At 44.8% G+C, this 70118-nt stretch overlaps 5 protein-coding genes across 6 annotated transcripts in view; 2 read left to right on the forward strand and 3 right to left on the reverse strand.

Annotated features, from left to right (window-relative positions):
- LOC308404763 (ras-related protein Rab-14-like) overlaps positions 1-1624 on the forward strand; it is a 4945-nt gene extending 3321 nt beyond the window's left edge. Inside the window, exons 5-8 of the mRNA XM_080894964.1 lie at positions 580-646; positions 942-1029; positions 1114-1144; positions 1316-1624. Of these exons, the coding sequence (XP_080751090.1) occupies positions 580-646; positions 942-1029; positions 1114-1144; positions 1316-1493 (364 nt within the window). The 3' untranslated portion in view covers positions 1494-1624. The remainder of the gene's footprint in view (positions 1-579; positions 647-941; positions 1030-1113; positions 1145-1315) is intronic.
- Positions 1625-3978: 2354 nt separating this feature from the next.
- On the reverse strand, positions 3979-8364 carry mak16 (MAK16 homolog). Its single transcript, XM_080894963.1, has 10 exons — positions 8180-8364; positions 7574-7623; positions 7382-7491; positions 7229-7293; positions 6871-7022; positions 6710-6764; positions 6205-6279; positions 6017-6127; positions 5840-5905; positions 3979-5614 (listed from the first exon to the last, which is right to left on the reverse strand). The coding sequence occupies exons 1-10, from the start codon at positions 8192-8194 to the stop codon at positions 5402-5404; spliced, it is 912 nt and encodes a 303-aa protein (XP_080751089.1). The 5' UTR covers positions 8195-8364; the 3' UTR covers positions 3979-5401.
- Positions 8365-14481: 6117 nt separating this feature from the next.
- On the reverse strand, positions 14482-23380 carry spinb (spindlin b). Of its 2 annotated transcripts, none has more exons than XM_080893863.1 (7): positions 23248-23380; positions 18581-18916; positions 18448-18496; positions 18204-18298; positions 17858-18013; positions 17316-17549; positions 14482-16850 (listed from the first exon to the last, which is right to left on the reverse strand). In XM_080893863.1, the coding sequence occupies exons 2-7, from the start codon at positions 18630-18632 to the stop codon at positions 16651-16653; spliced, it is 786 nt and encodes a 261-aa protein (XP_080749989.1). In that variant the 5' UTR covers positions 18633-18916; positions 23248-23380; the 3' UTR covers positions 14482-16650. The 2 variants fall into 2 exon arrangements, with proteins under 2 accessions (XP_080749989.1, XP_080749990.1); XM_080893864.1 differs by lacking the exon at positions 23248-23380 and adding an exon at positions 19845-23220.
- Positions 23381-25453: 2073 nt separating this feature from the next.
- mfsd14bb (major facilitator superfamily domain containing 14Bb) lies at positions 25454-38974 on the forward strand. Its single transcript, XM_080893353.1, has 12 exons — positions 25454-25886; positions 28237-28329; positions 28561-28623; positions 28742-28869; positions 30375-30489; positions 32218-32436; positions 32527-32640; positions 33060-33131; positions 33939-34051; positions 34136-34233; positions 35602-35744; positions 35824-38974. Exons 1-12 carry the CDS (start codon positions 25830-25832, stop codon positions 36052-36054), a joined length of 1446 nt encoding a protein of 481 aa, XP_080749479.1. The 5' UTR covers positions 25454-25829; the 3' UTR covers positions 36055-38974.
- A 135-nt stretch (positions 38975-39109) lies between these two features.
- On the reverse strand, positions 39110-50547 carry lrrc2 (leucine rich repeat containing 2). Its single transcript, XM_080893354.1, has 10 exons — positions 50521-50547; positions 49605-49749; positions 44441-44556; positions 43876-43961; positions 43632-43788; positions 43413-43549; positions 42534-42679; positions 42239-42391; positions 40548-40717; positions 39110-40127 (listed from the first exon to the last, which is right to left on the reverse strand). Exons 2-10 carry the CDS (start codon positions 49739-49741, stop codon positions 40078-40080), a joined length of 1152 nt encoding a protein of 383 aa, XP_080749480.1. The 5' UTR covers positions 49742-49749; positions 50521-50547; the 3' UTR covers positions 39110-40077.
- Between the last annotated feature and the right edge of the window lie 19571 nt (positions 50548-70118).

Here is a 70118-nt window from a genome sequence, read left to right on the forward strand (position 1 = left end):
TCCTGTCTTCCTTCTCTCACCCCAACCAATCACAGCAGATGGCCCCGCCCCTCCCTGAGCCTGGTTCTGCTGGAGGTTTCTTCCTGTTAAAAGGGAGTTTTTCCTTCCCACTGTCGCCAAAGTGCTGCTCATAGGGGGCCATATGATTGTTGGGTTTTTCTCTGTGTGTATTATCGTAGGATCGACCTTAAAACATTAATCGCCCTGAAGCCACTTTTGAATGTAGACGTGAGAAAGGAAAAAGTTCCTGCATGAGTGAATTTTCTGTGGATCACACTCATGTGTGATGCAGGGTGTAGACTGTCCCTTTAAAAGTAGTGTTATGTTTCATGTGATGAGGTTGTTGATGGAGGCCTCCACCTGCTCTTGGCTGATGGTGGGCGGTAATGTTTAAATCTTAGAGAGTGACTTGAAAGCAGCAGGTCGACCAAGAACCGGTTCCTTTGTAGGATTCTCATCCAGACTAAATATTTGCCAGGCGGTGACTCTGATGGCGCCCTGACAGTCGATGCTGCTGTGGACTAAATGTCAGACAAACGTTCAGAGAGTGTATTGACTTTGTTATTTTTGTGTGTTCAGGAGAAGTACCTACAATCACCTGAGCAGCTGGCTGACGGACGCCAGGAACCTGACCAACCCAAACACGGTGAGTGCGCCCACGCAGACTTCTGTGGCGACTCTTTTAAATCTTCTTTTCAGGCAGGAGAGAGAGAATGATTTCAAAATGGAGTCTGAAGGTGAAAGTGACCCAGAGCTGCGGTGCGTAAACAGACTTGGCTGGACCGCAGCTACAAGTAAACAGTTATTACATCCCTGCTCACGTTTATGGCAGTAACCCCGTGCAGCTAACAAACACCTGTTAAGCTGCTGTGCACGAAACATCCTTTAACCTGTGACGCGCTGAAGAGTCGCTGCTCAGTCTGCGTGTCTCCGTGTCGTAGGTGATCATTCTGATCGGCAACAAGGCCGACCTGGAGGCTCAGAGAGACGTGACGTACGAGGAGGCCAAACAGTTTGCCGAGGAGAACGGTGAGACGCTCGCACGATCAGATAAACGCTCAGCAGCAGACGGAGACTCGCTGATTCCTCTGATTTCTGCTTCCTGTTTCTCAGGTTTGCTGTTTCTGGAGGCCAGTGCCAAGACGTAAGTACGGCGTGTTAGAGAGGAAGCTCATAGTGGCTCGATGGTTACGATTCATTCAGAAACCCGTTCACACCACAGAACGGTTAAGTGCATGAACACGTGTTTCTGGGTCTTTGTGATGACTGATGTTTTAATAAGTCCTGACGAGTTTGGCCTCTGCTTCTTCTGCAGAGGCGAGAACGTGGAGGAGGCCTTCCTGGAGGCAGCGAAGAGGATCTACCAGAACATTCAAGATGGCAGCCTGGACCTGAACGCCGCCGAGTCGGGAGTCCAGCACAAACCTTCGACACTGCAGGGGGGGCGCCCCAACCCCGACAACCAGCCAGCAAAGGAAGGCTGCAGCTGTTAACCTTGAACAGAAAGTACGAACGCATCGAACAGACCGACACACGGACTCCGCCGGGCACTAACACTCACACCCAGAACCAGTCCACACTCATCATCGGCGCTGTCCACCCGCCGTTTTCTAATCCAAAGCAAGATTCAACAATCCTCCATCCGTTCGAGACTTTACCAACTCTGACCCGATCCTGAAAACCAAATCTAGAAGCACATCTCTGCAGCGTGAACTGGCTCAGAAAGGCTCCCAGATCAGGACCAACCGAGGCGGCGACCTCATCCAAAACCAGTCTGAGCACAGACCTGTGTCAATCTGGCCTTTGTAAACCACAACGCTTTAATCTCAAAACCAGAGAACTCCTCCAAACTGGGCCGCTCTCCCCACCGCGTCTCCATCGAGGATGCTTCAGCTCACACGCATTAAAAACCTCCTGCAGACTCGATCAGGATCATCGTGAGTACGCCACATTTGGTTTTCCATAAAATTCGGGCTTCCTTATCAACAAACCAATCAGCGCCATTGATCAGACCGACCCAGACAAACCGCCGCAGCAGGACGTGACGGTGAACGCTGGCGATCACGGAGGACTCCTGTCAGTCAGCTACGGCGGGCCGGCGTGCGGCCTGGACTGTGCAGAGTCCAGAGTAGGGTCGACTGAATCCGGACTAAAGTGAAGGTTTCACAGATTTAGCATCTTTCGTTTTTTCTCACATAAGTAAAATGTTTAAATTCAGACAAACAAAACCAAATTGGGACAAAATGAAATTCAAAATAAGCAGACTCGCTGCTCTCAGTCCGAGTCCAGGTTCCCAATTCTGATTTACGTTCAAACTCCATCCCTCGGTTGGCTCTGCCTGGATGTCTCGGCTCACCCGGGATGTTCAGCTCTCTGCAGGGAAATGTTGTGAGCTTGTAGACTGAACCGGAGCGCAGGCCAGCGGACGTCTGTCACCTTCAGAACCAAAGAGGACACCTGAGCGCTGTGAAGCTGGAAGCTGACTGAAGGAGCCTCTGAGCTCCTGCAGAAATCCACCTCTGTTATTTTAGGAAGCAGAAGCTGAGAGAGCAACGAGAAAGGAGCACCCCAACCATCGAGTCGTGACGGCGTTTTAGCTTTTATTGCCTCTTTCTGTCTGCACGAAGCCAGTACAGCTGCCAGGTTTTGTTTTTTCACCACTGCTGTGTAGTATGAAAGTCATTTGAATGCATCGTCTGAATGCATGAAAATTACTGCAAGTTCCCATCTCCCAGCTCCAAGGGAGGAAAATAGTGACAGGAAAGAGGTCGGAAGGTCGGTTAGGAACCATCGGATGAGACAGTCTGCGCCTGCAGCTCCACCCACACAGCCACCCTTTCAATTTATGAAGCCTGTGAACTGATGTGAGTCTCGGTCGCTCTGTGAGGGATGAAGAACCCGAACGTCTCTCCGGCCCCTCACTGGATCAGTTCAGGATGGATTTTTATTAAATGCCTTCATTATTTTCTTGTTTCTGTTTTTGGTTTTAACCAAATAAATACAGGATGTTCCCACAGCTCCCCCTTGTGGCCATTGTGTTTGCGTTGTTGAGCCAGGATTGCACTTTATCACTGTGCTTTCTCTGGTTTCCGCCGCGCTGTTGTGGAGACGTCACTGCTTCAAACGTCACGTAGACACCAGCGAGCGTATCTGAGGGAGAATGTGCTTTGTGGAGAAAATGATGCCTTCATGGTTTCTGGATCTACTGTTTTCCTCTTTGAAAAATCATTCCTGCACTAAAAGCTTCCCAAAGCTCCGAGTGATGCTCTGCCAGATTTCATTTCACACTTTTAAACCACCAAAGTCTGTGAGCACTAATGGGAGGGAGCAGCTTTTGCATTTAGAGTTTGGATCAGTTAACCTGGAATTAGTCTACCTGTATTTCTGCTTATTTACACTAAAATTAACAAAATACCCGAGAAATGTTTCCTTTGAGTCCCAGAAGTGACAAAACCCGGAGAGATGGAGTTGAAGGTCCATAAGCCATTAAAAGTTTCACCACCAGCAGGTGTGCTGCCGTTTAACCTTAAACCAGGCGTGGACGACGGCTCCATCCTGTGGTAGAGAGTGGTATTACACACAGTACGGCTGGCTGAGCTGGAGTCTCTTCAACATGAAGGTTATTGCACATTTTATTAAAATTTAAAGTTTTGGAACTTTTTGACAGAAATTAACAAAAAGGATCTTTGATCGTTACTGAAATGATTACACTAATGTTTTTAATTACCTTTAATGCATGTAAATCACCTGTTGTGTATTTCTACATTCCTACAGTTTTGTTGCACTTTATTTTTGGGGGAAATTGGAAAATATGACGTAAATTTTAAAACATTCTGAAAATTTTTGTCTGTAGTATTAAAGTGAATGATGACCCAGAAAAAGTTGACTGGTTAAACCCAGGAAAACAAAAGAAATGATAAATTATCCCGTTTGTGTAGATTTAACATGGCGTCACTCAGCAGATCTCTTAATTGGGGAATTTTGTCGCCTCCGGGGTGCCGTATGGTCATCATGTCACTGCTCGCGCCGAGGTCACGTTATATGAAGTAAAAACGTCACCTCAGCATCTGGTTGTGACGCGTCCACATCTGTCTGAACAGGGCACAATCATGTGACTTTACCCTCTGCTGTCGTCTGATTGGTGGACAGCAGCGCGCTCCAACTATGATGAGTGATTTAACAATAAAACCTTTATGCGGTGAAAACAAACACGAAGCGTTTCAGGCGTCCTGTCTTTGTTTTTTCCTGATCGACCCCAAAATAAAAAAAACCCTGAAGTTTGTTTTTACTCTGCAGTGACCAAAAAGTCTGTGAGGCGTCACCGGGATCGGCGCCTTCAGCTTCCCTCGCCAAAGCGCTCAGCATCCAAAACTATTACACAAGACTTCTTATGCAAAATGGGAAAAACTTTATGGGATGGCCTCGGTCGTTACGCTGTTCAGAGTCTTAATTTCTATATATTAATGAGAAGACGATGCAGCGAAATCAGGTTAAACTACAGCTGACGTCCTTTTTATTTTTCCGTGTGCTCGTAGCAAAATCGTCTGATCAGCCTGAGGGAGGCGCTGCTGTTTGGCTGAAGCATGTGCAACTATAACAGTGAGGTGGAGATCAGGTGATGGAGTCGCTGTTTTTCTGTCTGTTCATTTTTCAGAAATCTGCTAAAATTAAAAAAGCTTATTCTGATTGTTTGATTGTTTGCAATGATTCTCTGCAGCTGAAGCTGTCATTGTCCAACGGTGGAGACTCAGTTCTTTGTAAATAAACTATATATATGCTGTATATACGCCGATGACTCACTGCTCTTGTGTTCAACTGTAATTCTTCTGTCTGCCTGCAGAGGGCAGTGCGTCGGACTTTTCTCAGTTAACATTAAATTCACTTATAACTAAAATTCACTGCATTCAAAGTTCACATTTTTTCCAAGTTTATTTTTATTTCAAACATAAAAATGTTTACAGGGTTTAGAAAAACATTCACGTCCGTCTTCTCTCCGTTAGCGCGGCGAACAGAAAAGTCGTCGTTCGCGTCACTGGGCGCTTCCTCACGTAATGTTCTGTTTTTGGCTCCACTTCCTGCTCATGTTTAAAGTGAAAGCAGCAGTCATGTGATCACATGCAGCGAGTCATGGATTCGTCTTTAAAGTGCGAAACGGGAAAACTCATTCTGATCAGGCTGTTTGATTATCAAAGGCCAATTAATCAATATTGTGATCAGCTGCGGACCTATCAGTGTCTTTCTGTGCTGGTCACATGACTTCCAGCCGAGCGAGACTTTAAACATGAACAGAAGAGCTGGTCGGACAATCCCCTCAGCTATGTAATGTTGCTGTGGTAACACAAGGTGAGGGAGCGAGGGGGCGTGTCCTCGGCAGTCAGTTTGCTTCGAGGGCACAGCGTCACTACGTGGCTCTGCTCTTGGAGGCGGGCTCTGTCTCCTGCTCGTACTCGATCTCCACGTACGCTCGCTTCTTCCTCGCTGCCGAGCCGTTCGCCGGAGATTTGCCTTTAGACCACGAAGCCTTCGTCTGCACCTCCATCTCCTCTTCAACCTCCTCCTCGCTGGACTCGTCCTGCTCCTCCTCATCACTGCTCGTCTTCAGCTTGTTCATGTCCTGCAAGGAGGAAGTCCAGTTAATGTAACAGTCAAACAATCGCATTTAAAGATCACGCCAGCAGAGCGGCGACCGACGTCTGAAAGGACAAAACTGCGTCAACGCGTCTCTGGATTCTGACTTCCTGCTCCTCTCTGACTCAACTTCCTGTCTTATTCAGTCCGACCTGAAAGCAGTTCATCAGACTTCAGTCGCCCCCTGCTGGTCATTAGAGAGAAGAGTTACCTCAAAGTCGCTCAGGTCGCTCTCCTCCACTTCTTCTTCTGCTACGAACTCTCTCTGCCCAACGTCCTGCACGCGCACACACACACGCACACACACACACACACACAGGACATCCTTTCAGAATAAAGTTTTACAAACATATTCAGCAGCTGGTGTAGTAACAGCTGCCTCAATCACCTCGTCCTCCTCCTCTTCTTCTTCTTCCTCCTCCTCTGACTCGCTCTCCTGGTCCTGCTGCTCCAGCGCTCGGTCGAAGGCGTGCACGGGGAAGTTGTAGATGTCTCCGTACTGAAACAAACATAGACCGTGAGTTAAACCGCACGATCGTTCTTGGCGTGCGAGCAGCGGTCGCGTTGGCGTCGTACCGTTCCCTGTTTAAGTCGCTCCAGCAGCTCCTTCTCGATGGCGTTATCCAGCTGAGCAGCAATCAGAGCCTTCTCCTAAAAGAAAACACCAACAAAGAAGATACGGCCGTCAGAGCTCCTGTTCCAGGTCAAAGGTCACGATGAGATGAACTACAGAGGAATGAGCAGTGCTTCTGCTTTTGGTAACTTTTAGCAAATTTTTGCATCATTTGCAGGAAAAAATCCTGAATCCTCTAAACAGGAGCTGCCAGCAGCTTTTAAGGTGGACCGTTCAGATGCTGCGAATCAGTCATTCCGCCTTAAATATCAGTTCGACGCCTGTTCCTCTTCAAAGCGAGGAAAGAATTCCACCCGGACTTTATTCAACATGAACGTTCCCTCTCTGTGGAAAACCGAAACTCGGCTCCTAATTTGTAAGGAAAATGTGACCTACGACCTCTCGTAGTCTGATTGCAGCTCTGTTAGGTGGTCAAGCGCCACCTTTGGGTGTGGTTAAAAGTCTCACCTCCTTCCTCCTCTCTCTGGTCTCCACCTTCCTGCTGAGAGGAACCAGCTTCCTCCTGAAACACACAGACAAGCAGGATGAACGCGGCGGGACGACACACCAGCTTCCTACTCGCAGTACTCGCTGTACTTTGTGTACTGCAGTACGGTCTGAGTACTCACTGCCTTTTGAGGACCAGTTTGCGCATGCGGATCAGGTACTGGGTGATTTTAGTGAACCTCTGTTTGCATTTGTGTCGGATGAATCGAGGCCAGTAGATCAAGTTCTCATCTATCTGTTCCAGAGCCTTCTCATAGTTCTTACTGAGCTTCACCTGCGCGCGCGCGCACACACACACACACACACACACACACACACAGTTTGAGGCGTGAGTTAAAATCTTGTAAACTGAAGTTAGCTTCTTTTACACCAGATTCTTTAAACCGTGTCGAGGACGTCGGGCCATCGTCAGGAGACGTGACGTCTCCGTGTCTGGTGATCCACCACGACGAGTGACATAATCCCACTTTAGCCGCTCACCTTCTCCCACATCCTGGCAGGAAAAGCCGCCCTCTCGATGACCTTCATGTAGAGGAAGCACTGACCTGAAACACAAACGTTCCTCGCGTTACTCCCAAGACCTGCTGACCTGAGATCTGCCGGTAAAGCTGATGAGAGAGAGCGAGGACTCACCTTTCTCCTCCCTGATGGTGGCGTACTGGCTGTTGGCGAGCGGGCAGGACGCGCGGTTACACAGGCCCGTGATGTTGTACTCATTCCGGCAGAAGTTCTGACTCTTGGTCCTGGACAGAGAAACAAAGACGTGACACGGCTCAGAGCTCGTCAATGACACGAGTCGATAAATCCAAGCCGAGCGTGACTTACTTCACTTTGAAGGAGCAGAACTGCGTGTTTCCAATGATGTCCCAGATCACCTGCAGGGGGCGGATCACACACTGATGCACATTACTGCTGCCTCAGTTTCTTTTTATGATTTTATTTAATTATTCGTCACAACTTTGAGAGACTTCACCATTAGACTTACTATCGTGTGAATTTATTTTAGCACTTTTCTGCTTACGTGAATCTATTTAAGGATGTGTTGCGTGCTGAGCTTTTGTTAAGTCTGACTACAGTTCGTCTTTTTCCTTCATGTGGAGCCTGATGATCTTTACGACACACGGAGAAAAGAATGATGGGTAACTGTGGCCGAAGTGAGGTCCACGCAGGTCTGTGACTGACTCCGCTTCATGATGTATTGATCGGAGTGTTTGCTGGAAAACTAAAAAACGTTAAAACTGATTTTATTTAATGGAATTTGGCGTGACCGGAAGAGCCGGCTAGCATTTAGCCTGGTGATGTGTTGAAACGCGTATTTTATCTCCGGATAAATGAGTACGGTTCAGCTCATGGCTCTCACCGGCCAGTTAGCGTTAGCACGCAGAGCTAACAGCGCTTCTCGGCGGCTGTAAAAGAGCTTGTGACACTTACGTCGTCGTGCTGCATTTCCGGGTCCTCTCAGAGCGGGTCGGCTCGTCGGATATAATAAAATTAAATAAGTTCCGATCACGGCGTGAGGCTTTTTCGGCAGACCTGGAACCACATGGACGATCAGGGCGACACCATCTGTGTTTGGACAGAAATCTCATCCGGAGTGACGTCACCCGGAAGAAACATCGCGAGACTTCGAGATGTAACGTGTGTTGTAGATGTTATTATTACTTAGCGCATGCATTCGTGTAAAACGGCGTGATTGGGCTGCTGCTGAATAAAGATGATTGAATAGAGATTAAAAGCGAAAAGCACTGGAAACAGAGAAGCCTCCATCAGCATGCACCCGGCCAGGTGGAGAACTTCATCTACACCTCCCATCTCCCGTACAACCACAACTAGAAGTTCCACTCATGACAGGAAACACTTAAACACATCACCGAGACGTTACTGGCGGAGCTCAGCTTGACTTCAACATTTAGGTGGAGGTCGCTGGGTTGATGGGTCAGTGCAGTCAGACTCTGGGGAGTCAGCTGGCCTGCTGTGTGCTGAGTTCACTGACCCACTTCTGCACTCAAACAAAATGACTCCCGTTTCTCTGTGAACCCTAAAGCAGATGTTTTTGCTCTGTGGTGCATTCAGGTTCACATGATTGTGGTTTAAAGAGTTGTTGTGTAGCCTGTACAGGTGTTTGTAAGTAAAGACCACCAGACTGGGACGTGACACCTAACCCACCACCCACTCCGAGTCTGTGGCATCCCTGTCATTCAAAAACATTGACTGGGATTCTGTTTATGTGTATTTATCATTAAATAACTGAGACAAAACAAAACGACAGCACCGACAGTAAAAAGCATGTTTACAACTAAAGAAAGTGTCACCACTAAAAAACTACACTATTACTACAAACATGTACAAGTACAGAATCTGAGATAGAACTGTGTAGAGTAGAACATCACTGCAGGAACATCCTGATCAGCGATAATATGAAACATTGACTAATGATCCGTATCTTATAAATGCTTCTTGTCAAGGTCAGACGGGCTGAGGCGCATGCGTAACAAGAAGGCTGCACCTTACACGGATGGTCCGTGAACGCACCAATCATCATACTTCTTGAACAAGAAGGATCATAATACAGCGCACGCGCTCTGAGGCTTTACGGAGCGGCTCCAGCGCTCTGAGTGACGGTGCTCTACTTCACGTGAGCGTTTCTCTTGACTTCATCAGCTCACTGCGCAAACTCCGACAGCGCGGCATGCAAAAGGTTTTAATGTTTCTGAGCGGGGAAACGTGAGAGCAGCACGGGTTTCTGGTCTGACGGGAGCGATGCATTCTGGGAAAGACCGCGGTTCAAATCAGCTCTGCAGCGACCCCAGCGCTCTGGAGGGGAGCTGCAACATAAAAACACAAGACTGAAGAAGTTTAATGTCATATACACACTGCAAAACACAAATGGTTACGCTGAGCAATCAAATTGTTACTTTGCGAGTTCCCTTCAAACAACTAAATAAACAAGTAACTAATATAAAGAATAAATGTAGTACTTATGTGTTTATGTACACAAAGGTAGGGTGTAGTTAAAATTTGAAAGTGCAAGTAGTTATGCAACACAGTGTTAAGATATTCAGAATGTGCAAATTTTAAAATTGTTTATGTTGTATGAAGTTGTGTTATATTGTATATAAAAGTTCACAGTTGCAAATTTACAGGTCAGGTTATTGATAGACAATCACAGTTCGACAGTTAGTCAGGGATTCAGTAGCCTGATGGCCTGTGGGTTGTCCTTACTTTCACACTCCTGTAGCGTCTGCCAGATGGCAGGAGTGTGAACAGTGTGTGCTGTGGGTGGGTGCGTCCCTATCCTGAGTGGTGCTGTTCTTGTACCACACTGATGGAGTTTGTCAGGATACTCTCAACTGTTCATCTGTAAACATTGCTGAGATGTTTGGAGGTTAATCCTAATTTTCTCAGCTTCCTCAGGAAGAAGAGTCGTTGTTGAGCCTTCTTGATGATCTGCCGTGGTTATGGGTCCAGGTGAGATCCTCATTGATGTGGGTGCAGAGGAATTTGAAGGTCTTCACCCTCTGCACAGGAAGTTTTAGTGCACAGGCATATTAATAAATCAGACACAGAAAATAAGAACTGAGTAGAAGGAGTTTGTTTGTAATGAAACTGTGTGTGATGTCTGAAGTACAGAAATAACACCATATAAGACACATGTTGAGCGTCAAATGTTAGAGATCCTGCAACTGGCGTTTTGGACTGTGCAGGGGTCTCTCTCTTCCAGAAGATGATTGAATAAAAGAAATATAAATGTTTTAACACACTATGAGTCGGTTTTCTCTGTTCTATCATGGGGACAAAAGAATCGGGGTTAATAATACATAGTGGGGCGTGCTGGTCTCTCCTCATCCTCGGGTCAACAATCACCTCCTTAGTCTTCTCAACATTTAAGGACAGATTTTCCAGGCACCAGGTCACCAGCTGAGCCACCTCTTCACTGCAGGCCGTCTCCTCTCCAACAGCTATCAGCCTAACAATGGTTGTGTTGTCAGCAAACTTAATGATGGAGGTGTTGCTCTGGGAGGGGATGCAGTCATAGGTGAAGAGGGTGTACAGGGGTGGACTGAGCACACAGCAGAGGTGTGGACTCGAGTCACATGACTTGGACTCGAGTCAGACTCGAGTCATTAATTTTATGACTTTAGACTTGACTTGAAAAAATGTTGTAAGACTTGTGACTTGACTTGGACTTGAACCGGTTTACTTGAAAAGACTTGATATTTTACCCCAAATATAAAATTTAACATGCATATTATATAGAGATTGAAAATGTGACGTCATTCACGGGTAGAACCGCAAAGGATTCTGGGAACTCGTGGCAAGCGGTACTAGCGCACGCAGGCTTTCAATTAAAATCAGTTATACAGCGATAAAAAGAAACACAAAAATGTCAAGAAGCTGTTGTATTATTAACTGCAATAGCCGGTCGCATGACAGCCACGGGAAGCCGACGGGTAAAGAGATCGGTTGTTATCGGATTACGTCGTTGAAGAGAAATTGTTCAAACCATGTTTCCAAAGTAACAAAGACGCGACTGGATTGCAGCCATTCAAAGACCAAATATAACGTCCCAGAACACTCCAGCTCACAGGTTAGTCTGCTCCAAGCATTTACACGAAGGTCAGTGTTTTTTAGTACTTAATACGTCATTTTCATAACATAATTAGTGATATAGGTTACAAGCAAGTCTGGCGCTGAACAGAAATTGTCAAAGGTCCTATTAATAAACGGTTAACGAATGTGTATTTATGAGGACGATTTGTGAGACTGGTAAACTTATGATACGTACGATGGTCTTTCGTTCTACACGGTGCATTTCAAGGTCCTGCACCCATCCGTCGGTAAACTGTACCTGGGCTTGTTGCAGTGACCGGAAGTTACTAAACTTCATGAGTGTATGCACTCACTCCAAGAACCGTATGATTATAAATATGCATATAAATATGCTACGATGAGATAGCTGACTTCATCTAACTAGCAAATGTTGTCCAGGCTACGTTGGTGATACAGTTTTTTTTAATGTGTATGATATTTTTGTCATGCGATTTTAAAGCCGGTCCTACAACCGCATCCAAGAATAACATGCAGCTTATCTCAGAACTGTCGGTGAAAATTATTCTTGGAGCTAGGTTTAATTGAGCTGCATTTTAAAGAGGTGCAATTTCACAATTTGTGTATATTTTCTAAGTTCACTATTTTGTATGTGTTGAGAAAAACACAGATTAAAAAATTACATGGTCTAATATTTACATTTAGCATAACTGCAACATTATTTTTTCATTTTTTTTTTTTAAAGACTCGAAAGGACTTGAAATTCAAAGTTTCAGACTTGTGACTTGACTCGGACTTTTACACCAGTGACTTGAGACTCGACTCGGACTTGCCTGACATTACTTGAGACTTGACTTGAGACTTGAGGATAAAGACTTGAGACTTACTTGAGACTTGCAAAACAATGACTTGGTCCCACCTCTGGCACACAGCCTTGGGGGGTCCCTGGGCTCACTATCTTTGTACGTGAGATACCAACTCTGACTGCCTGAAGCCTGCCTGTGAGGTGCTTTTCCACCAGTCTGTTTGGGCTGACGGTGTTGAATGCTGAGCTGTAGTCTATAAACAGCATTCGAACATAGGTGTCCTTATATTCGAGGCGTGAGAGGGCTGTGTGGAACGCTGCATTAACGGCGTCCTCGGTAGAACGATTCTTCCGATATGCAAACCTGCAGAGTCGAATGTGTCCGGGATGGATTCTTTGATATGGGACACGACTATCCTCTCAAAACACTTCGTTACAATTAAAGTGAGAGCAATGTTCAAACGACTCTAAATATTTAATACTTAATAAACCTCATAAACAGACTCCGACTACAAAAACTTTGTGTTTTCTGAGCCAATCACAGGTGGACTTGTGTTTTGGAACATTATCGCTTTAAGACAATGATCCACTTCTACTTTGGTAACTACACAAGTTCAGCAAAGATCCACTGTCTGTGTTAAAAAGTGAACCCAAATCCATTTTACACCCAGTCCCAGTCTAAAGCCAAAATCTGGTTTCTGCTCTCTCTGAGGATCAGTGTGTCACAGTTTGTACAGAACGAAGTGTCGGAGGCAGAAAGAACGAGCGAGTCCGAGTGCAAAAACAGAGAAACAGTTTATTTTAGTAAATAGTGAGCTTTTCACTGCTGTACAACACTGGCATCTGTAGGTTGGCACACTTTAAAGGGACGATCCACCCAAAAACTGAACAAAACCAAAACAGAGTTCACACACATTACCGCCGCTGCGACGTCTGTACAAGCTCTGCTGCTGGACTCGTAACGGCTGCGTGCCCTGCTGGTCCAGGATCCCGTTTAATGCTTTTCCCCTTTCTTTTTTTGGACCATTAACCCGACAACAAATGTCATCAGGGACACGGGGGACAAGTAAAAGAAGAAGAAACAAAAAGGCACCGAAAGCCACAACAGACAGCCGGACAACTGAAAACTACACGGACATGCAACTCACATCGATTTACACAGAGCTAATATATGCATGCAAAAACAACACTGCTCTGAACACACACACACACACACACACACACACACACACACACACACACACACACACACACACACACACACACACACACACCCCTGAACGCACCACTCCACATCAGGGAGGCTCGGCATTCACATCACCCCCCAAGCCCGACCCCCACCCCGGAGTCTCTCAGCACATCCTGTGATTCGTAACTGTAGTAAACTGTAGTGAAGCCAAGTAACACGCCTAACAACGTCACGGTGACTCTAGAACAGCCGTGGATGGGATGAACAGATTCTGGAATTAAGCCTGTGTGAAATGTGCCGGAGCTCACGCCACAGTGAGCAGACATACGTGCACGTGTATGAATCCACCATCCAGAACGTGTTCAGGTTCCTGCGTCCTCCAGCCGATAAAATAAAAATACAAAATAATCTAATCAAATCTGAAGAGTTTAGAAAAACAACAGATGATTTCAATCTGAGACAAACCGACAAAGAGCTCTAGACTCTGACATTAGTGACAGGATGAGGACACGGCTTCTAGAGCCTAAGAAAAAACAACATAAGGTGGGAATCCTTCAATGGCATTTTCATCATGTGCATTCTGACGGGATATTAAAGTACAGATTCTAGAATCGTGTGGGATCAGATTCTGAAAACAGAACCTCAACAAGCCTTCAATCAGAACTCACACGTAAACCAGAACAGCTCTAGAGAGAAGTGACTCCAATCAGAGACAAATGTTTTCTAGAATCTGAAAACAAAAAGACCAAAAACAGCTTCAACGTTTTCCTCGCATCGCACAGAATCAAACCGCAGCTCTCAAAGAGCTTCAAATGTGCAGGCTCCATTTTCTGCACGTACGCTCTCGAATTAGTAAGGAAACTGTCGACACGCCTCCATGTGGCTTCTACTGATTCTACAGCAGCCTGGGCCTGATGTTGTAGAAGGTTCCAGAGTCTCAAGTAAAGAAGGATTCAACACAATTTCAACCAAAGACTCTACAAGCATTTTTCTTTGAATGAAAATACACATAAAATCTATTTTAGTGCAATTCTGGAAACAGATTCTAGAATAAACTGTAAAAAGGATTTAAGATTTGTTCTAGACTCCGTAAAATATTCCAGCGCTGTTTGAGATCAAACCTGAAAAAGGTTCCACAGTTAAACGATTCTAGAATCTGACCGTCCAGAACCAACACAGACAGGATGAAGAGTGTGTGTGTGTGTGTGTGTGTGTGGGGGGGGGGGGACAGAGGAACAAATGAAATACTGAAGAAATAAATGTTCCATCATATGATGTCTAGGAAAAAAACTGACTTTTTCCAACACTTGAAAAAACGTTTTTGTTCAATCAATCAAATATCCTCCAGAACCAGAGTCATCCAGAGCAGCACATAGTTTGATGTAAAACCACAGAGCCCCGAACATTAGCTGAACTGCTGAAAGATATTTTGTCAACTCTGGAAGTCATAATCATCTTTCCAAACCAGATACATTCTTGAATCGGAGACTTTCATGGGAAACAATACTGAAAAACAGACTCTAGAACAAAACAAAAGTCTAGAATATAAAAAACAATTATCCCACAAAAACCTCAGAAGCTGAACATGTTTGATTTTCTAGAATATTTCGACCTTCATGTTCTAGGATGTATAGCTGGGCAGTTTAGGACAGTTGGTTCTGCGACCAAGAGGACAGACGTTGGGACAACATAAAACAGATTCTTGAATAATTAAAAAAAAAACCAAAAACAATAAAATAATAATGACAATAAAAATGTCTGTTATACATGTTGACGGAAACAGACAAACAGGGTCCAGAAGAGCAGGTTAAGGTCCAAATCTGAGAGGATGTTAAGATTTCTAATCCAGATTTGGCCCAGAATCAGGGAAGCTGGGGTTCTCAAGACTGTCTACAATGTTTGCCTCAGTGTTGTAGAACTTGTGGGAAATCTAACAGAAAACCTTGAACCTAAACGGCAAACGAACGCGGTGAGATGTTAAACTTGGGTATTTTAGTTCTAGAGGACGAAGACTTGTTCTAGAGCTTGGGAATGCAGAGTCCAGGATGAGAACTTTAAACCGTTTCCTCGCGCTGGAAAAAGGGGGAAAAAACCGCGCTGATGAGACTCCGCTGTAAACCAAAACGTATTTCACCTGGGACGTGTCGTCTAACAGGAATGTTCTGGACTGAAATCCGTTTGGATCCAGAACCAGAATGAACTGTTTGGCAACTACAAAGGAAATTATGTTGGATTTTTAAACATATAGTTTGAGATCTTTTAATCAGGCACACGAGATGTGGTTCAGGCAACATGGCTGTTTATGCGTCAGCTGTTTGGTGCAAGAAAAAAAAAAAAAAAGACCACCTACTGTGATGGGCGGAGCTACATCAGCTAAGAGTTTATGCTGTTTTACAGCGAGCCGTGAACCCGGGGACGAGCGCCCAAATCCAGAGTCAGTGAGCAAAGTGAAATCCGTCAGTTATAGAAACATTACTGTACACACCTGCAACAGCCGCAAGCGTCCTACAAGCTAAGTGGGTAATAAAAAGTATACACAACAGATAAAAACATAAAGGTGTCAATACAGAGAAAAGGTATGACACAAACCATGTAAACTCTACAGCAGCAGCAGGAGGAAGGGGAGCACACCTTTATAAAAAAACTATTTTGTGTTTAAGATCCGACGTCAGCTTTGGAGCCAACCAGGACAGCTGTTTTTATGACGGAGACGACAGATGTGAACCCAAATAACAGCTGCAATGATGGAAAACATGCTCAGAAAACAACAGTATGGTGTCTTCATTCACACTTTGCTGTTTCCTGGATGCTGAATTTGGGAAAACAAACACTGAAGATGTTTGATGTGAAACATAAAATGATTGTGGGACACAAACAGCAACAAGAAAGAGACAAGTGATGAACCCAAAGTCTGTTTCCCCGCTGCATCTCTCAGTGTTGGTTTGCAGATAGACGTCGTCGAGAATGCGGCTCCTGAAGTCCCGTCCCTTCATCGACCCCCGCAGAGCTGCTCGCCCCCCTCTTCGTCAGATAACGGAGGTCGCAGAGGGTCCGACGGGGTTCAGGGAAGGGAGTACTTATTCAGAAAACCTTGTGTTCTCTCTGTGGGGGTCTCAGGATCGAGTCCTCTCTACACCTCTGGGTGAAGCAGATTTTATTTATTCAAAAACCGATTTTGTGAAAGTGGAACGATGAGCGATGGACGACTGGAGCTGGTCTGAAGGGCGCTGTCTGGATTTTTGTCCTGTTTTAAGGCATTTCACCAAAGAGAGTACAGAGCTGACTGGTCTGCACTGGGCAGAGGGTTTCTGGGGGGGTTGGTGGTTCTCAGCAAGTCTTTTTTAAACAGGGTTTCTGGTCTTAGGAGGTCTTGACCAGGTCGTAGACGTAGATGTGGAAGTCGTCGTCGAATTTGATGAAGTAGACGGAGGGTTTGGCCTCCACCTGGTGGATCACCATTCCCGACCTCTTCCCGCCGTCCTCTTTGGCATACTCGACCTGTTTGCCCACCAGACTGTCGACCACCTCGCCGGGCTCTCGCTCCGCCGTCACGCTGTCGTCTGCAGACACGAACACAGAGAAAAGGTCAACTTTATTTATCGTCTTTGCAGAATTTGATCACGAGGCGATTGATAGAGTATTAAACACACCAAAGCAGCAGGTGTTTGATAATCAGGAAGTACCAGCAGTAATATTTAATCGAGTACTCTGCCTCATGAAACAGAAAACCAAAGCAGCGCTGAGCTTGTTTGAGTGAAACCTTGAAAGGAACCCACATCAGCCAGCGTGGAAGCAGCAAGCGTCTGGATGGCACAGAAGCCGATAAAGGCCCACATGTGGATTACTCTCACACACACAGGAAGGAAGCTGAGCCTGCGAGCACTGGCAGCGCTCCCACTCATGAACACGTTGGTTCTTTGATGCCAACAACTTGCTGCTTCAGCGCTCAGTTTCCTGCTTCACTTTTTACTGAAACAGAGAAAAACGTGGCGAGCTGTGACGCCGCCCAGTGCGCTCACACTCACTGGAGTCGGGCATGATGCGCAGGTCGCCCTCCTTGTAGTCGTCCAGCAGCTGGTACATGTAGAGCACCGGGTCCTTCTCGTAGGTGATGTAGAACCAGGAGGTCATGATGGGAGCGCGGGCCAGCACCATCCCCCTCCACTCCTCCTTCGGCCCGTCCTCCGTCTCGAACATGTGCTCCACCGCCTTACCGATCATCGTGTCTGCCAGCAGTGAGTCGGTCACACGGGCCGGAGCTGGACCAATCGCGGGACAGAGAGACACACGGAGAGGTGCGGTTACATCATTGGGACGCCGGGCAGGATGTTAAATAAAGTAACAGCAGTAACTACGTGCATTTACTCGAGTATTTGGCTTAATCTGCAGCAATACAACAGAAAACGTCTGACACAATGAGCCAATCAGCAGCCGCTGCTGCGGACCTCAATGTCCATAAAGTTTGTGACAGTCACACGTTAAAACTCGTCTGGCCGTGTGTCGCTGCGGCTGACAGCTTATTTCCGCCACGAGCCAAACGCGGCGGCCATGACGGGTGGCTCCTCACCCACTCTGTCGGGCAGAACCTCCAGCCCCACCACCCGCTCGTCGGTGTACAGCTCCAGGCCGTAGATGCAGTCGAAGCCGTCGTATTTGATCAGGTAGAGGGAGGGGTTAACGGGCACCTGGTCCAGGACCGTCCCCTTCCACTGCGACGACTTACCTGAGAGGAAGCAGACACGTAAATACCAGCACAGGTGACTCGTTCTCACACGATGCTTAACTTTCTGCGTTTCTATAAACCATCATTTGATCCACTGAGGGACATGTTAATGTTTAACTCGCCAAACTAATCAAATATGAAGCATCAAAAGGAAAATGAAACAGAGGAGAATCACATGGAGCCGACTTACTGCCCTCCTTCCAGATGTGCTGGATCCTGCAGCCCACGATGTTCCTTCTGGGCTGAGTCAGGGTCTTGCTGGGACCCACGCTGGTCCTCTGCTTCCTGCAGGGAGGAGGTTCAGACACGATGAAGGGTGAGGAGGAGAAGATGGTGTGACACCGGTGCGAGCTGGTGACTTTTCATTCATTTGTTGTGTCTTTTAATTAAAAACTTTATTGTAGAAATGAAAAAAAAAAAACTGTTTTACTTACTTGTGCGGATTCTTTTTCTTCATCATGTTTGCAGAGACGCCCGAATGTCCTGAAACACACAAACACATCAGTCTGATGACCAGTCGGCAGCGTGTCACGGACATGGGTGGAGCGCCTCGCTCATGTAACTCACCTCCGTCCGCTCGGGGCCGCGGCGCCGTTGGGCTCTTGAAGGGGGTCTTCATTCATCCACCTGTAGAGGAGCAGCCAACCACACCAGCAGTCCAGGCTAAATGCTGGGAGTTTGTGTTAAGACGAGGCTGATGTGGAGGGTGGAGGATGAGGATGGAGGAAAGGAGGGGTGGGGCAGGAAGGGGGAAAGGGTGGGGAGAGGAGGGAGGAGGTGGGAGTGAAGGAGCACCAGGAATTAGGCTGGACCCTGGAGAGGCTGCATTCAGGCTGGGTACAGACTAACGCCTGGAAGTGACGTCACAGCTGCCAGAACCTATACGGGAACGATGCGTTCAATCTGAGGAGGAAAAGACGGAGACACGGACACGTAAACGCCAACGTTTTACATCAGAGTGATGAATTTAATATAGACGTTTTAATACAACCACTACGTAAAGTTTAAAAAGCTTGTTTTGTTAAAGAAAAGCCAAATAAAAATGTGTAAGTTTTAAAAGAGAAAACAAACAAACAAACAAACAAACATGGCACACGAGGCTGAAACAGGAAGTCTAAACGATGCATCCTGACAGTTAAACAACAAAAAATCCAAACAGGAAACTCAGTTTATCAGTCACGAGTTTAACAACGTTTGATTGGATGAGAGCAGTTGTTAGACTGGAGGTCAAAAGGTCAGCAGAGCGACTCGTGGTGAACAGCAAGGACTGATTAGCCTGATGAATCTCGCAGGTCGGACTGAATGCAGCGACGTTAATGTTTTATGGATCCTGACCAATCACAGCAGCTGAAGGCGTCTCCTTTTAAATCGCTGCTGAAGGTAAAACGTCCAGCGTTGGATACATTTAAAGCAGAGTTTGTGACTAATCTGATTACTGGTTGGCAGTCAAAGGCTCTAAAGGTCAGAGGTCAAAGGTCAGGAATGCTGCAACCCGCTGTTTGTTACTCAGTGAGTCAGTCCCATAGACTCACACGTTAAAACAAAAGAAACAAACATGTTTACAGCCTGATCCGCTCTTTAAGTGATGATGTATGAATTTTGCTTCTGGGCCCAAACTGCTCTGTGTTTATTAAAGCTGTTGTGTTTTTAACACGTTTTAATGTTTTGTATCTCGTTCTATTTGATGTCAACAATCCCCGAAAAACAGTCAGTGATCCCTGTCGGCCTCTCTTGGTTTTAATTATCATCCCTATTCATTTTAAAACGCAATTTTTAAGCCCTTCTGATGTAGCTACAGCCCAGCCCATGCAGCAGTATATTAATCACTAACCTCGTATTGTGGATGGATTGTCTCAGTTGTTCTCCTGACTGAAGTTTGGTCCATTTACAGCATCCTGCCATGCGACTGTATTTGTCTCTAACCATCAGGAACCTTCACGTTAACTTTTATCGAGTGGAAAAGTGTTAGTGTTCGTCCTCCAGCTTCACTGTGTTTATGCTAACATAGCGATCACGTAGCACATCATTATATAGCAGCTAGCCCAACTTCAGTAACCCTGCAAACGTCACTGCTGTTTAGTTTCCTGTCTTCATTTATATTGGGAGTGACAGCAGAGCTGTAGATGGATTATTTTCTCCTCCAGCTGTACGGGACCAGGATGGTTCTATAACTCTGGATCACAGCTGTATCTGTCAGCTTTAGGCCAGAAATACAGCACTGAACTGAAGCTAACACACGTTTATTCGACTCCTGCAAATCTGCAGGAATTGAGGAAATTCAGGTTGTGGTTAAGAGCTGAAACAACAAAGACAGCGCCAGTGCAAGTATATGGACCTCACCATCTTTTAATGACACACAGATTATTAATTTAATAGATGTTTGATCATTATCTTGTAGTTTTTAATGAAAGTGCCACGTTTTTGCTCTTGGACTCTACTACAGCAGTTTTGCATGATCCAAAGTTCAAAATAATCCTTCTTTGTTGGGCATCGATGCAGTGAGATGGTAGATATTATTCACATTAAAAAATTAAAAACATAACACCTGTGCATGAAAAACAAATCCAAGCAGACGAATATCCACACAGTCTTTTAATACATATTATTATATATAATAATATAGTTCCTGCCAAATAAGAAAGCGAAGCGTTAACCAGCCCTCCTACCATCTGATAAATCAGCTCAAGGACCACGAGAAGTCAGTCACCCTCGTCACTTCCTCTCTAGAAAGATCAGATCTACGTAAAAACAGAACTGCAGCAGGTAGAACAGTTGGTGTGAACGAAGATGCCTTCCTCTGGTAACCAAACAGAAAACAGGACTGAGCCTGAAAATCCCCTCCACGCTTTAACCAGGTCACAAACGGCGGCGGGAGGATTCGCACCGAGCTGCTCCTGATGTTTGCAGCTGTCACCGCACCTGCAGCAGAAACCACAGACCTGCTGCTGCGACACCAACCGCCAGGTCACAGTGACATCACCGCGTAACGGCAGACTCGCAGCAGAAGAGCAGGATAGAGGGTCACTCTGAGAAGCAGCCTTTAAACTCCGGACAGGTGAATGAGCATCTGCAGGGAAACCTTCTCACACTGAATCCAAACAGGGACCCAAACAAACCCGTCTGTAAGCGCTACACTGACAAAACCTGATACTTTATTCAAGAATATCATCATCTGATCAACAAACTCTGGACTCAATATGAATTTGTAATGAAATATTTCTACAATCTTGAACTGAATCCACGTATGTGCGCTTCAAACCCAAGTATCTGCTTTGTAAACATCTGAAATGACACCAAAGCTGCTCACCTACATACTTTAATGGCACACCGCGCTCAAAGACACGCGCACGTCAGGAAGAAATAAGACACTTACTTATTAAATCTGATTTCCAGACAATATTCTGAATAGATCTGGTAACATTAAGAGTTCGTTAGTAAAGGTGACTTATTCTGCTCTCTCACAGTAGCTCTGCGTGATTTACAGCTCAAAATAAGCCTTTGTTTCCTCACACTGCAGCCTTTCCTCCTCAGGCTTCTATTTTCAGCGACCTGTTAAAATCCACCAGTGACCCGTTTAAACTTAGCTTGAATCCAGTTTGAGTTTTGTATGAAAATATAACGGCTAAAACTTTTCCCTATAATTTAACCATTGAGTTACTTTTGCAGAAATCATTAAGACCAAAGTGTGTCCTTCAGATTTACTAGAATGGTGAGCAACATACATGGAGAACCGCGGCGACCCGTTCAAAGGTCATGAAGTCTGACCCTGTGTCCTCGGTGCATCTGGAACGATCCGCAGGTTAAAAGGAAAAAAAGAGGTTTTGCTTTAAAATACTGACTTTGTTTTTAAATCTAAGAGTTTTTCACAGCGTTGTGGATCCACTGTGTTGTTTGTTACAAGTGTTTCCAGCTCATGTCGTTTAAGTCGTGGCTTTTGTTCCGTGATGGTTGATCACTGCTCATTTGCCCCTTCAAAGCAGGAAACTTCTCAGTTTTGTCCGCCCCGTGGAGTGTGGCATCCCCCAAGGCTCCATGCTGGGACCACTCCTACTTTCATTAAATGTGCTGCCTTCTTGACTTTTATCTAACGTTTATACATTTTTCCATCTCCACTGTCATCACGCTCACATTCCAGTCCAGAATGAAACATCATGGGACGTAACGCACTTTGGCTCTGCTCCTATTGTGACAGTGAGTGTGGGGAACTTGTCTGGATTTAACCTGACAAACAGCAGTCCATATCTGAGGGAATTCCTGCTCTACAGATGCCTGTAAGACGATCAGCATCAAGTAAACTCCGTTTGAAACGATTATTGGAAGGTTTTCTAATCGTGGTTCAGATTTGTCACAGAGAAACAACAACAAGTCTGACAACTACAGAAGTTCAGGGACACTAGAAACTAAAAAGAGGCAATTGGACTTAAATTTAGTGCGAGAGGGCCGACATCTCCCAATTTTGGAGCACAAACTTACGAAAAATTAATTTGATTGTTTTAAAAAACCAAGCAAACAGAAGGTGTGCAGATGAGAGAAAATAAAGTAAACAACAGCAAAACACCTACGTGTGAAGTGTCACTAAGCTCGCGAGTAGTATCCTCCCCACAGTGGATAACCTCCGCCCTCCGGCCACTTGGAAACACCTAAAACTTTAGTTTGCTGACATTTTTTTTTTTTTTTTTAGCTCTGCCATAAAAAATACTTTGGTTATTATGATTACACCTTTACTCCACGGGGAGAGGGGGGTTGACCGGGGGACCGACCTCAGGTGTTTGCCTCCGGACTGTGTGGCAGGTGAGGACGGCCTGCTGACACCGGACCGACTCACTGTTGTGGCTTCAAACCCACACACAGCGGTTCTTAGAGCTGCTCCCTCCGCACCTGAAGGCTGGAGGAGCTAGTCCTGCTGCTGCTGATGATGATGGTGGTGGTGATGAAGATGACCACGCAGAGGTCACACTTTTACCCGCCCCCCTCCTCCTCCTCATCGAGCTGCATCCTCACGCTAAATATCAAAATATGCGCGCAGCTAATTGGCTCGTTCTCCCGCACGCGCGGCGGCCATGTTGCGCCAGTACCGAGAAAACCCGCAGCGGTGCGAGAGCAGGCGCAGGCGAACAAAGGAGAAGGGAGGTCTGCTGCGGAGAAAACGGCCGCTGAGCGCGCGGCTCTGCACACAAACAGCGGCGCACGCACGGCTCGGTCACCGGTGGCGCGTGAGGGTCGCACGTTCTTACCGACACAGAGATCAGAAGCGCCGCATAATCCCGATCAGCCGCCGAGGCTCCAAATTGATCCGCTCAGCCTCCCTTTGGCGCTCCGCTGCGTCAAGCTAGCTGCGCCAAGATGGAGGGAGGGCGGGAAAGAGGCGGCGCGCCCCTTCAAAATAAGAGCGCCGGCTCTACATATTGCCACCAAAGTAAAAGATGAAATGAAGGAAATGCTTTCCTTCAAGTGTTATGTGGACTTTTTTTTTTTTTTATCTCCCAGTCACCACTAAAGTGCAAAAGTATTTCAGATTAAAAGCAGGTGACCTGATTGGCTGTTTTCAGTGCTGAAGAGCTTACTCTCCCATCACTTACCCTGGGTCGCCCCCTCAAGGCTACTGTTGTTGTGATTTGGCACTATATAAATAAAATGGAATTGAACTTTCAAACTTCCACAAGGGGGCGACCCGTGGCAAGTGATTCTACAGAAGCCTGTGGGAGAGTAAGCTCTTCAGCACTGAAAACAGGCAATCGGGTCTCCTGCTTTTAATCTGAAACACTTTTTAACTTCAGTGGTGACTGGGAGATAAAAAAGTCCACATAAAACTTTAAGGCTCGTGTAGCAACAGAAATGCCAAACTCAAAGATATTATAATAAACACACAGGTCAGAATATGACATGTTAAAATACTGGACTATCAACATTTTAATATGACAAATAATGACACAGTACAAGATCATCAGCGGAAAGCAGAAAGTGGAAAACCCTGGCCTATAGGCTTATTGAAATTGCACATTGAAAGTGTGTATCACTAATTGTCAGACTGGGTTTAATAACTCTTATCTTTTCTATTATTCTTCTTATGAAATGAAATCCTTTACGTAAACAGGCAATCTCATTGATATTAAGTTCTCTTTTTCAGGAGAGTATGAAGAGAGACAGCTGCACTGTAAAACGACATGATCGTGTTTTGGAGCTTTTTTTGCCTGAAGCCTGATAAATTCATAATGTCATTTATAGGTTTATCAGTACTCAGTCAAAGAAGGACCCAGTCTAAACTGTCGTCACTGTTTGACTCTTTTGGCTTTAAGCATTCAGTTTCCTACAGACCTCGCTGCAGCTCATTGTGGTAAAAGAGAATATGTTTTCACAGTTTTGAATATTGAGCACAGAGCAAAAATAATTATAGATCATATTTCTGTTAAACAAGGAATGATTAAAATGATTTACGGTAATGAATAATTTAATGGTTTTTGATTTGTAGATTTTTGAGGGAAATGAGTAAGTTATCTTTAAAAGTCTCTACAGGACAGCGGTGCTTTCTTACAGATGTTACGGTCAGTCCAGTGAAAGACTGCTAAAAAAAATACAGTAAATTCTCAGTAGAAGGATTGCCAGCAAGTTACTTATAATTCCTAATGACCTGACTGTGATTACAGGATACTTATGTGTTTTTATAGGTTAATGAAACAATTAAAACAAGCAAAGGAAACACACACACAAAGAGTGGCGACTTTCAACCCGCAAAGATTATCGATGTAGCTAATGAGAATCACAGACACATGATGAAAGAGGTTCACATTCCTCTCTATCTGCCTATGTATTGGTTGAATTGACTGATATTGTTATTGTAGACACAACAATACTTATTTTATGTTGAAGAAGCTATGATTTAAAAAAACAAACATTAACAAAACGAAAACATAGATAGCGCTGTTATTTTAACTAACAGTTTTGTTTAAAAAATTTTAAATAACTGTGTACCATAAATTTACAGTCACAGCCAGTCAGGCCTTTATTTTGAAAAACCATCACCAGAAGTGCAGTTGGTCACGCGGGCTGCCTTGACGTTTGTGCCCGTGCGTGTTCGCGCTGACGCCAAAAAAGAAAATCTTCCACAGCTGAGTCCCGCCTTTCCCCCGCTTGCTAAAAAGTGATCCATTGTATTGTTCGCATCCCCGTTCGCTTCCTGCCAAATACTGAGCCTCTGCGCTGACCAGTTTCCTCACAGACAACAAAAGCGCTTAACTAAGAAGTTTTTAGTCTGCCATGTTTTATAAATGAGGATTTTCGCTGAAAAAACGACGCCATCACTCTTAATAAGTATTAACAAAACTGCACTGTGCGGTAATATCGGGTCCGGCAGGGGGCGCGCTTTTTAAGCGTAAGTCTCACTGATCCAGAGTCCGATGTTTCAGCTTTTGCATATGTAACAGACGCCCTGAGCAGGAGGAAATCTGATCTGGAAACAGATTCTTTTGGCAGATGGATGTGCGTTTTGTTTTGAATAACCTACACCGCCGCGGGGCGGTGCTTGTCCCACTTGTTAATAGAGAATTCGGCGGTGCGCACGCGGTGTATTCCGGTGATAAAATAGAGCCACAAGCAGCCAGCGAGCAGGTCAGAGCGGAGGAATTCGGCGAAAACGAAAGCCGAGTCTCCTGCTCACAGTTACCGCTACCACGAAGAGCTCCGGGGTCGGGTCCATGATAGCTCAGCAGGGACACATCTTAATCTCACGCGGCGGGGCATTCTGGAAGAGACGGAGACACCTCGGGAGGATGTCCCACAGCGCGAACCGGGAGTGAAAATCTTCTCAGCAAGATGTGAGATGATGCGGGAGAAAACTGCGACGGAGGCCAGCGACATGGTGTTGGTCCGGAGCTCGGTAAGTGCTGTGGGTTGACGTCGCCGGCCAACGTCGGTGTGAGCGGGCGATAAAAGAGGCTAACGACTGCTTTAATAAGCGGATTAAACGGCTTTGATGTCCCGCTGACAGCCATGTTTGACTCACCGACAGAAGCTAATTCAGTTAGCCTGACAGGGAGCGGTAAAACAGGAAGCTAATTAGCTGTTAGCAAACTTCGGGCGATAATTAAAGCTTAAAACATCCAAACAGTAAACTGTCGCCCGTCTGGTTCGGAGGTGTGAATGTTCAGAGGTTTTAATTCAGGAGAAACACCGTAAAGAGCCTCGGTAACAAGTAAAAGTCCTGGAAACAGAGTATTGCTGCAGTGAAAGTCCGGAACTAAACCGAAGTACTGCACTCAAATTACATTATAACACTATTACAGTAGTATTACTCCGGCATTAATACAAAGTACATGAAAAAGTCACGATGGGTGTTACGTTCGTTTCTTTATTATCTTTAATATTTTTTGAATAAAGTTTTAAGTTTGTTATTTGAATGATCCTAGGATAGATATCATTGTTTAAAATTCTTTTAAATGTATGTTAACTATTGAATCATTTTCAATTAGTTAATTTGTTTTTGATTATTTATTTTTCTTTTCTTGTTTTAAATGTATTCCTGTATTTGATTGGTAATGGAGTAGACTGTATGTAAACTGCCATACATGATGTTTGAGTGCACACACTAAGCTCCTTCTAAACTGTATTCAGAGGTAGTTTGTAACCAGAGCCAGAAAATTCAAAGTGGGATTAAAGTGTAGGTTTAAAAAAATGAAATATTAAAATCAGATGTCAAAGCAGTTAAGCTCATGTAGCTGTCTGTATTTTTAAAACAAATGCGTTTATAAGGAGAGAAACAAAGCTGGGGTGTGGTTATCATTGTCCATCATTATCACTGCATTTCATCCATTGTTGTTTTTTTTAAAAGGGTGTAAACACAAATGATAGTTGGATGGATGCGACGGGGACGCACTGATTGTAAAACTCCAACCCTCCTGCCTACACCCAGGGTTTGGTTTGTTGTGGTTGCATGCACCAGGTATTCACACTGTTGAAATGTCAAATTCATTTGGAGAGCTACTGACGTCCCGTCAGCCTGCAGCGAGCGTCTGTGCTCGATGGAGGCAGCGTCCAAACTATGTGGTGCGACTGGTCTGTGGGCCACTCGTCAGCCGGCTGTGCAGAACAATAAAGTTCTAACAAACAAACAGCTGAAGTGAAATGGTGTTAAAGACAAAGTGTCCGCTGCAGCCGCTGTCTGGACACTTCGAGTGTGTGTTTTCTTTCGTGCGTCTTCTGTTCCCTGTGACCTCTGCTGTCACTCTTCTCTGTATCGGTGAGGTTATAAACCAATCAGCATTTGACCTACGCACAGCTGAGCTGCTGGGTGTTTGGAGGACAGTGCAGGAGAACGTTTGCATAGGTGGAAAATCTCGTTGTACGCAAATGGAGAGCATCTCTGCTAAGCCGACAGTGCTGTCTCCACATTTACAGTTTCCACTTGTCTTTGGGGTTCAGACTGTTTGAAGACACCCAAAGTGACGTGAAGCTACATCAAACAGTGTGGTGGGAAGCCTTTTTGCAGATTTTCTTTGCAGTTGTGGTTACTACTGTTTGCACGATGCCAGCAGCTCTGCAGATTTTGCCACATTAAAGTTTCCATAAACGCAGGCGACACTCTTCAGTCGACTGAACCTGGAGGCTGAGCCCATGGCGGCATTTACTCCCCACAGAGCCTCAGACTCAGAAAACTGCAGTTCCTCCAATGTCCAGCAGAGGCTCCAGCAGTGAGTCAGTCCCCACAGACGCACCTGTTTAAATCCAGCTTACTGTTACAGAGATTTATAAAACCACTTACCTGAACGCACCTTCCCTGTCTCAGCCCCGGTAGTTACAGCCGCGCTCCTCCAAACAGTTTCTTTTTCACAAGTTTTAACAGATCTGTGAAAACAGCCTTTTCTTACTCTGCACTGTGCTGCGAGCTTCAGCTGGAGGACAGATTATGTGGGTTAAGTTCCAGCTGATGAGGAATCACTGGAGTCGGTACCTCCTCCTTCCTCTGCTCCTCTTTAAGACGTTCTCGGTGTCTCGCATACAGCACAGTCTTATTAGCCCATAACGACGCTGAGTTTATCAAAAATGAAGAAGCGATGCAGCTGAATGCTGGAGGACAAACGTGTCTGTGGGTGATGCTTCCACTGGCTTTTAAAGCACTTTTCTGAACTCTGATGGGTCTTAAAGTGAAAGCAGCTGCTCTAATGTCATCATGTTAACGGGACGCATCACAGGAAGTGAGGTTAATGCGTCTGCCTCTCTGCTCGCCACAGCACGGCCGAAGCCGAGCCAGAGTGATTCACGCCGTGGTGGTGATCTTCTTGGAGTTCTTTGCGTGGGGCCTGCTCACCACGCCCATGCTGACCGTAAGTACATGCACACCTTTTGCTAAAATGTGTAAAGTGTTAAAGTTTTCATGAAGTTTTCAACCTTTTCCTGCAACTATAAACCCCAAAGTGGGATTATTAAAACCTTGAATGTGTCCTCGCTGAAAGCATCACATGACCAAAAATGATCTACAGGCTGATGTAATAAAGGGCGAACCATCATGGCGTCTACGTGCTGAGGAAGTGAAAGTAGTGTGTTTGTGGTTTCAGGTCCTGCGCGATGTGTTTCCTCAGCACACCTTCCTGATGAACGGCCTGGTGCAGGGGGTCAAGGTAAACCGCTCGGCTGTTTACTGTCAGCGCAGCTTTCAGCAACTTCTCCTCAACTTAACGCTTGTTGAATATTACGATATCATGGCGTCTCTGAGTTTGTATTTCTCTGTCCGTTTAGGGTTTCCTGTCATTTCTGTCGGCTCCTCTGATTGGTGCTCTGTCAGACATCTGGGGCAGGAAGTCCTTCCTCCTCATGACAGTGTTCTTTACCTGCGCCCCCATCCCCTTCATGAAGATCAGCCCCTGGTGAGACTAACCCTCTTTCTCAGTAATCTTCCTCTCGGAGATAAAAACATGAGTGAAGAAGTAAAGAATTACGAGCATTTAAAATTTTGGTTACAGCTTCAAACACGAGCACAACACAGAAAATGGCACATAGCACATACGACACTCTTCATAAAACATGAAAGAAACGCGACTAATCAGAAGAGAAGGATACAAAAATATTCAAAGGCTAAGTAATCTGACTGAGGAACGGTCGACGTCACGATCAGCAGAGAGCTCGTCCCTTGATCGTTCTGTTTACAGCTGAGAAACGCCGTGTTTCACAGCTCGCTGAGCTCAGCTCAGTTTGAAATCAGAGCATCTGTGGTTTGTTTTGTTTATAGTTAGCTTGAAACTGGAACCCTGCTAACTCGACTGTAGCTGCACCCGCATCCCAACATCATGTGGAGAGTAGAAAACAGTAGAAATATAATCGCAGACTCCTTATACGCTGATATGCCCCTCAGCAGGCTTACAGCAGTAACCAATCAGAAGAAAGTTGTATGAAGGAGGTGGAGCTAAAACAGCTGCTTGTAGTCCTGCTGCAGACTGGCTCCAAGAATAAAGATGTCGTCTTATGTTTGGACTCGTTTTTATGTCCTCGATGATAAAAATCACATGTAGAGTAAACTGGACTCTGGGCTGCTTACAGGCGTGTTGGACCACATGTGAAAATCAGTGGCATGAAAACAGGCCGAGTAATCAGTGTTAGCTGAGGAGAAGGAACGACGGCTCCATTAAGCTAGCAGTAACAGGCTGCTGCTCAGCCGTGCGTGACAGGAAAACTCTGGACTCTAATCGCCACAACTGTCACATGTTGATCATGTGAGCGGCTCAGGATCAGCAAACACGCTGAAGGCACACTGGCCTCCTCCTCCTCTTTTTCCTGCTTTTCACCCAAACACAGGAGTTACAGTCACTTCAAAGTAAAAAAAAACGCACCTATGTTGGATTTCTGCTGGACTGCAGCAGCGATCAGCTGATGTCTGACTGTCACAGAGTCACATGGTTCATACATTTCACAGACTCTCCAATAAAAGACTAGATTAGAGTGTTTTTGGTTTAACGACCGTAACATCAGAGTCACAAGACGACAACGCTTCCCTGAAAGCAGAGCGAAAACGTTAACTCTTTAATCCTCACATCACAGGAAGTGAGGTTTCCTGTGTGTGTGTGTGTGTGTGTGTGTGTGTGTGTGTGTGTGTGTGTGTGTTTAACAGTGAGAGAGTTCTTTAAACTTAAGTTAAAAAGCATGATTCGATTATTTTGAATTTGATGTAATTCCTGAGACACTCTATAAGTCTCACAGAATGCTCTTTCCCCACCTGAGGGGTCTCTTATTTTGAAATAAAATGGAGGAATGTCCTGTCCTGGTGTGTGTGTGTGTGTGTGTGTGTGTGTGTGTGTGTGTGTGTGTGTGTGTGTGTGTGTGTGTGTGTGTGTGTGTGTGTGTGTGTGTGTGTGTGTGTGTGTGTGTGTGTGTGTAGGTGGTATTTCGCTCTCATCTCAGTCTCCGGGATTTTCGCCGTGACCTTTTCGGTAATCTTTGCCTACGTCGCCGACATCACAGAGGAACACGAGAGGAGTACGGCCTACGGACTGGTACACTTACACTAAACAAAACATCCATGTCATACATTTCACTTACAAATATTTTAGGATGGTTGAATCGTAGAAATATTTTTATTAAATGTTAAAAGTCACGATGACTCACAGATTATATCAGTTATAGTTAAGGCTGCTCGATTATGGCAAAAATGATAATCACGATTATTTTCACTGAAATTGAGATCTCGATTATTTGACGATATTTATTTAACCCTTTAAGACCTACTATAGAACCAAGTCCACCAGAGCTTATATTATTTTTTTACATGTTGTAGAGCCATTTTTGGGAGCATTTCAAGTTGCTATACAACTGTTATAGCCCATATTTTAATAATATAATAGTCCATAGTAACTACATTAATTGCAAAAAAGTGCAAAAAACTACAAAAAAGTTTTTTACATATATTTCTACTTGGAGAAATTTAAGAGGTTTATCCCTCAAAACTTTAAATCCAAAAAATTTGCAAAAAATAGTTTACAACAACAGGAAATTTATTTTGAGTGTCTTCATAGTTTTATTTTGGGGAGACAGCAATTTTTATATACTGCAGGAAAAACAAAAAACAATCCTGTGATGCAAATTTGCAAAGAAAACAGCATCAAAATAAACTATTTCTAGCAGTGCAATTCGAGTTCTAAGCATCCCAGAAACTGTAGTTTTTTTACTTGTAGGCTTTTAAGGCCTACAAGTAAAAAACTACATTTTCCACGAAAATGACGTCACTTCCGGTTTCGGGCAGGAAATGGCGGACATGCGATAGTTCGCGTTGACGTCTTTTTCAATGTGGGAAGTGTTACGAACAGCTGATCGATCGGCAAAGCGTGTTTCTGGAATATTATGTTTTTGTTGCTGCAAGAGCTTTTATGCAATTTTTACAAAGCTTTATGTGGAAGGAAACCGTGACCGAGGACAAGCTGATGGCATAAGATGTAAGTACAACTCCTCCAGTTTCATATGCAAAACAAGTTATTGCGCTAGCTTACACATTCAGGTTCTACAGGGATTTAAAGGGTTAACAATAACAATGTGTTGAATAATGACTTTAAAAAATAATATAAAATAGTTGTCAAATACTGATAACAGTGCAAATGTTTGTAATATAAGAAATAAATGAAAAATGTAAACATCTGTGTTTAGTGAACTTTGCAGTGTTGCTCTGTGGTGCAGCTACGACACCGTAGCAAAGTTTACACACTGTGTCCACTTGATCCACGTCTGACTGAACCCATAATGTTTCCACACCACCAGTTTTTTTTTTTTTGTTTTTTTTTTTTTTTTTTTCACCTCTCTTTTCAACCAACAGCAGTCACTCTCCTCTCCAAATAACTTCTGCTTAGCTTTCCAAGCTTCCCTCTGGTCCTCTTAATTGTTGTGATGCTGTTCGAAATGCAGAGAGGTGCGCTCGATTTGCCACACGGAGCAGCGCGAGAGCAAAGCACGAGGGAGGGGCTAATAATCGGCTCAGTCATTTTTAATGATCGTTGAAAGCCCAGATCGTAATCGTGATTAAAATTCGATTAATTGAGCAGCCCTAGTTATAGTCACAGATGTAAAAATCAAAATTCAGTAAAAATTTGAAAACAAGTTCTTAATTCCGAATTTTATTTTCAGAAACTGAAACATTTTCAGGTTTGTTTTAAAATTCTGACGTTTCAAGTTTGAAGCCCTGCGCCTGAGGTCAAAGGTGTTATGTGCTGATTTCACCTCCCCTCCCTCGCCAGGTCTCTGCGACCTTCGCGGCCAGCCTGGTGACGAGTCCGGCCATCGGGGTCTACCTGTCTGGGCAGTACGGAGACAGCCTGGTGGTCCTTGTTGCCACGGTGATTGCTGTGGCAGATATTGCGTTCGTGTTCTTCGTCGTCCCCGAGTCGCTGCCGGACAAGATGAGGCTGACGTCCTGGGGGTTCCCCATCTCCTGGGAGCAGGCCGACCCCTTCGCCGTGAGTCTTTTCATCGCTGTTACAGCTTTGACGTGCTCTGCGCTGACTGATAGATCGATTGATCGATATTTGTGTTTTTGGTGTGTTCAGTCTCTGCGTCGGGTGGGGAAAGACACCACGGTGCTGCTGATCTGCGTCACCGTGTTCCTGTCCTACCTGCCTGAAGCCGGGCAGTACTCCAGCTTCTTCCTCTACCTGCGACAGGTAACGCACAGACAGCTGTGACCAGCATGTGCTGGATAGACTCAGGAGGTCAAAGCTACACGTTCAAGCGCAGGAACACTTATTTGTTCCCTTAATCATCAGGATCAGGAGATTTATGGGATTTAAATGATGAAGCATCTCCACCGTTATTCAGTGCAGCTCAGTGAGTCCCAAAGTGTGGCTTGCCACCCCCTGGTGGGCCCTAAAGGTACTGCAGGAGGGCTGGTCAGACATTATATTTAATTATTTTAATTCTGTATTTAAATTTTAAATTACCCCCCCCCCCCCCCAAAAGAATGAAACAAAGATGAAAGTGATGTTTTTTTTCTTTGCCATACGCAGATTATTAGAAAACGAATATGAATCAATGAAAACCCGAAGGCAGAAACACTGACGAGGTTTTCATCTTCATCTTTCAGGTGATCGAGTTTTCTCCGGCAGCCATCACCGGCTTCATCGCCATGGTGGGAATCCTCTCTATAGTCGCTCAGGTACGCTCGTCCTCACAGAGTCGCACCGTCTGCTAACTTTATGTGAACATGTTCAGCCGACAGCCAAAGACCCGACGATGTTAGAGAGAAACAATCCTGAAACTGTTAACCTGCTGTGGCTGCAGTAAGGAGTCATCTTATCTTTGAGATAAGATGACTCCTTACTGTCATTGCACCGTTATCTTTAGCACAGAAGTACAGTGAAAATGGGAAACTGTCCCACGTCGGCAGCGAGCGCAACTCAACACAATGCAGTAAACTTGTAAAGTGGAGAAAAGATGTGAAGAATAAATTAAAGAATGAGTGTTCACTGTGCATTAATGCCTCAGCTCTGTAGGTCGCCTCCAGAGATGAGCCCACCATGGTGGCATCATCTGGGTGGGTACTGACACAGTCATGTGTGCCCAGAGTGTAGAGTCGGGGGCTGAGGAAAGATGGGGACCGACTGTAACTCTACACGGTCAGAGAGAGAGTCTGATCCAACAGGGGGTGGTAACAGGAAGTCCAATATCCAGCGGTCCCTGTTAGTCCGGGAGCATCGTATTAAAAACAGCTAACGCCCGCGTTGTTCCGAGTGGGAGACGGTGCCGTGGAGCATCTTCAGCTGAAAGCCCTCAAAGTGTGATTTCTTTGTTTTGTTTTTTTACTCTAAATGCGTGCTGACGTCACAGTGTTTGTTTCAGGTTTGTTCATTTAGTTTGACATGAAAAGCTGCGGTAACCCGTCACACAGACGACAGTTTGTCCTTCTAAACCCTGTAAATGTGTTGCGTCCTGATTTCTTCACTGTACGTCTCGTGTCTGTCAGACGGTCTTCTTCGGGGTTCTGATGAGGACCATCGGTAAGAAGAACACGGTTCTTCTCGGCCTGGCCTTTCAGCTGTTCCAGCTGGTCTGGTACGGCTTCGGCTCCGAGCCGTGGTGAGTCCCAGCGTCTCGCCCGTGTCGTTTCCTGTTTCCTGTGAATGATCTGACCTAAACGTTTATCTGCTCGCGTCCTTACAGGATGATGTGGGCAGCAGGAACTGTAGCAGCCATGTCTTCGATCACCTTCCCAGCAATCTCTGCTCTGGTGTCACACAGCGCCTCACCCGACCAGCAAGGTGAGTTGCACCTGACCATCCGAAGGGGCGTGTCTTAAACAGGGTCTGTGTGGCCGTGGTTTGTATCAACATCTGACTGTGTCACATGGATTTAGAGAATAGGTTGCAATATGTTTATTATTTTGGCAATACTTCTGAAAGACTGAAGATTGTATGTGGTGTTCCTCAAGGTTCTATTTTGGGACCTAAACTCTTTAATTTATATATTAATGATATTTGTGACGTATCTAAAAGGTTAAATTCGATTTTATTTGCAGATGACACAAATTTTTATTGCTCTGGAGAGAATTTGAAAGACTTGGTTGAAATTATGACTTCTGAGATGTTAAGAATAAAAAAATGGTTTGATGTAAATAAATTATCTTTGAATCTGACAAAAACGAAATATATGATATTTGGCAATCGTGTAAAGGAGGATAAAGTCATTATGTTTATAGAGGAAGAATTGATTGAAAGAGTTACTGAATTTCGTTTTTTGGGTGTAATAGTGGATGAGAATTTGACATGGAAATCTCATATTGAACATATTAGAAAGAAAATGGTCAAAAGTATTTATATTTTGGGTAGTATAAGAGATTTATTAAATTATAAAACAATGCGTATTTTATATTTTTCTTTGTTTTTTTCATATATCAACTATTGTGTTGAAGTTTGGGGGAATACATATGAGAATACCATAAAACCTTTAAACCTATTACAGAAGAAAGTTATACGAATAATTCATAATGTTAAATATAGAGAACATACAAATAAATTATTTATAGAATCAAAATTATTAAAATTAGGAGATTTAGTGAAATTACGGACATTATTAATTATGTTTAAGGCTAAAAATAATATTTTACCTTTTAAGTTACAAAGAGTATTTTTGATGTGTTCAAGGGGAGAAGAGAATAGAAGGAAATTTTATTTTAAACATCAGTTAGCCAGGACTACACAAAGATTAATGAGCACAACGGTTAGGGGTATAAGACTGTGGAATTCACTTCATTATGATTTAAAGAATTGTATAAATTTACAATGTTTTAAAAAGTGTTATATGTTTAAAACGATAACTCAGTATGAAGAATGCGAATGAATGTGATGTTGGTTTGGGATTCGACCGGAGAGAAATGTCAATATTAGTTTGTTCCTGATTTTTGGTGCCCACCGGTGATATAAGTTCGATGGTAGATAGGGGGCAGGGTTTAATAAGAATATTTTCTTCTTCCTGCTCCTTTTCACACATGGTTGTTGTGTTTTGTTGACAGAAGATGTGGTTGTTTTGTTTGATTGTAGTACCAAGTGTGAAATAAATAAAAATGAAATGAAATGAAATGAAATGAAATGAAGGTGGTGCAGATGTGACTGAGGCGTCTGTGTGTTCAGGTGTGGCACAGGGGATGATCACAGGTATCAGAGGCCTGTGCAATGGTTTGGGCCCGGCTCTCTACGGCTTCATCTTCTTCCTGTTCAACGTGGAGCTGAACGAAGTGGAGCCGATGGCAGGAAGATCCACAGCAAGCACACAGGTGCGTAGAAATGCGCCTTGCTGATTCTTTCCTCGCTGTTCTGTTTCCCGTAACGAGTCGGTTCTCTCTCCGTCTGTAGAAGCTGGTCGTCCCGGGCCCGCCCTTCCTCTTTGGCGCGTGCAGCGTCATATTTGCTTTAGTTGTCGCCTTCTTCATCCCTGAGCGCCACCAGCTGGCCGAAGTCAAGACCTGCACCGCCAACAAGGCCGGCAGCAGCTCCGCCGCACACGCTCAGAACGGCAGCCCTCTTGCCGTGCCCATCAGCGACACAGAGGACCTCGAGCCGCTGCTGCAGGACAGTGTCATGTGACTCGTAGGCAGTCTGGCCAATTACAGAACAGAGTCTTGTCTGCAAGTCCCTCCCCCTGTTAAAAAAAACAAACCCTCTCTTCCCCCGATCCAGACCGTCGGGGAACGTTAGGCGGCGGCCTCCCCGGCAAACCGCTTTTTATCTCACTGATATCACTCACCTGTGACTCCTCCCATTCTTTGCCCAGGTGTGTTTGGGCAGGTAGAACCAAAGGGCTTTGAAGTCTTGCCTCAGTAAGAGTCGAGATCTCTCCGTTAAAACAGATCAGCAGAAGTAAAGTGGTCGTGTAGTCGTGCAGGATCGCAACGTTTTACTTTACGAGCCAATCGCAGCGAGGACGGGACCAGAGAAGCCAAAGCAACTGACAGCAGCCTCCCATACCTGTCAGTCAGGTCTGTACCTGACTCCACCCGTCAGGTTCGCAGAGGTGAGGCCATCAAATGCTCCTCGCTGTACGGCCGTGAAAGCTGACACTCAAAACTACGTTGTTGTTTTTTTTTTTTTTATGGGGGGGGGGGTTGTTTTTTGGATCGGAGGGCGAATCTTGGCGAGGACGAGGAGGTTGGAGCTGCTCGGGATTGTGGGATACAATACCAAATCATGATGAGATCCAGGTGTTTGTTTTCTGTCTGGATCTATTTGCGCTCAGACTTCCCGTCACACAGAGCATGTGCAAACTGACTGGCTATGATGTCATTGCCCTCTCCCGTCAGGAGTTTGCATATTTGGGAGAAATCCGAGTAAATAAACGGCGTGAAGCTGGAGGCGTCATTTAGCTCCGCCTCATTATTTCATTATTTGGTCTCCCAGTTTAATAGTTTTAATTTACTAATGTGGCGTTTTTGCTTTGAGCTGCAGGTGTGGTCCTTTTGTTTCAGTGTAGATTTTCCTGCGTTGATCCAGTAAACGGGACTCGGTTTGACTTCAAATCAACATTTAAATGCATTTCATGTATTTATTTATTTATTTCATTTTTCTCAGCCCTGATTTCAAACCTCCGCCCTATAGACGGTCTCATGTTTTGCCTCCTCCCATCCTGTAGAGGGCGCTGTACTGCTGTTTTATAGCCTAAGGCTGGACGAAGTCTGCAGGGTTGGAGTTTTTACAGCGTGGATCAAATTAATATCAACGATTTCACTGAAAACCGAGTTTTCTCTGAGCCGCAGTGACAAGTGATGGCTTTAAGGACAGAGAGCACCACCTAGTTTTTGCCATTGCTCCTCCCACAATCTGAGCCTCTGCGGGTCACCACCTCCTCCTCCTCCTCCTCGTCTTCTTCTTCTGTTTTAATACTTGAAGTTTGTTTCTGTTTGACCTGAAAGTGCTCTCCCCGTCCGCCTGCCCCTTCCAGGTCGGACAAATCAAACGCTCCAAGTTACTGATGCAGTTTGAACCTTGGCGGTCCCGAGGCGGCTGCTCACAAACCAACCGGTGCCGTGTTTTATTACTCTTTTGTGCTTATTTTGCCTTTTTGTTACAGGCTGTATTTCTCAGAAGGTCAACAGATCGGTTTAAAAAACCTGATCAGTCGTTTAAGTCGAGTTTTCTCCCAGTTCAGGTTAAAAACCATCGCATGTGCGCTCTGTGCAGGTTCTCACGTTTGCCCCTTAAAGCTTCAGCCTTCATGATGGGTTCATGTCACGTATGTATTTTTGTGCACAGAGCTCCGGCGGTCCTGGAGGTCTCTTCATGTCCAGTTTGAACCAGTGAAACCAGTTTAAGAGCACATGTGGGGCTCCAGCTGTTGCTTAAAGACAGATCGATGAATCAATGATCTTGTGAACCAGAGCACAGGTCAGGTGCGTTTACCTGCACAGCTCGGCTACTGTAAGTGGAATATAACTCGTGCTGCATTCAGGCTCTGTTTCTGTGTGGGAGATGATAGTTTTTGACAGTTTAAAGTGACCAAAGGTTCTCTGACAGATGACGTCACCTTTGAGTGGTAGTTCTTCCTTATTTTTCCTTTTTTCCCCTGAATGCAGCATGAACGTTGTCATGGCTACAGGAACGCCTGATCATCCTGTTGTGACGTTGATGATGATGTAGCTCAGAAGCACAATCGACTGTTAGAGAAGCTCTCGGCTTAATAACCTTTAACCTTTTAACCCTTAACGCCCACTTGCCGATGATGTCAGATGGTTTATTTTCCTATGCTCACCGAGTGTCCTCAAATGCCTCGTGGAGAGTCTTGGATCCCACAGTAGTTTCTCCGAGTACTGAATGCCTTTCTGTCTGGAATATTCTTTAGACTCAGTCCAATTTAAAACTGGATCATTGGAATTTTTTTTGTCTTAAGTTCACAAATTTGTGTCCTTCATGTTGGAATTCAGAACCTAGATTTAGTGATCCGGCCGGATGACTCAATCATTCTTCCTGCTTTTCTGTTAAATCTGACGATGAGATGAATATTCTGGAGATTAGGGCGGCTGATTGTTGACTCCATGATTAAGAGCGAGTCGCTCCATCACGTCGTCATCGTGTCATAAAGTTTTTAATGAATTTCCCCGTTGATGATTCTCCGAAACTGTTCATGAAGTGAAACGTGACGTTTTTAAATGTCAGCTTGTGTTTGGTCACACAGACGATGGAGGCTGTAAATCCTCCTCAGAGGCTTTTTTTTTTTCTTTTTTTATGGTGAGGCGTGAAGGCTGACGCGCCAACATGGCCGCCGCAGAGACTGACAGACATTCCCAGATGTTCCTCCTCTTCCTCCTCCGTGCAGACCTTTTGCTGATTGCTGCACTTTAATTTCTCTGAACGTGTGCCTGAATCACTCGTGTTCATATCACTTTTATATTTAAACCGAGAGACGTGTCACGTATTTTGCTTTTGCTCTTTTATCTTAAGAACATAATTTTGAATAATATCTATGATAACGTGAATATTAATAACAATAAAGAGAAACGTGTGACATTTGAAATGTGTTTATTTTTTATTCAGTTTAATTTGACTTTTTTTTATTTAAAAATTAATTTTTTATTGATTAAAACAAAGAAAAGTATTTGTTTAAAAAAAAAAAAAAAAATTTTAAACAGCAAAAACTTTTCTATATTTTAATGCACAAATCAAAGCTGCTAAGTTCGTAACTATGACAACCACAGAAAAATACACTAAAAGAAATCATAGAAATCAAACCTGATAAACAGAAAATCTCTATTTGGTCACAACTTTCACACTTTGAACAAAAAACTACATTTACACAGAAAACATCAGCTGATAAATGTGAGAAATGTAAAAGTGAATAAAAATCAAATCTGCTCAGGATCACAAAGAAATCAGCTTCAGTCTGTTTTTATTGATTTCAACTGAATTCGATTTTGAAATGAAGAGATTTAGACAATCGACATCTTCAAAACTAAAAGAAAAAAGATTCATAAATAAAACAGTTCAGTGATCGATTAACAGGAATTGGAATTGATTTTATCTTCATCAATATTTAATGTAAATATATGAAAGTTGACGCGCATCCAAAAACACATTTCGACTGTAGCGTCTCGATTTTTGTTAAATATGATTTTTTTTTTTCCATTTGATGTTTTAATGTTTGAAGTCTGACAAAAAAGCAACCAGCATCAGAAATAAGCTTTTTTTTTTTTTTAGATTTTTTTTCCTGTAACTTTTATGTGAGCATGTCTCTTTATGTATTCGGTTTGTTGTATCATACCCAATAAATATACTCTGAATAACATCTTACATGCAATACTTAATTATTAATTTTAATAATGCAGTTTGAGATAAATTACAATGACCTGAGATTAATGCATTCAGTGTTTACGTGAACGTCCTGATTTTATTTTTCCCAGATTCAACGATTTAACAATAATTAGTTTAAAAAGAATATTAATAAAGGACTAAACTTTAATATGTTAACTTATAATTTCGAGCTAGTATGAAAGATTAAAAACACATTTTCACGTCACCTCCCATGTTAACCTCTGTTAGCATCCTCTTTTGAAATTCCTCAGTGCTGTCATCCTTCAGTCATCATCCTCTCAACCTTCACTGGCTTCCTCCTCCTCTTCCTCAAAGCAGGCAGGAAATGGAGACTTTGGTGGTGGCGTAGGGGACGGTGTCTGGCATGGGACAAACCCCCCCAAAACACATGAGGACGGGTTGTTATGAGTGTGAAGTCTGATTACCGACAGGACGAAAAACACTTAGTAAATATTACAGTGAAGAGTGTTCCTGTTAGAAGTTATTAATGAAAAAAAACCTGAAAACAACTAATAAAGGTGATTATAATAAAGATGATTCAAAGAAGAGATCACTAATCAGTAAAAGTTTTCTGATGTATTCATTTAGTTAACTTTATTTTTTTATACACTTTAAATCCAAACAGAAAATTCAAAAACGTCTCCACACAGTTTAAAATGAGAATATTTCTGATGATCTCGTCATCATTAAGTTCACACTTTACTTCAGCAAAGCTCTCATATTTTAGACTTTTGTGTAATTGTAAAGTAAAAAGGTGAGAATCTGGCGCTGAAACTCACCTCTGTCCTGCAGTGAGCTGATGTACGCTTCAATGAACTCTTTCTCTCCACTATCCTTCACCTCCTCTGCCTCCCTCTGCTCCCTCCACCTCCTTCTCACACCCTCTTTCTTCTTCTCCTCTTTCTTCTTCTTCTCTTTGCTCGCAGGGTTGTCGTAGAGGCGAATGAACCTGAAGAAGAGCAGAGACAAACATTAAAAAAAGTTCTGACCCCTCTGAGCTGACTCACTTCAGGCTGCTCCTCTTCGTGAAACACCGCTGACCGTGACCCTTTGTGGCCCTCTGTGGGTCTTATGAGTCACCAAATTAATGATGAAGGCCAGTGGAAATCAAATTTACCTCTTACAGCAGACTTACTGCTGTAAATACAAAAGGTCTGAGAATGGTTCCCTGTGGAACACCTGCACTGACTTTAAGGAGTCCTGAAACATTTCTGAGGTTCTCTCTGAGCGCAGCTTTTCCACATGAATGCTGTAGTCTACTGAAGCAGCTGTTCTGATAGTAACCTTATCTGACTCCAGATGTAGTTTTAATCCACCATTGACACTCAAGGTTTTTGTTAAGCAGGACAAGTTCAAGATGGTTCGGTAATCATTAGGGATTAAGGTTACCACCTTTATGTAATGGGAACATCTGTGCAGCCTTCAAGAAATTTGGAATTTTACCCTATTTATCACTGCGCCAGTTGTTTTCTGACCAAGAAAAAAGATTTCTTGGCTTTATAAACAAACCATTTAATAACACAAATCAGATGTAGCATGAAACTACAGAGATCATACAAATCCACTATTCTTAAAATCAAAAATTCTAAAATTCACAGATCTGGTTCATTTTCTCACAGCACAAATTATGTATAAAGCAATAAATAACCTGCTTCCTGACAATATTCTAAAAATGTTTTCTAAAAGGGAACGGGGACACAATTTGAGGGGGGAATTAAATTTAAAACATCCTCGTATCCGCACAACATTAAAAGTTTTTGCATCTCTGTGTGTGGAGTGAAGCTGTGGAACAGACTAAGTAAGGATATGAAGCAAAGTCCAATTTAAGGATATGGTTTTTACAGGGAAAAGGTAGAGATTTGATAGGGTGTTCTTGTCTAATATTTTCATGTGTGTGCGGGTGCACGGGTATGTTGGTGTGGGTATATATATATATATATATATATATATATATATATATATATATATAGGTTGTGTATCCTTGAGGTGTTAATGGGGTTATTGAAAATGTGTATATGTGCGTATGTGTGTATATAAACGTATGTATGGATAGATAGAAACATATGTATATATATTAAAAAAAAATACACATAACATATAATGTAATTGCAAGGAGGTATTTCTGTAGTCTATTGATACTAGATAGTGGAAAAGGGGTGGGATTAAATAAGCTTATGCTTCTTCCTGCTCCTTTTTGAACATGAACGTTATTTGGAGTTGTGGTTGCTCGTTTTCCTTTTGTTTTGCTTTGTTCATTTGTCTCTTTTAATTCTATTTTGTTGTACTTTTTCAACATGTTCAAAATAAAGATTCAATCAATCAATCAATCAAACTGAGGAGCTGGTGTGGAGGTGGGTTGCAAAGTGGTCTGCAGAGGCTGCAGCAGCTATAAGCTGGTTAAAGCTGCTGTGTGACATTTGCCACCTGGATGCGTGCTGGGTGGAAGTCTGTGTAGGTGTGGTCTGTGTACTTGATTTCAGGGTTGTTGCAGAGTTTAGTTGGGATGCAGGTGAGTTCGTCACCGCTGACAACGATCGTCGCCAGCGTGGTGATGTTGGCGAGACAGTGAGGGAGGTAATTGAAGTTGTTCTTGTGGATGAACAGGGTGACGAGCTGCTCCAGCCTGCAGAGACAAACATAAGCATTCAGACCTCAGGACGCTGACACCCTCCCCCGAAACACTCAAGAAGAGCTGCTGTCACAGCTGAAGCCCAGGTGATCTGCCTGGTGATCCACCTGGAAATAGTGACGACATCATCAGTCACCTGTCCATGTCCTGCGGCAGGTCGGTCATGCAGTTGTTGCTGAGGTCCAGCAGCTGCAGGCTCGTCATCCTCAAAGCGCAGATGGGGATCGAGACAAACCTGTTCTCCGCGATGTCCAGGTGGACCAGCTGCTTCAGGCTGCTCAGCTACAGAGAGACGACGCACAGTGACATCATCAGCACAATGTCCAGCAGGGAGCGACGTCTCTGCTTTAAAAAGAACTGATTGGATGGAGTTCTATGAGCCTCCTGCTAACTTGACCTGAGGTCTACCTTACAATATAAAGCACCTTGAGGTGACTGTTGTTGTGATTTGGCGCTGTATAAATAAAGCTGAATTGAACTGAACTTGACCTCTGAACACCATCCTGATGGTCCTGAAGGACAGTTCAGCATTTTTGGGGGGCAATAGTAAATTTGACCCCTGATGGCGCTTCAGGTGTTCACTTTAATCCCATGCTCAGTTCTGCAGAGTGTCAACCTCCGGGCCTCAAGAATAGAACAATAATCAACGCTGCAGTTCCCCTAATTTCCCACCCGAGGAACCAACAGTGAGTTTGTCCCTCAGGTGCTGCCCAAACAGAAACCGGCCAACGCCTACAAACTCTGACATTCATCTTTCTCTCCTTTGATTAATCTGGACAAAGGAAACCAGCAGAGACGCCACAACGCTGCTCATCTCTTCCTTTAGTTTCAACTACTGAAAAAGAAAATAACTTTTCTTGAAGTACAAAATCTTACTAACTGTTTAACTTCTACCAAATGGTGGAGCCTTAAAAGCACATAAACAGGCAAACAACATAGTTCATCATCTTAAAGTTTTTGTGACACTGAGCTGCTGCCAGGGACTGATGATGGATGTACAGCTTGACCCTCTCACCTCAAACGGCAGCTCGGACAGGTTGTGGTTTCCCGCGAGCTCGAGTCTCTCCAGTTTCTCACAGTTCCCAAGCTCTGGAGGAACTCGGGACAGTCGGTTGTAGCTGACGTACAGCTCCCTCAGCACTGTCAGTTTACCTTAGAATACAGACGGAGGAATTATTTCGGTATCGTTTCCCATCCTCTCAGGTCGTTCAGACTCTGTTTGTGTATGACTCACCAATCTCGGGCGGCAGCTCAGTGATGGCGTTTTTGGGGATGTCCAGAACAGTGAGCTGGGTAAACAGAGCCAGGTAGTCAGGCAGTTGGCGGATCCTTGTTCTCCTCACGTGCCACTCTTTCAGGTAGGTCATCCACTGCAGCTCACGGGGAAAATCCTGCAAATGATTTTTTTTAATCACTCTGGTTTCCTGAGAGAAAGCAAACTACAACACGTTTAAACCACAAACTTTTAACCAACTTACCATCCAGCGTTCTCCCTCCAGCTGGAAGCTCAGTTTGACTTCATTGGGATCCTGCTGGACTTCCTGACACTGCTGCTGGTCTGACTCTAACAGGTATACAACAACGTCAGCAGCAACTACAGCAGAGTTTACTGTAAATTCATGTATTTAACTAAACTGAACGTGAAGAAACATCTGATAGGACACATTAGCTGGCATTAAAATACAGCCTGGCTATAGTTTTGTGTAGTACCAATTTTGTACCACCAGATGGCGCATTGACTCAGTGTAACATGCACCCGAAAACATTTGAAAGAAGCTCAAAAACTTTTTACATAATGACATTTTAAAAGGTCCTCTCAGAAAACGATGCAGCCCAACCTTCATCCCTTAAACTCTTCCTAAGATGACTAAAATTAGCAAAACTAAGCTTAACTCTGTTATTAAACAGTCCAGTGGTGGCTGATTTTGTAGTTGCATACAGTTTTCCATCTGGTGACTGTATCTGATGATTTTATGTCAGTTTTGGTGCCGTACGCCTGCCAGGACGCTGGACGACTCGTGCAGGCCTGTCCACTGTGTTTACCCGTGCACGGCTGAATGTCTGTCAAGGTCGACCTCTCCAGGTAATGATGCAGCAGGTTGAGCTCGGAGGTCTTCAGGGTCTTACAGTAGATGCGATACTGCCACTCCTGGTCGATCCTGCGCACACAGAAATGTTAACCAAGTGTGAGCAGCGCCACGCTGATGTCAGATCAAATTTCAGCTGCGTGGATGTTCCCGTTTATCCTCCAAACTTCTGACCTTTCTGCCGTCTGCAGGCCAGACTTCACTACGCTGCGTTATAAATAGTGCGCTGTGTGTTCACACGGCTGAAATCGGCCATGACTCTCACACTTTATGAGCAACAACAGTCAGCTGGGTCTGACTCAGTCAAGTTCAAATGCTTTATTTACTCAACAGACCATGGATTGGATTTCTCAGATTTAGCATTTAATCTGTTATTAGACTCAATTGACTTCTGTCAAAATGTAAAAGAACCCACCCACCACTTTAATCTTTAACATATGGCATAGAAACTGAAGATTTAACAGTTTCCTGAAAACCCTCTCCTGTCTGATTATTTCCTGATAACATTTACATTTACAATAATTGATTACACAGCAGTGGAGACTTTATCACAGTAGATGTCTTTCTGAAAGCGCTGTAACTAAGTTTAAGAATATAATCCACCCACTGTTATCATCTCCAATGCCCTGTACCAACATAGAGCAGAGCAGCTATCTGAACGCTACCCCAACAGAAGTCGATTATCTTGTTAATAATTTCACCTCCTCACTACATATGACTCTGGATACTGTAGCTCCGGTGAAAACTAAGGTCTCTAATCAGAAGTACCTGACTCCGTGGTATAATTCTCAAACACGTAGCCTAAAGCAGATGACTCGTAATCTGGAGAGGAAATGGCGTGTCACAAATTTAGAGGATCATCATTTAGCCTGGAGAAATAGTTTGCTGCTTTATAAGAAAGCCCTCCGCAAAGCCAGAACATCTTACTATTCATCACTGATTGAAGAAAATAAGAACAACCCCAGGTTTCTCTTCAGCACTGTAGCCAGGCTGACAAACAGTCAGAGCTCTGTTGAGCCAACCATCCCTTTAACGTTAACTAGTAATGACTTCATGAACTTCTTCACAAATAACATTTTTATCATTAGAGAAAAAATTACCAATAATCATCCCACAGATGTAATATTATCTACAGCTACTCTTAGTACCATTGATGTTAAGTTAGACTCTTTTTCTCTAATTGATCTTTCTGAGGTAACTTCAATAATTACTTCCTCCAAACCATCAACGTGTCTTTTAGACCCCATTCCTACAAAACTGCTCAAAGAAGTCCTGCCATTAATTAATTCTTCGATCTTAAATATGATCAACCTATCTCTAATAATCGGCTATGTACCACAGGCCTTCAAGCTGGCTGTAGTTAAACCTTTACTCAAAAAGCATCTCTAGACCCAGCAGTCTTAGCTAATTATAGGCCAATCTCCAACCTTCCTTTATATCAAACATCCTTGAAAGAGTAGTTGTCAAACAGCTAACAGATCATCTGCAGAGGTTTATTTGAAGAGTTTCAGTCAGGTTTCAGAGCTCAGCACAGCACAGAAACAGCTTTAGTGAAGGTTACAAATGATCTTCTTATGGCCTCTGACAGTGGACTCATCTCTGTGCTTGTCCTGCTAGACCTCAGTGCAGCGTTCGATACTGTCGACCATAATATCCTATTAGAGCGATTAGAACATGCTGTAGGTATTACAGGTACTGCACTCCAGTGGTTTGTATCATATCTATCTAATAGACTCCAGTTTGTGCATGTAAATGGAGAGTCCTCTTCACACACTGAGGTTAATTATGGAGTTCCACAGGGTTCAGTGCTAGGACCAATTCTGTTTACATTATACATGCTTCCCTTAGGCAGCATCATTAGAAGACATAGCATACATTTACACTGCTATGCAGATGACACCCAGCTCTATCTGTCCATGAAGCCAGATAACACACACCAATGAGTTAAACTGCAGGAATGTCTTAAAGACATAAAGACCTGGATGGCCGCTAACTTAGGGCTGCTCGATTATGGCAAAAATGATAATCACGATTATTTTCACTGAAATTGAGATCTCGATTATTTGACGATATTTATTTAACCCTTTAAGACCTACCATAGAACCAAGTCCGCCAGAGCTTATATATATATTTTTTTGTACATGCTGTAGTGCCATTTGTGGGAGCATTTCAAGTTGCTATACATCAATACAACTGTTATAGCCCATATTTTAATACTATGTATGCATTAAGTCCATAGTAATTACATAAATTGCAAAAAAGTGCAATAAACCACAAAAAAATTGAAAATCGTTTTTTTTTTTTTTTTTACATATATTTCTAATTGGGAAAATTTAAGAGGCTTATCCCTCAAAACTTTAAATACAAAAAAGTTGCAAAAATTAGTTTACAACAACAGGAAATTTATTTTGAGTGTCTTCATAGTTTTATTTTGGAGATACAGCAATTTTTATATACTGCAGCAAAAACAAAAAAAACAATCCCATGATGCAAATTTGCAAAGAAAACAGCAGGTGCATCAAAATAAACTATTTCCAGCAGTGCAATTCGAGTTCTAAGCATCCCAGAAACTATTCAGAAAAGTCAGACATGACTTATAAAAACACCAGTATAGGCTTTTAAGGCCTACAAGTAAAAAACTACATTTTCCGCGAAAATGACGTCACTTCCGGTTTCGGCCAGAAAATGGCGGACATGCGATAGTTCGCGTTGACGTCTTTTTCAATGTGGGAAGTGTTATGAACAGCTGATCGATCGGCAAAGCGTGTTTCTGGAATATTATGTTTTTGTTCCTGCAAGCCCTTTTTATGCAATTTTTGCAAAGCTTTATGTGGAAGGAAACCGTGACCAAGGACAAGCTGATGGCATAAGATGTAAGTACAACTCCTCCGGTTTCATATGCAAAACAAACTATTGCGCTAGCTTATGCGGTTCCGGTTCTACAGGGATTTAAAGGGTTAACAATAACAATGTGTTGAATAATGACTTTAAAAAATAATATAAAACAGTGTGCAAATACTGATAACAGTGCAAATGTTTGCAATATAAGAAATAAATGAAAAATGTAAACATCTGTGTTTAGTGAACTTTGCAGTGTTGCTCTGTGGTGCAGCTACGACACCGTAGCAAAGTTTACACACTGTGTCCACTTGATCCACGTCTGACTGAACCCATAATGTTTCCACACCACTGAAGTTTTTTTACCTCTCTTTTCAACCAACAGCAGTCACTCTCCTCTCCAAATAACTTCTGCTTAGCTTTCCGAGCTTCCCTTGGGTCCTCTTAATTGTTGTGACACGTGTTCGAAATGCAGATGCTCGATTTGCCACACGGAGCAGCGCGAGAGCAAAGCACGAGGGAGGGGCTAATAATCGGCTTAGTCATTTTTAATGATCGTTGAAAGCCCAGATCGTAATCGTGATTAAAATTCGATTAATTGAGCAGCCCTACGCTAACTTTCTGCTTCTTAATTCAGATAAAACTGAGGTTATTGTACTCGGCCCTGAAAAGCTTAGAAATATGGTATCTAACCAGATTCTTACTCTGGATGGCATTACCTTGGCCTCCAGTAACACTGTGAGGAACCTTGGAGTCATTTTTGACCAGGACATGTCCTTCAATGCACATATTAAACAAATATGTAAGACTGCTTTCTTCCATTTGTGCAACATCTCTAAAATTAGAAATATCCTGTCTCTGAGTGACGCTGAAAAACTAGTTCATGCATTTATTACTTCCAGGCTGGACGACTGTAATTCATTATTATCAGGAAGTCCTAAAAACTCCCTGAAAAGCCTTCAGCTGATCCAAAATGCTGCAGCAAGAGTCCTGACAGGGACTAGAAAGAGAGAGCAGATTTCTCCTGTTTTGGCTTCCTGTTAAATCCAGAATTCAAAATCCTGCTGCTCACATACAAGGTCTTAAATAATCAGGCCCCATCTTATCTTAATGACCTTGTAGTACCATATCACCCTATTAGAGCACTTCGCTCTCGCTCTGCAGGCCTACTTGTTGTTCCTAGAGTATTTAAAAGTAGAATGGGAGGCAGAGCCTTCAGTTTTCAGGCCCCTCTTCTGTGGAACCAGCTTCCAGTTTGGATTCAGGAGACAGACACTATCTCTACTTTCAAGATTAGGCTTCAAACTTTCCTTTTTGCTAAAGCATATAGTTAGGGCTGGACCAGGTGACCCTGAATCCTCCCTTAGTTATGCTGCAATAGACGTAGGCAGCCGGGGGATTCCCATGATGCATTGAGTTTTTCCTTTCCAGTCACCTTTCTCACTCACTATGTGTTAACAGACCTCTCTGCACTGAATCATATCTGTTATTAACCTCTGTCTCTCTTCCGCAGCATGTCTTTTATCCTGTCTTCCTTCTCTCACCCCAACCAATCACAGCAGATGGCCCCGCCCCTCCCTGAGCCTGGTTCTGCTGGAGGTTTCTTCCTGTTAAAAGGGAGTTTTTCCTTCCCACTGTCGCCAAAGTGCTGCTCATAGGGGGTCATATGATTGTTGGGCTTTTCTCTGTATCTATGAAGCGCCTTGAGGCGACTTTTGTTGTGATTTGGTGCTATATAAATAAAATTGAATTGAATTGGTTCGGTTGAGCAGAGTTTGATTCACAACAGGCTACAAAATCCAACGCTATCATGACATCATCACCTGGAAATCCTGGCATATTTGGATAAAAACACTTATGGGACACAAAGGTGCTGATGTCAGCTTGACCAAAGGCGGGACCTCCACCAGAACGGCATCGCTGGAGATACTGGCTGCTCGATATGTTACCGTAGCGTTAGAAGATCAAATTCTGAGGAAGTCTAACTCTGCTGGCGGAGCTCTGGAGATGGTGAAAAACCAAACTGCACTTCACAAACCTGCAGACTGGGTCCTGACACAGACTCTCAGTAAAGAGCCCGTCATGAACATTAATGAATGACAGTTATGTTTTGACCTGATCAGAGAGTTCTGTCTCATCTATTGCAGCTGTTTGTGAGCCGGTCGTGGTCCAGAACAAAAAGCACACCTGACACCTGGCTGGTTTAAGGTGGGCAGGCAGACTTAAAACTACAAATGCGGGCCAAATGTTCTTCATCAGTTCTGTGGGTTTTTGCGTCTTACCTGGTGAGGGCGCTCTGCTCGATCCTCTCCTTCTCCTTCTTCTGCCTCTCTCTGTGCGTCTTCACTCGGACCTCCCACATCCCTCTGATCAGAGAGAGATCGTAGACCGGGACGTCCAGCTTCCTCTCCGGACCCATCTCTGCTGCTGAGGAGGAGGAAGAGACCAGGATCATTATCTGAACATATCCGGCTTTAAGTTTAAACAGATTTACCCAGAAAATTTTTCTGTAAAAACCTAAAGCTGACTAATGAGCCACGTTTTCTTCTTTGCCTCTTTCTTCAGCTCATCTCTACGCTGATAACAACATCTGAAAGGTTAAAGAGCATCTCTGAAAAAGGAAGCTGAACATCGCGGGAAAGTGAAGTCTAGAGCATTTACAGAAACTCTCAAACAGGACCCGGCAGTTTAAATATAGACTCTGAAGTAAAACTACCCAGAGTACATCCACACTGAGCTCTTTGTCTGGAGCTCAAGGGTCACGTCTGTTTCTTCTTTGTTAAAAATGATCAGCTATCATTCAACCATGAAAGCTGCAATTAAGTTGTAAACCAGTCTGATCTTTAAATATAAAAGTACTGATGTTTATGAAATGACGCCATCCCGACGACACAGGAGGGAAAATTCTAGAAAGACATCAACAAGTCTGAAAGATGTAAAAAAAAAATTTTTAAAAACTGAACCGTTTTTGAGGGAATTTACCTTTTTTAAGTTTAAACGCGCAGTTTGGACTGAACCACCTGAAACCTCTAAACAAAGTGAGACAGGAATGGTTCAGTCTGAGAGACAAAGGGCTCTCCTCCACATGTTCACCACCTCAGAGCTGCTGGTCTGACTGAAGACACTTCCTGTTCCTGTGTGGATCGTACCGTCTGTAAACGCAGAGCAGCCGAGGCTGAGAAACTAACGTGCTCTTACCTAAGAGTCCTGCTCCAGACCGGCTGTCCGCTCAGTGACCAGCTTGTTTACTGACACACACACACACACACACACACACACACACACACACACACACACACACACACACACACACACACACACACGTGATATGATCGTGTGTGTGACTCAACAAGCTATTTTTACCAGCTGAGATATGACTCCTGCTGTGTCACATGACACTTATACATGAGTATTTATGTTTATGTTCATTATAAGCATAAAACCTGCAGTTCCTCTAACGTCCAGCAGAGGCAGCAGAAAGAAACAAACTCTTTGGTCTGTAGAAAAACTGGTTAAACTGGCTTAAAGTTTGCATCATTGGGGGCGTGGCCTCTTTGACTGACAGGTGGTAGCTCTCTGCTCAGCTTCACCTGAACTGGACCATGTTTGTGCTGTTACTAATAACACGTCTGCTGTGAGGTCGCTGTACTAACATACCGTCCAACAAGGCGACAGCTTTACTGAGTCAAATTTGAGGATTTTGATTGGATGCTACTGAACACTGATCAGGAAGTATCTGTGTGAGGTCATCATCTCAGCATGTGAACTTTTTAATCTGACAGTGAAAGTGTAGTAAAGGAGGGTTCAAACGAAGGGGAATGTAAGTATGCCGTAACAAAAGTAAAACTCTGACAGATAATTCTGCTTTATTAAGGGAGGAAGCTGAAGGTAATACATGTTGTGGCTCGTGAAAAAGCAACACTGACAGAAATGTGAAATGATAAAAAAAGATGTATTCCCGCAGTGCCTTTCAATTCAGTTCAATTTTATTTATATAGCGCCAAATCACAACAGCAGTCGCCTCAAGGCGCTTTATATTGTACAGTAGACCCTACAATAATAGATACAGAGAAAAACCCAACAGTCATATGACCCCCTATGAGCAGCACTTTGGCGACAGTGGGAAGGAAAAACTCCCTTTTAACAGGAAGAAACCTCCAACAGATCCAGGCTCAGGGAGGGCGGGGCCATCTGTTGCGACCGGTTGGGGTGAGAGAAGGAAGACAGGATAAAGACTAGGGATGGGTACCGGTATGGCACCGGTTCTGGCATAAACAGTAGTAACCAGACCGAAAAACAGCGCACATTTCGGTGCTTTATTTCGGTGCTTTTTTCCCCTCCTGAGATGTCACACACTTTGGATTCTAGCCAATCATTTTACCTTTGCAAGCGTAGTAGGCGGGCCCAGGTACGTACGTTCTTTTAGAGCAGAGCTACAGATTTAAAAAAGGCGAAGCGGTCAAAGTCTGGCTGTACTTCACAGCAAAAGATGCAAACTCAGCAGCAACAAGTGCTTTAAGCTGATACTGTGATACTGTCAAAGGAGGTAACACCTCGAATCTGATGAAACACCTGGCGACGCATAGCGTTTTGTTAAAAGCCGAGAAATGCGCCGTATTTGATAGCTTGCTGCGAGACCTCACACCGAGCACATCTACTGCGGATGTGGTGCCTGTTATCGGACCCGGAGTTAGCAACATCCCCCAAGAACCCGAAGAGGAGAGTCCTGGCCCCTAGCCCTGCCAGTGTAGCAGAAATGATGAGGATGATGATGCAGCAGCAGCCGTTCTTCTCTGCGTGAGTAGCTTAATGTTGTTCGTGTGTAATTTACGTACCACGTTATTACATTAATGCATGTAAGGTGAACTAGCAAACATCATCATAGCTACATGCGGCTGTCTTCTTGTTTGATGGCAGATACTCCCTTCACCCTGGCCAAAAAGGCTAAAATGACCAAAGAAAAAGTGGAAAACAGCTAAACATGAGAGGTTTTTGGACAAAGTTTGTGTTTTTTTCCATTGTTTAAGCACTGCTTCCAGCCAAGAGTGATACCATATATGCCCCATAGCTGCAGAAAAGGCTAACATTGTTATCTTTTTACAAAAAAACAGCTAAACACGAGAGGTTTTTGGACCAATTTTGTGTTCTCCATTCTTTAAGCACCGGCACCGTTTCAAAAGTACCGGTTTGGTACTGGTATCGGATAAAATCTAAACGATACCCATCCCTAATAAAGACATGCTGTGGAAGACGGACAGAGATTAATAACAAGCATGATTCAGTGCAGAGAGGTCTGTTAACACATAGTGAGTGAGAAAGGTGACTGGAAAGGAAAAACTCAATGCATCATGGGAATCCCCGGCAGCCTACGTCTATTGCAGCATAACTAAGGGAGGATTCAGGGTCACCTGGTCCAGCCCTAACTATATGCTTTAGCAAAAAGGAAAGTTTGAAGCCTGATCTTGAAAGTAGAGATAGTGTCTGTCTCCTGAATCCAAACTGGAAGCTGGTTCCACAGAAGAGGGGCCTGAAAACTGAAGGCTCTGCCTCCCATTCTACTTTTAAATACTCTAGGAACAACAAGTAGGCCTGCAGAGCGAGAGCGAAGTGCTCTAATAGGGTGATATGGTATTACAAGGTCATTAAGATAAAATGGGGCCTGATTATTTAAGACCTTGTATGTGAGGAGCAGGATTTTGAATTCTGGATTTAACAGGAAGCCAAAACAGGAGAAATCTGCTCTCTCTTTCTAGTCCCTGTCAGGACTCTTGCTGCAGCATTTTGGATCAGCTGAAGGCTTTTCAGCGAGTTTTTAGGACTTCCTGATAATAATGAATTACAGTCGTCCAGCCTGGAAGTAATAAATGCATGAACTAGTTTTTCAGCGTCACTCTGAGACAGGATATTTCTAACTTTAGAGATGTTGCACAAATGGAAGAAAGCAGTCTTACATATTTGTTTAATATGTGCGTTGAAGGACATGTCCTGGTCAAAAATGACTCCAAGGTTCCTCACAGAGTTACTGGAAGCCAAGGTAATGCCATCCAGAGTAAGAATCTGCTTAGATACCATATTTCTAAGATTTTCAGGGCCGAGTACAATAACCTCAGTTTTATCTGAATTAAGAAGCAGAAAGTTAGCAGCCATCCAGGTCTTTATGTCTTTAAGACATTCCTGCAGTTTAACTCATTGGTGTGTGTTATCTGGCTTCATGGACAGATAGAGCTGGGTGTCATCTGCATAGCAGTGTAAATGTATGCTATGTCTTCTAATGATACTGCCTAAGGGAAGCATGTATAATGTAAACAGAATTGGTCCTAGCACTGAACCCTGTGGAACTCCATAATTAACCTCAGTGTGTGAAGAGGACTCTCCATTTACATGCACAAACTGGAGTCTATTAGATAGATATGATACAAACCACTGCAGCACAGTACCTGTAATACCTACAGCATGTTCTAATCGCTCTAATAGGATATTATGGTCGACAGTATCGAACGCTGCACTGAGGTCTAGCAGGACAAGCACAGAGATGAGTCCACTGTCAGAGGCCATAAGAAGATCATTTGTAACCTTCACTAAAGCTGTTTCTGTGCTGTGATGAGCTCTGAAACCTGACTGAAACTCTTCAAATAAACCTCTGCAGATGATCTGTTAGCTGTTTGACAACTACTCTTTCAAGGATGTTTGATATAAAGGAAGGTTGGAGATTGGCCTATAATTAGCTAAGACTGCTGGGTCTAGAGATGCTTTTTGAGTAAAGGTTTAACTACAGCCAGCTTGAAGGCCTGTGGTACATAGCTGATCATTAGAGATAGGTTGATCATATTTAAGATCGAAGCATTAATTTTAAATTAGTTTTGTAAGAATGGGGCCTAAAAGACACGTTGATGGTTTGGAGGAAGTAATTATTGAAGTTAACTCAGAAAGATAAATTGGAGAAAAAGAGTCTAAATGAATATCAATGGTACTAAGAGTAGCTGTAGATCAGGGGTGTCAAACTCAATTGCATAGGGGGCCAAAACTCAAGGCACACTTCAGGTCGCGGGCCAAACAAGATATACAGTTTTTGAACACACTAAAACAATGTTTTTTAAAGATAAATATGAATAAAAACAGACAGGAATATTATTCCAGAATAAATAAACTTTAAAAAAAATAAACTTTAACTTTAAACATTTTGCTCACCATAAAAATATATCCTGTCAAAATTATGCAAGTTAGAAACAAGAACATGCTGCCAAAAGCCCAGAAAAAATAAATGAAAGCAAACACAAGGTTGGAGCCGCATGTAGACGGAGCTGGGCGTTGCTTCAGGAGTGGAGCTAATAAACTGTGCGGCCATTCAGTGTCGTACTTTCCCTGAGTGCATCATTACACTGCAGCTCCATCTGAATCTGTACAGGTGCAGCTCAGCAAAGTGCGCTGACTTGGTTCAACATTACTGCAACAGGGAAAGTGAGGCAGGTTGCACTGGTGCATTTGTGACAGCTTCACTTGAAACGCCTTCACCACATCATACATGTCCATGAACTGACAGGTTTCCTTGCTGAGCTCAAAAACTACTGAGAACTTTTCCCCAACTCAGCCAGCGGAGCTCTGCATGAAGGAATGTTGGCAAACTCTGAATCTATTTCCCACATAAAAGACTGAAACTGACGGTGATTTAAACTTTTAGCTCAGATAAAATGTACGGTCTGCGTTACGGTGAGCATTACATACTCCATTTTTAGGACTTTACCACACAGCCTTTCCTGGTGTGTGATGCAGTGATGTGCTGTTAACTCACCGGTACAGTTCTCCTGCATCTTTACTAGATCCTACATCCTGCACAACACCAGCGCTCCATCTGTTATCCCAGCGCAGTTTCATGTCAGTTACACTTTGAAATACTTTTAAAAAATGTCTTTTCCTGTCGTTGTCCCGTGCATCGATTTAATTTCCAATATTTCCTCTCCACGGATGAAGATGGTCAGCTGTGCAATGTCCATCATGTCTGTACTTTCATCCACAGCAAGAGAGTATGCAGTGAAGTTTTTGCTTCTTTCACACAACTGTGTTCCTAAATCAGTGGCCATCTCACAAACCCGATCAGCAATCGTATTTCTGCTCAGGCTCACATTTGCCAAAATCTGCATTTTGTCTGGACAGAAGACGTCGCACACCTTCATCATGCAGCTCTTCAGAGTGGTACCGGGCTGATTTGGCTCCTCTGCTACAATAAAACTTGCGACACAACAGCTTCACTTTGTGATTTTGCTCTGATGAAAATCATCTGCTGGAATGTCAGATTCAATTCAATTTTATTTGTATAGCGCCAAATCACAACAGCAGTCGCCTCAAGGCGCTTTATATTGTACAAAGATTCTTCTTTAGCTCTTCTACCTTCTGTAGTTTCTGCTCTGGATTTTGGTTTTTCAGCTTATCCTGACGTTTTGTCTCGTAGTGCCATTTTAAATTAAATCCCTTAATTACAGCCATTGGCGGAGCGGGGGTGTCTTACTGGGCTTAAGCCCGGGTTGTTTTGTCAGAAGCCCGGGGTCTTTTGGAGTGTAATTTTTTCATAGTTAGATGCCTGGCTGACAACTGTATAAAACAAAAAACTACACACAATATTCGAAGCACATAGTGCACACTGTGGGAATTTACAACTGTGCGTGAATCCCCCCTAATATTGGTATGATCCGAGCTCAGGCACTAAGCGAGGGGGCGGGGCAGCTGCTGCCTGCGAGTGCGCTGTTGGAGAAACGGAGCCAGGCAGACAGAGGGGAACTGAAGTTCGACCAGGTACCAAAGCAAATCATTCGTGCTGTACAAATAATGTAAATATGACGGTGAATCATGAAAGATTGATATCAAACTGATCACTAGACTAATATTACGTGACTTGCTCTTCGAGTGAATCAACAAATGGCGAAATGAAAAGCCAAACAACAACACTGCTGTTTCTTTAGAGAGTCTCAGCTTACAAGTGTGTTTATTTCATATTTTCAGTTGTTTCCCTCCACGGCTAAATAAATCGGCTTCAGTAATGCACTGATATACAAGAATGGATATAAGGAGCTTCTTTCAAAGAAACAACTCTGGTAGTATTTTATATATTATGCTTTGTATGTTGTTCAGTATATTTCTAAGCAAAACAAGAGGAACTTCAATACACAGCAGGATATTCACAGTTGAAACCAGATATTTACACTTTATGGAAAACACAAGAACATTTTTACTGTACAACATCAATTTAGAGTAAACTTTTGTTTTAGATAAATATTGAAATATATTTTGAATTAGTTAAATGTCAGAATAAAGAGAGACAGAGCTTCTATTTTTTATCACTTTCATCAAATGTAGGAGTACATGTACACTAAGTTTATTGTTAATTAATAAGAAAACTGCAGACGATTCCATTCTGAGCTGAAGAAGCTTCTGATAGGTTAGTAGAGTCCATGTGAGTAAACTGGTGGCACAGCTGTGGATGCATATAAGGCAAAACACAGAGCCTGTTTCTTTGAAATGGGAACATCAAGAGATGTCAACAAAACACCAGGAAAAGAACTGTGGAGCTCCATAAGTGTGGCTCAGTTTGAATACAATTTGGTGTCATTTGCAATTAAGAAATACAGACAGTTTCTCTCTTTACTCTTAAAGTTAACAAATATGTTTTTATATTTATCAATCTAAAAAAATAAACATTTAGTCTGATTTGATGTTACAATTAAAAAAGTGTTTTTATCTGAAGAGTTTGTAAATATCTGTATATTTGATGATTGTCAGCACAAAGAGGGAGAGAGGAACAGAGAGGGAGAGAGAGGAACAGAGAGGGAGAGAGAGAGGAGCAGAGAGGGAGAGAGGAACAGAGAGGGAGATGGAGAATGAGGACAGAACAGAAGTGGAACAAGAGCAGGTGAGACACACATGTTAGTCAAATGGTTGCTTACCAAAAGTATCACCGTATCACAGGTCCTCATGTATCTCGTACCTAGTGTTTCTTTTTAGGTTTGTTACTTTTCAAATTCTATATTTATTAAGTTAAGTTGTTTGCAAAACAAGGCTAAATAATTATATAAACTTTTCTCAATCTAAATAGTGGACTTTGGTAGAATTAAAAAATACGTATAGTGCAGGTCTATGATAATTTCTAGTGGTACTATCATCTACTTCTGATTCTGCTTCTGTCTTGGTTAAGTTGTTACACCCCGGCCTAGGCAACCGGGGTGCAACGTAGAAAAACAAAGATAAGGAAAATAAAACCACGAAGGCTCTCCACCAAAATCCCAAAACGAAAATATCCCATGACGAAAAGTATTGACAAACCCATTCACAACTATTTACAACAGACTATTTATTTACAACAAAACACCAAACTATTTACAACACGGGGGAGATCGCGACCATGACACACTGAAACACAGGGTTTAAATACATAGAGGGAGCAATCAGGAAATGGACCACAGGAGGGAAACACAGCTGGGGCAAATTAGAACTGACGAGACAGGGAAAATGTAAACTGAACACACTAAGATAACACAGACTTTCAAAGTAAAGCAGGAAATACATAAGTCATGCAAAAACAAAACACTGACACACCGAAACGTAACATTTCCCCCTACCCAAAAATCAAACATGTAACCCCAAGTGAAAAGTTTGATTCAGACAAACGAAGGCTGAAACGAAGGCAGACGAAGCTGATGGAGGCTGGAGCGGTCCCACTGACCCTCCAGCAGACGACGAAGGCTGGAGCGGTCCCTCGGACCCTCCAGCGAAGGCGGATGAAGGCTGGAGCGGTCCCACGGACCCTCCAGCGACGACAAAGGCTGGGGCGGTCCCACGGACCCTCCCCCCGGCGAAGGCGGATGAAGGCAGACGAAGCTGATGGAGGCTGGAGCGGTCCCACGGACCCTCCAGCAGACGACGAAGGCTGGTGCGGTCCCCCGGACCCTCCAGCAGAGGCGGATGAAGGCTGGAGCGGTCCCTCGGACGCTCCAGCAGAGGCGGATGAGCAGCCCACCAGCTGCACACACGGACACGCAGCCCACCAGCTGCACACACGGACACGCAGCCCACCAGCTGCAGAAGGCTGGAGCGGTCCCTCGGATCCTCCAGCGAAGGCGGATGAAGGCTGGAGCGGTCCCTCGGAACCTCCAGCGAAGACAGACGAGCAGCTCACTAGCTGCACACATAGACACGCAGCCCACCAGCTGCACACACGGACACGCAGCCCACCAGCTGCAGAAGGCTGGAGCGGTCCCTCAGATCCTCCAGCGAAGACAGACGAGCAGCTCACTAGCTGCACACATAGACACGCAGCCCACCAGCTGCACACACGGACACGCAGCCCACCAGCTGCACACACGGACACGCAGCCCACCAGCTGCACACACGGACACGCAGCCCACCAGCTGCAGAAGGCTGGAGCGGTCCCTCGGATCCTCCAGCGAAGACAGACGAGCAGCTCACTAGCTGCACACATAGACACGCAGCCCACCAGCTGCACACACGGACACGCAGCTCACTAGCTGCACACATAGACACGCAGCCCACCAGCTGCACACACGGACACGCAGCCCACCAGCTGCAGAAGGCTGGAGCGGTCCCTCGGATCCTCCAGCGAAGGCGGATGAAGGCTGGAGCGGTCCCTCGGATCCTCCAGCGAAGGCAGACGGAGGCTGAAGCGGTCCTCGGACCCTCCAGCGAAGACAGAAGGCCGAAGCTGTCCCTCCTTCGGACCCTCCAGCGATCCCGGACGAGCCCCCATATGTTACACCCCGGCCTAGGCAACCGGGGTGCAACGTAGAAAAACAAAGATAAGGAAAATAAAACCACGAAGGCTCTCCACCAAAATCCCAAAACGAAAATATCCCATGACGAAAAGTATTGACAAACCCATTCACAACTATTTACAACAGACTATTTATTTACAACAAAACACCAAACTATTTACAACACGGGGGAGATCGCGACCATGACACACTGAAACACAGGGTTTAAATACATAGAGGGAGCAATCAGGAAATGGACCACAGGAGGGAAACACAGCTGGGGCAAATTAGAACTGACGAGACAGGGAAAATGTAAACTGAACACACTAAGATAACACAGACTTTCAAAGTAAAGCAGGAAATACATAAGTCATGCAAAAACAAAACACTGACACACCGAAACGTAGTCCTCAGTAGTCCTGATTTTGAACTATTGTAGTCCTGTTTTAATTCCGGATCAGTTCTGGGTCTGGTTGAATTGGGGTTTAGTCCTCGTGTCTTGATACAGCCCTGACTTTGTTCTGCCTCGCTGCTTAATTAAAAAACTAGTTTAAGGTGTCCTGCAGATTTGATATATATTTCTCCCTATATGACGTCATTCTTTTTTGAACAAAACTCCAAACAGAGCCAATTAATCTTTCAGTCATTTCTAACCCCCCCCCCCCAAAAAAAAAAAAAAAAATCCCACATGCATACTACACTTTAGGGCTAAGCCCCGGGTGTTTCAAATGTCTGGATCCGCCTCTGATTACAGCCACATTAGCTCCACAAATAAGACACACGGGTTTACCAGCAATGTTTGAAGACATATATTCAGCCTCCCGCCGCCGGTGCTGAAAGGCTCTGTTTTCAGAATCAACTTTTGAGCTGAGCACTGCAGCTTCATTGTGCCATACGGAGCCTCAGCTCAGGTGGAACTAATCACAACACCCCCCTTTCAATGTTTTCTGGGCTTGTCAACTACAACAAGACTCTTTGGTGCAATCGTAACTCACACGAGACATTTCCGAGCGATTCAAGTCTGGGCCCTACGCAGTACGCCAGGAGAGTGTCACTGGAAGCCCCTTTCAGCTGCTTCTGGAGAAAAGAGATGTCAGACTGGGCCGGGGGACTCTTTGCTGCCATCGGCCAGTATTGTGAGGGTAAGAGGGGAGACAATCACTTCATATGGTCAAAGATTGATGAGGTTTGAAGCCAGCGTTAACATGGTAGTACCTGAAAGGTAGTGAGCGGAGAAGTGCAAATAAACCTGGGGTGTACAACATCAGGCCTCGAGGGCCGGTGTCCTGCAGGTTTTAGGTATAACCCTGGGTCAACACACCTGAATCAAATGAGTAGTTCATTACCAGGCCTCTGGAGAACTTCAAGAAATGTTGAGGAGGTAATTTAGCCATTTGAATCCCCTATGATGGATCAAGAATACATCTGAAACCTGCAGGACACCGGCCCTCGAGGCCTGGAGTTCGACACCTGTGAAATAAAGATTTGCCAAAGGAAGCCACATGCATTCAATTGGGACACTGACTAGCAAAGTGTCAAATGGAGAATGCGGGCGTCGATCCCGCTACCTCTCGCATGCTAAGCGAGCGCTCTACCATTTGAGCTAACTCCCCTGTGCCACATGTCTTACTTATTACAGGCTACACTTTGTCCATACTTGTTGTATGATCAAAATAGGGAAGGGGCACAAATCCTGAAATCTGCAAAGCGCCCAGGAGGTGGCTGAGAGACTAAGGCGGCTCGCTGACAATCCACTGTCATGCTAACGTGACTGAATGCCATCAGCCTTAGAGACAGACTGAGGAGACTGGACATCCAAGGGACTGTGGACTAGAGCCACTGCTAATTCACATTGAATGAAGCCAACTGAGGGAGGTGCTTCTAATCAATATGCTTACCGACCTCCTCCCCTTGGTTTTCAGTGTAGGGCAAGTTGGCCATTAGGAATGTTGCTATTCTGGAAGCAGAACGTCTTTCTACTACTGTATTAGCAGACCATTGTCTTTAACATGACCTGTGCAACAAGACCACATGGTGAACTAAAGTGAATACTGAGCCAAAGAAGAGCATTGCATCATGCCTGCTTTGGCAGCCAATCTTACACTGACAAGATGCATCAACATAAGCAGAAAGAGCTCTCGACGAGGATGGGATTCGAACCCACGCGTGCACAGCACAATGGATTAGCAGTCCATCGCCTTAACCTCTCGGCCACCTCATCTGCCGCACACCGCTCTTTGCCAGTAGCATTGGTAATTGATGAGGGATAATGTGTGAGCTGATCGCTGGTGTATGGACGCAGGGAGATTGACTCCAGATCCCCGACGAGGGGCTGCGTAACACTTTGGTAGAAGCCTGGAGTGATGCTGGCTTCTTCTTTGAGCCTGTTCTTCTTGGGGGTTGCCAGAGTGGATCGTCTGCCTCCATCTCACCCTGCCCCTAGCATTCTCCTCTGTCACACCAACCCTCTGCATGTCCTACTTGGCTACGTCTATGAACGTTGTCTTTGGTCTTTCTCTTATTCTCCTGCCCAGCCGCTCCGTATTTAACACCCTTTTCCCAGTATATCTTATATCCCTCCTCTGCACATGTGCAAATCACCTCAGCCTTGCTGGCCTAACGTCGTCTGCAAACGGCTCAAGCCCAGCTGTCCCTCGCACGTGGTCATTTCACATCTGTTCCATCCTGGACACTCCCAAGCAAAAGTTTATCATCTTCAACTCTGCAGACTCCATCTGTGCCACACATCAGAGCAGCTCTCACTACCATCTTCTAAAGCTTGCCTTTCGCACTTGCTGCTATCCTTGTGTGACAAATCACCCCTGAATTTGTTCTCCACCCACACCCAATGGATTGGCTACACGCATGGCTTTGGGTCTCCTCACGGATGTCCAAAAGTGTCCTGGAGAATGCGGGTATCGATCCCGCTGCCTCTCACATGCAAAGCGAGCGCTCTACCATTTGAGCTAATTCCCCATTGAGGGTTGAGCGCTGCAGCTTCATCGTGCCATACGGAGCCTCAGCTCAGGTGGAACTAATCACAACACCCCCCTTTCAATGTTTTCTGGGCATGTCAACTACAACAAGACCCTTTGGTGCAATCGTAACTCACACGAGACATTTCCGAGCGATTCAAGTCTGGGCCCTACGCAGTACGCCAGGAGAGTGTCACTGGAAGCCCCTTTCAGCTGCTTCTGGAGAAAAGAGATGTCAGACTGGGCCGGGGGACTCTTTGCTGCCATCGGCCAGTATTGTGAGGGTAAGAGGGGAGACAATCACTTCATATGGTCAAAGATTGATGAGGTTTGAAGCCAGCGTTAACATGGTAGTACCTGAAAGGTAGTGAGCGGAGAAGTGCAAATAAACCTGGGGTGTACAACATCAGGCCTCGAGGGCCGGTGTCCTGCAGGTTTTAGGTATAACCCTGGGTCAACACACCTGAATCAAATGATTAGTTCATTACCAGGCCTCTGGAGAACTTCAAGAAATGTTGAGGAGGTAATTTAGCCATTTGAATCCCCTATGATGGATCAAGAATACATCTGAAACCTGCAGGACACCGGCCCTCGAGGCCTGGAGTTCGACACCTGTGAAATAAAGATTTGCCAAAGGAAGCCACATGCATTCAATTGGGACACTGACTAGCAAAGTGTCAAATGGAGAATGCGGGCGTCGATCCCGCTACCTCTCGCATGCTAAGCGAGCGCTCTACCATTTGAGCTAACTCCCCTATGCCACATGTCTTACTTATTACAGGCTACACTTTGTCCATACTTGTTGTATGATCAAAATAGGGAAGGGGCACAAATCCTGAAATCTGCAAAGCGCCCAGGAGGTGGCTGAGAGACTAAGGCGGCTCATCCACTGTCATGCTAACGTGACTGAATGCCATCAGCCTTAGAGACAGACTGAGGAGACTGGACATCCAAGGGACTGTGGACTAGAGCCACTGCTAATTCACATTGAATGAAGCCAACTGAGGGAGGTGGTTCTAATCAATATGCTTACCGACCTCGTCCCCTTGGTTTTCAGTGTAGGGCAAGTGGGCCATTAGGAATGTTGCTATTCTGGAAGCAGAACGTCTTTCTGCTACTGTATTAGCAGACCATTGTCTTTAACATGACCTGTGCAACAAGACCACATGGTGAACTAAAGTGAATACTGAGCCAAAGAAGAGCATTGCATCATGCCTGCTTTGGCAGCCAATCTTACACTGACAAGATGCATCAACATAAGCAGAAAGAGCTCTCGACAAGGATGGGATTCGAACCCACGCGTGCACAGCACAATGGATTAGCAGTCCATCGCCTTGTTCAAGATGGCGCTGGAGTGACGGCAGCCTTTCCAAGTAGCTCTGCAACACCGCACCTTTTTGTTAACTTTAACTTTTTAGACTAGGCTTTTCAAACTTTTTTTCACCTTCCTCTACTTATACCTCTTAGATATAGCGATACAAGATGGATAATGCACTTTTTAAAACTTCTGGAACCAGTTCCTTCATCTATTCGAGAGCGGAGCTGCTGGCACTAAAAACAAAGGGACAGACCGGCATGCGACACAACATCCCGGCCGAGCTAAAGAGGAGCTACAGAGGCTGCAAAGCTGGAGCGAGGAGAGCGGATCACCGGAGGCGATTCAAACCATCAATCCCGACAGTGATCATGGGCAACGTGAACTCGTTACAGAATAAGATTGACGAACTGTGCGCTCTGAACAACCACAGACTATACCGTGAGTGCAGCTTGTTTATCTTCACGGAGACGTGGCTAACCGAGCTAACGCCGCAGGCTAACGTAGACCTATGCGGTTTCACACCCGTGAGAGCCGATAGGGACACGCAGGCCAGCGGAAAAAGCAGAGGTGGGGGACTCATTGTCTACGTTAACAACAGATACTGTAACCCTGGACACGTCTCCGTTAAAGTTTCGGTATGCCGTCCGGACCTGGAGCTGCTAGCTGTTAGCTTGCGGCCATATTATCTACCTCGGGAGTTCAGTCATGTGATCTGTGTGTGTGTTTACATCCCTCCGAGGGCCGACGCAACAGCTGCCTGTGAGAAAATACACACAGTCACAGCAAGACTTCAGACACAAAACCCCGAGGCTTTCATTATTATATCTGGAGACTTTAACCATGCCACACTGGACTCTACTCTGGCTGCTTTTCACCAGTTTGTGAATTGTCCCACAAGAAGCAACAGGACAATTGACCTACTGTATGCTAATGTGAGAGATGCATACAGAGCCATCCCCTCCCCCCACTAGGGAAGTCAGACCACAACCTGGTTTACCTACAGCCACAATACACACCCCTCGTCCAAAGGCAGCCGGTCACAACGCGCTCCATCCGGAGATGGACCCCAGAAAAGGAGGATGCTCTGAGAGACTGTTATGACACCACAGACTGGGATGTGCTCCTGAGCCCACATGGTGAGGACATAGAGGGGGCGACACACTGTCTTACAGACTACCTCAACTTTTGTGTGGACACGGTCGCCCCTGCTAAGACGGTACGGTGTTATCCTAATAACAAACCGTGGGTAACATAGGAAGTCAAAGCTGTCCTCAACATGAAGAAGAAGGCTTTCAGGAGCAAAGTGAAGGAGGAGATGAAGGCAGCACAGCGGGAGGTGAAACGCTGCCTGAGGGAAGCAAAGGACACCTACAGGAGGAAGGTGGAGCAGAAGTTGGAGAGGAACAATATGAGGGAGGTCTGGAATGGTGTGAAAACCATCACAGGCCACAACACCAAGAAAAGCACAGTGGGGGGGACTGTGGAGAAGGCAAACGAACTCAACAACTCCTTCAACAGGTTTGACCAGCCCACAACCCCCCCACCCTCACCTTCACTACAGAGTCCAATCCCCACTCTCCTACCTCCCTCGCTTCCCCCCCTTCCTGACACCATGACACCCCCCTCCTCCAATCCCTCTCTCAGCAGCAAGACATCTCCCCCCCTCCCCTCCTCCCAAACATCTCCCAGTGTCACAGTGGATCAGGTCAGGAGACAACTGAGGAAGCTTCGCCCCAGAAAGGCAGCAGGCCCAGACAAGGTGTGTCCTAGGATGCTAAAGGCGTGTGCTGCTGAACTTGGGGAGCCGCTACAACGAGTCTTCAACCTCAGTCTGCGACTGGGGAGAGTGCCCGCCCTATGGAAGACATCCTGCATCGTCCCGGTCCCCAAAAAGAACCGGCCCAATGAGCTGAATGACTTCCGACCGGTGGCACTGACGTCACATCTTATGAAGACTCTAGAGCGGCTCTTCCTCAACCTCCTCCGACCACAGGTACAACATGCCCAGGACCCACTACAGTTTGCATACAAGGCGGGTGTCGGAGTGGAGGATGCCATCCTGTACCTCCTACACAGAGCCCACTCACACCTGGATGGGGGAAAAGGCACGGTCAGGATCCTGTTTCTTGACTTTTCCAGTGCCTTTAATACCATCCGGCCCTGTATGCTTCAGGAAAAACTGAACAGGATGGAGGTGGACCCCTGCCTGGTGGCCTGGATCTCCGACTACCTCACCGACAGACCACAGTACGTCAGGCTGAAGGACATCACGTCTGACACAGTGGTCAGCAGCACAGGAGCACCACAGGGAACTGTGCTGTCCCCTCTTCTCTTCACCCTGTACACCTCTGACTTCTGCTACAACTCTGAATTATGCCACATTCAGAAGTTTGCAGACGACACAGCCATCATGGGGTGTATCTGGGATGATCAGGAAGAGGAGTACAGAAGTCTGGTGAGGAACTTTGTCGCATGGAGTCACACAAACCACCTGCAACTCAACACCTCAAAGACTAAGGAACTGGTTGTGGACTTCGGGAGGTCTAGAGCAGGTCCACTGCCGGTTCAGATAGAGGGGGAGGAGGTGGAGGTGGTCAACAAGTACAAGTACCTCGGGCTGTGGGTGGACAATAAACTGGACTGGTCATGCAACACAGAGTACCTGTATAAAAAAGCCCAAAGCCGACTGTACTTCCTCAGGAGGCTGAGGTCTTTTAACATCTGCAGGAAGCTCCTGAGGATGTTTTACCAGTCGGTGGTTTCTGGAGTACTTTTCTATGCTGTGGTGTGCTGGGGGAGCAGCACAGCAAAGAAGGACTCATCCAGGCTGGAGAAACTGATCAGGAGGGCTAGCTCTGTGGTTGGCATGAAGCTGGACACTCTGGTGACAGTGGCAGAGAAAAGGACATTAAAGAAACTGATGGACATTATGGACAATGCCAGGCATCCTCTGCACACGGCCATTAACAACCAGAAGAGTCTGTTCAGTGACAGGTTGCTTCTCCCAAAGACAAGAACTAACAGACTTAAAAACTCCTTTGTCCCACACGCCATCAGACTGTTTAACTCCTCTCTGGAGGGGAGAGGGAGGGGAGACAGGAGGACAAAGGAGGGGGGAACAACTAAGCTGTAGTGCCTCTTCACCTCACTGTACAATACTTTTGTAAATAGTCAACGGTGCAATAGACTCAATACTTGAAATGTGCAATTCACTTGTATTTTTATTTTTATTCCTATTTATTCTATTTATCCCCTTCGTATATTTTATTTATATTGTCTCTGTATTTATATATATGTGTGTGTGTATAACTCTGTAACTTCTGTCGGTGCTGTGCTTTTTTGGAAATCGAATTTCCCAGAGGAACCCACCCGAGGGATTAATAAAGTTCTATCTTATCTTATCTTAACCTCTCGGCCACCTCATCTGCCGCACACTGCTCTTTGCCAGTAGCATTGGTAATTGACGAGGGATAATGTGTGAGCTGATCGCTGGTGTATGGACGCAGGGAGATTGATTCCAGATCCCCGACGAGGGGCTGCGTAACACTTTGGTAGAAGCCTGGAGTGATGCTGGCTTCTTCTTTGAGCCTGTTCTTCTTGGGGGTTGCCAGAGTGGATCGTCTGCCTCCATCTCACCCTGCCCCTAGCATTCTCCTCTGTCACACCAACCCTCTGCATGTCCTACTTGGCTACGTCTATGAACGTTGTCTTTGGTCTTTCTCTTATTCTCCTGCCCAGCCGCTCCGTATTTAACACCCTTTTCCCAGTATATCTTATATCCCTCCTCTGCACATGTGCAAATCACCTCAGCCTTGCTGGCCTAACGTCGTCTGCAAACGGCTCAACCCCAGCTGTCCCTCGCACGTGGTCATTTCACATCTGTTCCATCCTGGACACTCCCAAGCAAAAGCTTATCATCTTCAACTCTGCAGACTCCATCTGTGCCACACATCAGAGCAGCTCTCACTACCATCTTCTAAAGCTTGCCTTTCGCACTTGCTGCTATCCTTGTGTGACAAATCACCCCTGAATTTGTTCTCCACCCACACCCAATGGATTGGCTACACGCATGGCTTTGGGTCTCCTCGCGGATGTCCAAAAGTGTCCTGGAGAATGCGGGTATCGATCCCGCTGCCTCTCACATGCAAAGCGAGCGCTCTACCATTTGAGCTAATTCCCCATTGAGGGTTGAGCGCTGCAGCTTCATCGTGCCATACGGAGCCTCAGCTCAGGTGGAACTAATCACAACACCCCCCTTTCAATGTTTTCTGGGCTTGTCAACTACAACAAGACCCTTTGGTGCAATCGTAACTCACACGAGACATTTCCGAGCGATTCAAGTCTGGGCCCTACGCAGTACGCCAGGAGAGTGTCACTGGAAGCCCCTTTCAGCTGCTTCTGGAGAAAAGAGATGTCAGACTGGGCCGGGGGACTCTTTGCTGCCATCGGCCAGTATTGTGAGGGTAAGAGGGGAGACAATCACTTCATATGGTCAAAGATTGATGAGGTTTGAAGCCAGCGTTAACATGGTAGTACCTGAAAGGTAGTGAGCGGAGAAGTGCAAATAAACCTGGGGTGTACAACATCAGGCCTCGAGGGCCGGTGTCCTGCAGGTTTTAGGTATAACCCTGGGTCAACACACCTGAATCAAATGATTAGTTCATTACCAGGCCTCTGGAGAACTTCAAGAAATGTTGAGGAGGTAATTTAGCCATTTGAATCCCCTATGATGGATCAAGAATACATCTGAAACCTGCAGGACACCGGCCCTCGAGGCCTGGAGTTCGACACCTGTGAAATAAAGATTTGCCAAAGGAAGCCACATGCATTCAATTGGGACACTGACTAGCAAAGTGTCAAATGGAGAATGCGGGCGTCGATCCCGCTACCTCTCGCATGCTAAGCGAGCGCTCTACCATTTGAGCTAACTCCCCTGTGCCACATGTCTTACTTATTACAGGCTACACTTTGTCCATACTTGTTGTATGATCAAAATAGGGAAGGGGCACAAATCCTGAAATCTGCAAAGCGCCCAGGAGGTGGCTGAGAGACTAAGGCGGCTCGCTGACAATCCACTGTCATGCTAACGTGACTGAATGCCATCAGCCTTAGAGACAGACTGAGGAGACTGGACATCCAAGGGACTGTGGACTAGAGCCACTGCTAATTCACATTGAATGAAGCCAACTGAGGGAGGTGCTTCTAATCAATATGCTTACCGACCTCCTCCCCTTGGTTTTCAGTGTAGGGCAAGTTGGCCATTAGGAATGTTGCTATTCTGGAAGCAGAACGTCTTTCTACTACTGTATTAGCAGACCATTGTCTTTAACATGACCTGTGCAACAAGACCACATGGTGAACTAAAGTGAATACTGAGCCAAAGAAGAGCATTGCATCATGCCTGCTTTGGCAGCCAATCTTACACTGACAAGATGCATCAACATAAGCAGAAAGAGCTCTCGACGAGGATGGGATTCGAACCCACGCGTGCACAGCACAATGGATTAGCAGTCCATCGCCTTAACCTCTCGGCCACCTCATCTGCCGCACACCGCTCTTTGCCAGTAGCATTGGGAATTGACGAGGGATAATGTGTGAGCTGATCGCTGGTGTATGGACGCAGGGAGATTGACTCCAGATCCCCGACGAGGGGCTGCGTAACACTTTGGTAGAAGCCTGGAGTGATGCTGGCTTCTTCTTTGAGCCTGTTCTTCTTGGGGGTTGCCAGAGTGGATCGTCTGCCTCCATCTCACCCTGCCCCTAGCATTCTCCTCTGTCACACCAACCCTCTGCATGTCCTACTTGGCTACGTCTATGAACGTTGTCTTTGGTCTTTCTCTTATTCTCCTGCCCAGCCGCTCCGTATTTAACACCCTTTTCCCAGTATATCTTATATCCCTCCTCTGCACATGTGCAAATCACCTCAGCCTTGCTGGCCTAACGTCGTCTGCAAACGGCTCAACCCCAGCTGTCCCTCGCACGTGGTCATTTCACATCTGTTCCATCCTGGACACTCCCAAGCAAAAGCTTATCATCTTCAACTCTGCAGACTCCATCTGTGCCACACATCAGAGCAGCTCTCACTACCATCTTCTAAAGCTTGCCTTTCGCACTTGCTGCTATCCTTGTGTGACAAATCACCCCTGAATTTGTTCTCCACCCACACCCAATGGATTGGCTACACGCATGGCTTTGGGTCTCCTCGCGGATGTCCAAAAGTGTCCTGGAGAACGCGGGTATCGATCCCGCTGCCTCTCACATGCAAAGCGAGCGCTCTACCATTTGAGCTAATTCCCCATTGAGGGTTGAGCGCTGCAGCTTCATCGTGCCATACGGAGCCTCAGCTCAGGTGGAACTAATCACAACACCCCCCTTTCAATGTTTTCTGGGCTTGTCAACTACAACAAGACCCTTTGGTGCAATCGTAACTCACACGAGACATTTCCGAGCGATTCAAGTCTGGGCCCTACGCAGTACGCCAGGAGAGTGTCACTGGAAGCCCCTTTCAGCTGCTTCTGGAGAAAAGAGATGTCAGACTGGGCCGGGGGACTCTTTGCTGCCATCGGCCAGTATTGTGAGGGTAAGAGGGGAGACAATCACTTCATATGGTCAAAGATTGATGAGGTTTGAAGCCAGCGTTAACATGGTAGTACCTGAAAGGTAGTGAGCGGAGAAGTGCAAATAAACCTGGGGTGTACAACATCAGGCCTCGAGGGCCGGTGTCCTGCAGGTTTTAGGTATAACCCT

Source organism: Rhamphochromis sp. 'chilingali' (genome assembly GCF_963969265.1).
Source record: "Rhamphochromis sp. 'chilingali' genome assembly, chromosome: 10".
Taxonomy (NCBI): domain Eukaryota; kingdom Metazoa; phylum Chordata; class Actinopteri; order Cichliformes; family Cichlidae; genus Rhamphochromis; species Rhamphochromis sp. 'chilingali'.

Excerpts from the sequence above, each read along its gene's own strand:
- mak16 (XM_080894963.1), bottom strand. Across the intron at positions 7,294-7,381 it reads CACCATCAGGGAGGAGAAAG|GTCAGTGCTTCCTCTACATG; the intron begins GTGAGTCCTCGC and ends TTTGTGTTTCAG. Across the intron at positions 7,023-7,228 it reads CTGCCAGGATGTGGGAGAAG|GTGAAGCTCAGTAAGAACTA; the intron begins GTGAGCGGCTAA and ends GCGCGCGCGCAG.
- spinb (XM_080893863.1), bottom strand. The coding sequence starts at position 18,632 with ATGAAGACCCCCTTCAAGAGCCCAACGGCGCCGCGGCCCCGAGCGGAC. Across the intron at positions 18,014-18,203 it reads GCACATCTGGAAGGAGGGCA|GTAAGTCGTCGCAGTGGAAG; the intron begins GTAAGTCGGCTC and ends GCTTCCTCTCAG. Across the intron at positions 16,851-17,315 it reads GCGCATCATGCCCGACTCCA|ACGACAGCGTGACGGCGGAG; the intron begins GTGAGTGTGAGC and ends TCGTGTCTGCAG.
- mfsd14bb (XM_080893353.1), top strand. The coding sequence starts at position 25,830 with ATGATGCGGGAGAAAACTGCGACGGAGGCCAGCGACATGGTGTTGGTC. Across the intron at positions 25,887-28,236 it reads TGGTGTTGGTCCGGAGCTCG|CACGGCCGAAGCCGAGCCAG; the intron begins GTAAGTGCTGTG and ends TGCTCGCCACAG. Across the intron at positions 34,052-34,135 it reads GGCTTCGGCTCCGAGCCGTG|GATGATGTGGGCAGCAGGAA; the intron begins GTGAGTCCCAGC and ends GCGTCCTTACAG.
- lrrc2 (XM_080893354.1), bottom strand. The coding sequence starts at position 49,741 with ATGGGTCCGGAGAGGAAGCTGGACGTCCCGGTCTACGATCTCTCTCTG. Across the intron at positions 42,392-42,533 it reads CTGCCGCAGGACATGGACAG|GCTGGAGCAGCTCGTCACCC; the intron begins GTGACTGATGAT and ends TTGTCTCTGCAG. Across the intron at positions 40,718-42,238 it reads TGCAACAACCCTGAAATCAA|GTTCATTCGCCTCTACGACA; the intron begins GTACACAGACCA and ends GCTCTTCTTCAG.